Source organism: Lycium barbarum, chromosome 7 (assembly GCF_019175385.1).
Source record: "Lycium barbarum isolate Lr01 chromosome 7, ASM1917538v2, whole genome shotgun sequence".
NCBI classification, from domain to species: Eukaryota; Viridiplantae; Streptophyta; class Magnoliopsida; order Solanales; family Solanaceae; genus Lycium; species Lycium barbarum.
This window is the reverse complement of record NC_083343.1, coordinates 17,344,318-17,416,406: the sequence shown is the minus strand read 5'-3', so window position 1 is coordinate 17,416,406 and position 72,089 is coordinate 17,344,318. Positions and strand designations below refer to the sequence as shown.

At 37.5% G+C, this 72,089-nt stretch overlaps 2 protein-coding genes, 1 long non-coding RNA gene and 1 other non-coding gene across 4 annotated transcripts; all 4 read right to left on the bottom strand.

The window, feature by feature from the left end:
* Positions 1 to 20,934: 20,934 nt before the first annotated feature.
* Positions 20,935 to 34,278, bottom strand: LOC132603244 (pre-mRNA-processing-splicing factor 8A). Its single transcript, XM_060316204.1, has 26 exons — positions 33,761 to 34,278; positions 31,923 to 32,046; positions 31,723 to 31,815; positions 31,241 to 31,631; positions 30,285 to 30,765; positions 29,397 to 30,187; positions 29,205 to 29,290; positions 28,931 to 29,113; positions 28,479 to 28,793; positions 27,641 to 27,945; positions 27,101 to 27,555; positions 26,824 to 26,950; positions 26,269 to 26,510; positions 26,048 to 26,171; positions 25,770 to 25,959; positions 25,582 to 25,689; positions 25,247 to 25,500; positions 24,278 to 24,894; positions 24,091 to 24,197; positions 23,733 to 23,987; positions 23,164 to 23,637; positions 22,522 to 22,683; positions 22,241 to 22,438; positions 21,836 to 22,114; positions 21,506 to 21,748; positions 20,935 to 21,370 (listed from the first exon to the last, which is right to left on the bottom strand). The coding sequence occupies exons 1-26, from the start codon at positions 34,078 to 34,080 to the stop codon at positions 21,179 to 21,181; spliced, it is 7,116 nt and encodes a 2,371-aa protein (XP_060172187.1). The 5' UTR covers positions 34,081 to 34,278; the 3' UTR covers positions 20,935 to 21,178.
* A 9,607-nt stretch (positions 34,279 to 43,885) lies between these two features.
* On the bottom strand, positions 43,886 to 47,796 carry LOC132603243 (uncharacterized). The gene is made up of 3 exons (XR_009568026.1): positions 47,614 to 47,796; positions 46,843 to 46,960; positions 43,886 to 45,106 (listed from the first exon to the last, which is right to left on the bottom strand). It is a non-coding gene; the product is annotated as an uncharacterized LOC132603243 (long non-coding RNA).
* Positions 47,797 to 59,010: 11,214 nt separating this feature from the next.
* Positions 59,011 to 59,100, bottom strand: LOC132604828 (small nucleolar RNA U31b). Its single transcript, XR_009568922.1, has one exon. It is a non-coding gene; the product is annotated as a small nucleolar RNA U31b (small nucleolar RNA).
* A 6,326-nt stretch (positions 59,101 to 65,426) lies between these two features.
* Positions 65,427 to 71,836, bottom strand: LOC132603242 (putative F-box protein PP2-B12). Its single transcript, XM_060316203.1, has 3 exons — positions 71,345 to 71,836; positions 66,239 to 66,357; positions 65,427 to 66,153 (listed from the first exon to the last, which is right to left on the bottom strand). Exons 1-3 carry the CDS (start codon positions 71,633 to 71,635, stop codon positions 65,658 to 65,660), a joined length of 906 nt encoding a protein of 301 aa, XP_060172186.1. The 5' UTR covers positions 71,636 to 71,836; the 3' UTR covers positions 65,427 to 65,657.
* Between the last annotated feature and the right edge of the window lie 253 nt (positions 71,837 to 72,089).

The following is a 72,089-nucleotide window of genomic DNA, read 5'->3' as shown; positions in this document are numbered from 1 at the left end:
TTCCATCATCCTAATTCACTCACAACATTCTTAATCACACCACAAATCATCACTAGGGTTTCTTTCTCTTTTACTTTGGCTAAGGTTTCACGTGTGCTAACTGTCTTCAATCTCAAGGTATGTCCACTCGCCTCCTCTTTACATTTAGTGGTGCTTAAGAAATGTCAAATCCCCTGTCATTACCATGCCATTCCACTTGGTGAAATTAGTTAGTGGGTAGAATTATTTTGTGCATTTGATGGGTTGTTGGTAATTGATGAACAATGGGGAAATCTTGAGTACCCATGCTTGTGTAGTTCTACTAGGATGATTAAAATAGGCGGTTGATGATGCATAATTAGCTAGCGACTGGGGAATTCTTGAGTACCCATTGTTGTAAGAATTGATAGTTAATACATGCTCGCAACTTGTTTGATGAAATGCCTAAATGAACCTGTGAGTGTTTGGATGTTGTGGAAATGTGATCATTCCCCAACTGTGGGGAATTCTTGAGTACCCACGGCACATTACCTGTAGAATAGGACCCATGATGCCCTCTGATGTGTAACCTTGACATTGTCTTTTATGAGGGATGACCATCGAACATAGGCGCGAGTGATTAAATAGCTTTTCCCAATGATAGACGGGGTGACAACCCTCTTAAGGGAAATAGTTACATGAGTATGTTCTTGTGTGTGTGCATATGTGTTTTGTATTTATATCCATATAAAACAAAATCCTTCAGTGCTTTACCTGCGAGCACCATCTGCGAGTGGCATGTTTAACATGCGAATCACACCTGCTGCCGCAGGTGTTGACAGTGAAGAGCAAAAATCAGGTCCTCAATGTGTAGCACCTGCGACACAACCTGCGAGCCGCATGTGGTGTTTCACAGGTGATGCCACCCTGCAATGTTATGTTTTTTTTTCCATGCCTTTTTCTTGTTACTTAAAGAGCACCATAAATAGTGGGTATATTTTTGTATGTTGTGCAGGATGGCTCGAACAAATAAATCTCAAGGTGGAGGAAAAGAGCAACACGACAAGCCTCCACCTCTAGAAGAAAAGAAAAGGCACCTGCGGATCCGGTCCCCCAGTCTAAAAAGGGGACACATGAGACTTCCTCACCTGAGCCCGAGGATGCCATCACAAAAGGTGAAAGAAGGGAAGCAATGGAGCAACGGTTCACCGTGCCTGGATCGAGGGACTTATACAAGGCTTGGAGCGTCATTAAGCTCGATGGAAATCCAGTCCGAGGCTTCATTGTAAAAAAGAGGGTCACTTTGCATGGTCTACAAGTCCAATGCCCGGGCATCATCCGTAAGCTTGAGGCCTTGAGATGGACCTATTTCATGCAGCCGGCTGAATACTGTCCAGCCCTTGTGATGGAATTCTATGCGGCTTATGCAGCCAAGTTGAATGCAAAGATCTCGCGCCGCCAACCAAAGAAAAATATGGAACACTTCTGTTGGGTTCCGGTTCAGGGGAAGGATATTGATTGCGCTGCCGATACCATAACTTCTATCATATATGAGCAGCGAAGCGAAACAGACCCTATTGAAGGTTGGCCTCCGGTGAGTTCTGAATATGATTTAAGGATGGAGAACCCGAAGGAGCAGCGAGAGTGGGTTGCTTCGGGGATTGCCTCAGGGACTCCACCATGGCTGGATCCATCTGTCTCCATTAAGAAGAACACTTTCAACCGCGAAGCTAAGTTTTGGCTATCCCTAGTATCATCGCGAGTGATTCCCTCCAAGAACAACACCGACATACCCATTGCAAAGTGTATTATCATTGCTTCACTCATGTCCGGGTACCTCGCCAATGTGGGGGTAATTATCCGAGATGAGATCAAGAATAAGTCCACTCAAAAGGGCACATCATTCCCTTTTTCCTTGCTTGATCACTGAATTATGTCGACGAAAGAAGGTTCGTGATATTCCTCGGGTGGTCAGGATGTTAAAGGCTGACCAAACGATAGATTACACCAAGTTAGAACCGGGGACTAGAAAGAGAAAGTGGGTGAGCCCAGAGCCAAGAGCCTCGGCGACAGTACTTGATGCTCGCATTCTTGAGCCCGAGGACTTGGCCACAGACGATGATGCGACAACTCCTAGTTCTGTGCCTCGAGCTCCGGGGCCTGACCCTCCGAGTGCTCCATCTTCCACTACAGTTCCCTCTGCTCCCGTTCCACCATCCACCACAGCAGCTCGTGGAGTGTCTAGCGAGGGTATGCGAGTGCTTCGGGCAGTGGATGCTAAGGTCAATTGGTTGGTTGAGAAGCTTCCTAATTTTATGAAAGAGGTTATTGAGACAGCAATGGCACCATATACTCAAGCTGTCACAGATATTAGGAAAGAGCAGGACAAAATTAAGGAGCATGTACGCCAGATCGATCGTCGGTTGAAGCGTATTGAGTGCGGTGGTGAAGGCGGACTTCCAGCTATTCGGGAAGACCTGGCAAAGGTCAAGAAGGATATTCGAGTATTGAAAGTCCCAGACATTGAGCTCAGTGCACCCATTCTACCATCCGGTGCCTCTTTATTCTCCACTGGGCCCACAACACCTGCCATGCCTTCGGGGAAAGGGCTTGAGGAGCCAGCTAGGGAGGAAGAAGAAAATGAGGAAGAAGAGGAGGAAGAAAGTGAGGAAGAGTTCGACGAGGAGCTTGAGGGTGACCCAGCTGTTGAGAGGGTACAACCGTCTCGAGTTGTTGAGACAGAGCAGGAGGTTCGAGAGAGAGAGCGTCTTGAGGAGGCACGTACTTCCGCTCGGGCTGCTGGTATTTTTGAGGACGAGATTGACACATATATGGCCATGCAACAGTCCTATTAGGCGAGCAGGATGTCAAGGGGGGCCTCCCAACCCCCGAGGGAGGATGAGGCCAGTTCATCCGCCACCCCTCTAGCTGACACACCATTTCCCCCGTCTGTGGGTCCTGAGATAGTGACACCCCGGCCGGAGGCAATGATCGAAGGTGATACTGAGCCGACTCCATTGATAGTGCCTCCGTTGGAGGTCCTCCCTGATGATCAGACACCATCGGACACCTGACGCGTCCATCGTGAGTTACTCATCTCTTGTACTACATTTGATGCATTGGGGACACTACACATTCCTTTTGTTGGGGGTGGGATAGCTCACGCTTCATATGTTTGTTTTTGTTGTTGTAGGATAGCTCATGTTTAAGTTTTGTGCACTTGTAGTTTTTCATTGCCAAGTATAATAGTGATGGTTGATCAGTTTATAGCATAAATATTTTTGTCTTTTTTCGTTTCTCCATCACTCCTCCCAAAATTTTTGCATATGTACTCAGAAGGAAGGAGCAACACTAACATGACTCGTTTTGTGACACACAGATGTTTTGCAAAGCCTAGAATGATGGGTTGAGAAGTAGTTAGAAAATAGCAAAGTAATCCATGTGCCATGTGTGTGAGAGGTTATTGTTTTAGTCTTGTGTATAATTGTGATCTAGAACTTGCCCGGAAAGTGTCTCAAGGCGAAATCCTAAACTACACTTGTTTGAAAGAGGATATTAGGCTCTCTTTGGACCGCCACTAAACCTAAAAATTCCTACCCATTGCATTTATATCCTAGTTAACCCATTTTTTAGCCTTAACTTTATTTTTATTTTCTTTTATTACAACCTTGTGACAAGCCCTGTCTCTTTTGCCCTTGTTTACCCACCTTTTGGCACCCTATCTCCCTGAGCGAGTCGAATACGCTAAAATAGGCTAAAGCGCCTAAGTTTGGGGGTGGTAGCTGGCAAGAAAATGTATGGTATGTGATGGAGAGTTAAAGGACACACACACAAAAAAAAATGTATATGTAGACATATGTGTATAGAAAGGTGTGTATATGTACATATAAATTTTATGTTTAGTTGTGAACACGAGGGTGTGAATAATGGTTGTGACGTAAGAAATAAATGGGGAAACTAGGGAGGCAATAACGATATTGGCTAAAGGAGGTACGAATGGGCGGTAAATGTTTAAATGTTGAAGAAGGGACGGATTAGGTGAAGGAAGCGTGTTCGAAAATGCTTAGGGAGAAGTCAAGTCACTCTTACCCAAATTACACCCCACCTTAACCCTGAACCTTAGCTATGACCCGCAAGTCCTAATTGATTTTGAACAAAGTGTGTTTACATTAGTGGAGAAATACTTAAAGGGCAAGCTTATGGCACCGCATTTGTGTACTTGTACATTATCTTTTTTGAGTGCGAGTTGCTCTCCCCTTATTCGTCTTTTGTCCCAGTTGCTATTTGTGAATATGTGTGTGTGGGACTTTCTTTGGTCTTTTGTGAGGGCATGTGGATTACTAAGCTCAACCAAAGAATTACTTCTTGACGCTTCATTTGAAGGCGTTTCCTTAAAAGATAGAGTAACATTGTGTCACCAAGTGCAGTGGTTGGTTAATGCTCGACCTTTGAGGAAAGGCACCATGTTTCACAACAAGAGGGAGGGTAACTCATATTTTAAATGAATATGTTTTGACTGATCACGATCATCACTGTAGTACCTTAGAAATTGGCATATATTGTAGTTTTGCTTTAACTGCTTGAGGACAAGAAAAAGTATAAGTTTGGGGGTGTTGATGTGCCGTGAAATTACGGCACATTCGACGCCAACTGCTTAGTCTTTTGTGAATCCCCAAGTACTTTTGATGTCGTTTCTCGTGTTTTTGTGTTAATTTGTAGAATAACATATGTTGGAAGCGACTTGAGGAAAAATGAAGCAAAAACCAGCTGAAATGAACCAGAACATCACCTGCGAATCGCATGTACTGCATGCGAGTCGCAGGTGTTGTAGCATCTATTGACAGAGATGGCTAAAAAGGAAGACAGTGGTGCACCACATGCGAGCACCACATACGAGTCGCACCTGATGCGGTAGATGCTGCACCACAGCTGATTGAAGATGCAGTACCTGCGAAGATTTGGTGCAACCTGCGACTCGCATGCTGCACATGCGACACCCAGTGCGATTCACACCAGATGCGCAGGGGTATTTTTGTCTGGAAATTGTTCCCGTTTTGGACATTCTATAAATAGATTTTCTAGGGTTTTGGACTCATTATTTCTACAGATTTTTCGTTGTCTTTTTGTGGAGCTCATTTATTATTGGTTGGTGAAGCTTTTAAGAGATTCCTTTTGCTTTTGTCATCTTCTCTATTCAATACTTTTGTAAGCTTTATGAATATACTTTACATTATTGCTTTACCTTTAATGAATATTAGTAGCTAATCTTTCTAGCTAAGGTTGTGGGACCAAATGTGTTAGTTATGTGATTGGGTTTCATATTCATACTTCATTTATATGCTAATGGTGTTTTCTATTAACTTTTCAAGCGTTAATGTCTTGTGATGGTGTACAACATTACTTGTGTCTTAATACCATTACTTTGCTTGGAAAATAAAGTAGAGGTTAGGAAAAGAGTTAATAGCAACAATTTGGGTCATTAAATCCATCTAATAGCTTGAGCTAGGAATAGGAAAGCTAGTTGAGGCTAAATGGGTGTTCTCTTATAAAACATTCTAGGGCTTGGAAAAGCCTAGGATGAAATTTGCTAATTTGGTTGGAAAACTTTTAGCAAGATTCGTGTGACCCTTGGTTTAATGCATCTAGGCATATGAATAAGTTGAATTGATACCCAAGCGCATTACTTTCCATTGGAACCACAACCTTGGTCCCATTTACCAATAGTTTACATCTTATAACCACTCTTAGTCTTTAATGAACAAACAACAACCAAACTACTATTATATTCCCCTCTCCCTTGAAATATAGACTAATAGTCGGGCGTTACACTTGACAAGTATATTTCTTCATTGTATTCTCTGTGGGATTCGACCCCAATCTTGTTGGGTTCTATATTTGACAACGACCGCTTACTCCTAATATTAAAGGTGTAATTTGGGCGTATCATGTTTCCGATCCTCAAAAGAAATAATCAAAGCTCGGAGAACATGTGAAACGGCCGGCAATTTGTCATTTCTCCTTTAAATTGAAAAAAAAATGTTTCTACTTTCCCTCTTTAAATTCTCAGGAACAGAAAAAGGTTAGCTCGTGTGGACATGATTTGAGGAATATTTATAAAAAACAATATTCTATTTATTTTAATTTATATGACACTCTTTTTTTTAAAATCATTTTTAAAACGAATTATATATTTTTATATTTAGTACTAATTTAACTTTAAACTTGTCATTTTATTCTTGATGAAATGATTTATAACCACACAATTATATCTATACATTATTTTAGACCACAAGTTTCGAAAGTCTTCTTTTCATTTTTAAACTTCGTCGTCAATCAAACACCTTCACATAAACTGGGACGAGGAGAGTAATATTTAAACTTAAAGTTAAAAATAATATTTAGAAGTTAGAATTTATATTTGTATATGTATTTTACTTGAAAAGAATTGAAATTTTTGTGAGTGAAGAAATATTTGAAGAATTTATCCTTAAAAATTATTTTGGAACGAAATGAGTAGTGTTTTTATATATGAAAATAATTTCAAATTTTTTTCGGTTTTACATACAAAACAGTTTAAAGAGTAATTTCGAGGAATTCCATAACCAAGCGCCACGGTAAAACAATCATAAACAACTTTATCAAAACAAAAACAAAAAAAATCATAAACAATTAGAAAATTTGTACACGTATTTGGACTTTCCTCGAAATGGTACGTATGACTTTTTAAGATTATTTTTAATATAAGGTCGAGTACTCCGTAGCTTTTATGACCTTAAAAACTATTGGAACTTCGAAGCACCTTCTGAGTTGAATCATGTCCACTATTTGTTTTTGTTATACCGTAATAAGTGGTTCCAAAATGGAGAAGTCTAAGAGTTTTTATTATGGAAAATTACAATTTTAAATAAATAATAAACGAATAAATAAAGTAGCTGCCGAAATTTAGACTACGTAGCCGAATTAGTAAACAGTCGAATTTTAGTATCTCAGTTGGTTGGCTAACTAAACTTTCACCTTGTTGATTTGGGTTCGATTCCCATCTTGTAATCTCCTTCCCCATTTTTCCTTCTCCTACCCTTATGTAATATTTTTAAAAAAAAAAAAAAGGAAAAAGGTCAAACATGCCCTTAAACAATGCGATATTGAACAAAAATGCCCTTCATTCATAGTTTGGTTAAAAAATGCCCTTTTCCTAATAACATATTGTTTCGTTTCTTTTTACATTTCTAAATAAAAATATTATTTTTAAAGATACATTTTCTTGTTTCTTTTCTTTTAAAATCCATTTAACTAATAAAAAAGCGGGATGTATTTTTTTTCTTCTTAATCTCTTTTTATCAATTTTAATAAAGGGAAAAGGTCAAATGTATCCTTGTACTATGCGAAAAGGATCAATTTTAACCTTCGTTATACTTTGATTCAAAAATACCCTCGTCATTACCAAAGCGGATTAAATATGCCTCTCTTCCGTTAAGATTGTCCAAGGTAGAAGCCTAAGTCCAACATGGACTGACATTTTGATGACGTGGACACGCGTGGCACGCCACCTTACCATTCCCAACCCATTTAACCCCTCCTTTCCACTTCTTTCTTCCACCATTAGCACCTCCAATCCTTCCACCACTAGTGCCACCATCAACATCGCCGTGACCACCACCATTTTCACCATTTCGTTGCATGGCCACTCTTATTTAATTACTATGCTTCAAATAATTTAGTGGGCAAAAGGTGAAAATATACTCCTCAACTTTGCGATTTAGAGCAGATATACCCCTCGTTAAAAAAATTGATGTATAGATACCCTGCTGTTATAAAATGATGCAAATATACCCTTGTCTTTACATAAATGGTGCAAATATACCCTTTTCGGTGACGGAATTTAAAAAAAATTAACTTTTATTTTAATAAAAAAAATGTTATTAGCAGATATATTTTTCTAAAGCCACATGGTAATTTTTTTTTGGTGTGTCGGATCTTGTTCGGTTAAAAAAAACTGTGACTTTAAAAAAATAACTCTACCCATTTTTTTAAACGAATCGTACCTGACCCACCAGAAAAAGAAATTACCATGTGGCTTTAGAAAAAAATGTCTACTAAAAAAATGGGTAGACTTTTTTTTTTTTTTTTTTAAAGCCAAGCGACATTTTTTTAATTAAAAAAAAAAGCTAAATGATTTTTACAAAAAAATTCCGTCAGCAAAAAGGATATACTTGCACCATTTTATAACGGCAGAAGCATATACACATCACGTTTTTAACGAGTAGTATATTTTCTCTAAATCATAAAGTTGAGGGATATATTTGCACCTTTTCCCTGATTTAATTGATAAGTGCAACTTCAATAATCTGTTCCTCATCAGACTATTTTCGTTTTCTCTACCTCTTGAAATAACAACATGAATTTCTTTAGTTATGTACTTAGCTTTACGAAAAAATTAATTTAGGGTCTATGTCTACTATTTTATTCTACTTCCCTTTAATTTCCAAGTTCAACCCTTTATTTATATTTCTCTTTAATTTCCTATCTGAACGAATCCATGCTAGCTTAGGCAGAAACAATGGACCCAGTTTGTTATTTTGTACTAGGGAACAAGAATTCTCTAGTCTTACTTTTTAATATTGAGAAATTTACTTGTCATAGCTATCTTTAAGATTTATTTATGAATAATAACTACCTTATTTTTTATTTAATTTTCGTAGCTTTATTTTTTCAAAGTTACATTCCATAACTGGTTCAATAACTTTCAAAATACATATACCTCTCTCTATTCTCCTTCATTACACATTTAAGATTTTTTATCTTCTCCAAATCCTAAAAAAAAAAAAACTCTCTCCTTCTGTCGGAGCTCCGGCGACAATCCACGACAACATCACCTCTCTCCTCTCCTCTCCTCTCCTTCACACCGGAGATCGGATGCTCGAATCCACTGGAGATGCGAGACCAAACGCTCAAATCCACCAGAGATTCGAGATCTGACGCTCAGATCTGATGCCCAGATCCGACGCATCAGCTCCAAGTAATGTCTCTTATCGGAGAGGAAGATTAGAAGTTTTCTCTTTATGGTCCTCCGACTCACCAGATCAGCTGCGGTTATTGGAAACAGTTTCATACTCTCCACTAGTTCCATGAGAGGCAGTGCCCACTAAGGTCATCTGTCTCATCAATGTTTCTGAAACAAGCAATCCGTGAAAATTTTGATTTCACCTTCCGTTTTGGTTCATAAATGAAAGAAGAAAACAAGAATTAACAGTACAATTCCGCCACAACGGAGAAAGGAATGTATTCATCTTTTTTTGGTGTAAATACAGTGGTATTTCATGTATTTTGCTTGTATTTTTTTTTTTTTGTATAGATTGTATTTTTTTGTGTTCGCTTGTATTTCGAAAGAGAAAATGTGTATTTGAATAATCAAATACACCCAGATACAGTGTATTTTTTAAATGGATTTTAAATGTATTCATTTTTTTTTGTGTAAATACAGTGTTATTTTGTATTTCGCCGAAGATCCGACCAGTGTTATTGTATTCTTCCTATTTAAATACAATGTATTTTGTATTTTCGCCGGATATATGACCAGATTTGATTGTATTCTTCATTTTCGTCATTTTTTGAGTGTAAATGCATTCAAATACCACTACAAAAAAATAGATAATTTGTGGAGGTTGAAAGTTGCAATTCGCGGTGGTTTTAGCTTCTTCTAGCAACTACGAAGGCTAAAATCTTCACGAATTGCAACTTTCAGCCTCCGTAAATTACTTATTTTTTTGTAGTGTACAGCCGAATATATTCAACTGATGCGACGTCAGGCAGCGACTTTACTGATCTGAACTCGAATACATTTAAATACAACCAAAACAAAAGGATTATCAGTATATAAATTCAATGAAATACACAAGTACTCCTTTGTTTATTTAAAGGATTTACTTCATTCTATTTTTATGATACATGTATTTCACTGTATTTAAAAACACAAAAATACAGCTGAAACTCCTTCGTGTATTTAAGAGATTTACTCCACTCTGTTTATGATACATGTATTTCGCTGTATTTAAAAACACAAAATATAGTCGAAACTCCGTCGTGTATTTAAGAGATTTACTCCACTCTGTTTTTATGATACATGTATTTCGCTGTATTTCAAAACACGGAATACAGCCGAAATCACGTAAAAGTTAGCTACGGTTTGTAAATTGCAAACTCGTAGCTATATATTGTTAGAAGCTTATAAAAGATAGTTTGTTTATGTAAGTTTCCCTTTTATTTATTAACTAGTTTCATGAGGCCCGTGCTAAGATCGGGCCCAAACTCAAGATATAAAAGTTAATATTTTTATTAAAGAAATATATTTTATGTTAGTAATAATTAAATTTCAAATAAGTATATTTCCTATATATAAAAGCAAAACTTTCATTTCACTCCTTTAATATCAAATGCGAAGCCATAATTTGAAGTTTATGAGCTATGAATCCTAATTTTTAAAGTTATTTAGTTCTAGATTAATATACATATTTAATGAACTTTTAAGACATACATAATTTGAACCAAAGTGCTACCGACTCCGATCAAACCGGTACCTGACACTCTAACTCCGCCAAGCTTGAGACTCATTTTGTTTAAAAGATTACTTGTAGTTAACCAAGCAAGAGATTTCAAAGATTATCCGATCTTGACTGATAACATTGTCTTTTTTTTTTTTTTTGCAACACTATAGGGCATCATTTAATAATTTTTAAAACTATCTGAAAATCAATTTAGTACAAATCTTTGTAAACAAATATATAAGCTCATTAAAGTGTAAATACAAAGCAAAAAAAAATGCCTAGATGTAAGTAAAAAAAATTGCATACATTATCAAATTTCATAATACAAATTTAAAGTAAAAGAAATGCTTACATGTAAAAATCTATAATAAGAAACAAATGAAAAAGGAGAAAACTAGAGAGAAACAAGAAGCAAGAATATCTCGCGAAGAAATGACTATTTTTTAGGTTAATAGATAAGAGCAATAGAAGAAAGTAACAAGGAAAATAAAGTGCACCAGATGGGGCTGCTCTCTCTTAACCAGGGTCTCAGGTTCGAGCCTGGGTATGAAAATTCTTGGTAGGAATCGCTTCTCCCGATCGAGTCCTACGCGATGCGAATCCAAATTAGTCGAGCTCCAATGCGAGTATTGGACACCGTATAGAAAACAAAAACAAAAAAAGGATAAATAAGATAGGAGGTTCGACAACTTTTGAAAAGTAGGTCACAAGAACAAAAAGTAAAGTTGTCTTTGAAATATAAGGTCAAGACCTAGAAGTAATTAATTGAAAAGTTTGATATTTTATTAGAAACTTTTGTAAGGGCTACAAAAGCCCTTTGATTGTCTCTTATATATAGTAGTAATAATAATGGAATATGGTGTCTGGGACTACTTTTTGCTCAGTATTTACGCTAATTAAGGTCATCAGTAGAAACAAAGGTGGAAATGGTGAAAATGGAGGAGGTCACGGTGGTGTTGATGGCTGCACTGAAGGAAAATATTTATTGATAGACTCTATAAATCTCTACAATATCTCTTATTCTCTTGTTATAAAAATAGTTAGTAGCACCCCTATTGATAATGTAAAAAACCTATTTTAACTCAAATATAATTTCTGACTATAAATCCTAACTAGACATGAATTAAAATACTCAATCCTAACCAAATTTGGTTTCCTACAATTTTGAATTGTTATTCCCAACAGGCACTAGTGGTGGAAGGATCGGAGGTGTTAATGGTGGAAGAAAGAAGTGGAAAGGAGGGATTAAATGGGTTGGAGTGGTGAGGTGGCTTGTCACGTGTGTCCACGTCATTAAAATATCAATCCACGTTGGATTTAGGTGTCTACCTTGGAAAACCTTATTTTGGTAATGTCGAGGGTATTTTGAACTCAAAGTATAACGAAGGATAAATTTGATCCTTTCCGCATAATAGAGGAGTAAATTGGACCCTTTTCCCTAAAATAAAATTACCCCATGTACTATTTTAACTAATAATATAGGTCATGTATATAAGTCATAGTAACCCTATCGTTAATTTTCATTTAGATGATGATAAAAACAATTGCTAATAAAATAGGAAATATTTTTATTTCTTAATCTTTTTCAAATTGAATTAGGATAAACATTTTAATCTTTGGTTTTAAAGTTAAAATGAAAAAATGGTGAAAAAATGGTCAACAATAGCTCCATCGATGATATCTTAAAGATATTTTGTGATTTGAAGCAATGTAATAAAATTTCTTATTTTATGGCATTATGATTGTTGTATCTTAACTTTAAAACCAAGGATCATATCAGCGAATTCTTATCCTACTTCAATTCGGAAAAATATTAAGAAATAAAAATATTTCCTATTTAATTAGGAAAAAAATATTTATCGTTATCTAAATGAAAATTAATGATGAAACAAATCTACTCCGCCGGTCTCAGATTAGAGGGCACTGTCTGAGATAGGGGCGGCATCGAGTTCTGCAGAGCCGACAAGGAAATTGCAAATGAGTGATGCTGCAATAGAGTCACCAAAAGCGAGCCCAGATCCAGTTGGGGGGTCATCTATCGGAGCTGCTACAACACCAATTTCAGGGTAAGGAAAAGTTAATTCGACACCTGAGACGACTGAGGTTCCGGGTAAGGGTAAGCAACCAGAGGTCCCATGGGTCAATTTGTTTGCCAAGAACAGATATGTAGAAAATGGGTTAAACTTGATGTACACCCCCCACCCCCACCCCCACCCTCAGATTGCTAATGGCTAGATTGTGGTGGAATTAGAGAAAGAGGAAGTGGATAGGGAGACAGAGAAGTGGAAATGTGAGCTCATTGTGTACACCATAGGTGAGTGTCCTGGCTACAACACTATGACTAGATTTATTGCTCAAAATTAGAATAACATTGCTGATCCGGATGTGTTCTTACATGAGGATGGGTACTTCATAGTTAAATTTCAGTCATTAGAAGATTTGTATGAAATCCTATATGCAGGCCCTTATACCCTAAATTATAGGCCCCTTATCTTAAAAGCTTGGACACCAGATTTCGACGTCACTAAGGAATTTCATACTGAAATCCCTCTTTGGCTTAAGCTGCCTCACTTGCCTATGAATTGTTGGGGAAGGAATTACCGTAGTAGAATTGCTAGTTCCATCGGGACACCTATAATTGCGGATGAATGAACTGCCAAACAAATAAGGGTATTGTTTGCTAGGATGTTAATCGAAACAAACATTACCAAGCCCTTGCCTGATGAGATCAAGGTGCTTGACCCTAATGGTAGGTTATTAACTCAGCTTGTAACCTATGATTGGAGGCCAATGTATTGTGAAAAACTGCCAAACTCTTGGGCACAAATGTGCACCAGTGCCAAATCCTATTCCTCGAGCTAGAACCCAAAGGAGAGCTAATCAGAGGGGGCTAAAGATTGTACAGAGCTGGGTCTCTAAAGGACCAACTCAACCAGTTCAGGCAGCAGTGCAACCAGAGGAACAAGCTGAGGAGATACAAGGCAATCAAGCACTACAACCCATCTATGAACAACAACAAACCAGCAAACTGAACAAGCTACTATGAGTATTCAACCAAAAATTAACATAGGGACTATGCATGTCAGCTAAGTCCTTTGCAACAACAAACTGATAGTGCCATAGTACAGGGGCATGAGTGTTCTCAGAGGCAAGGAAGTGTTAACCCTGTGCTAAATATGACTGATTTCCCTCAACTGAGTTCAGCTAAAAGGGCCATAGGGTACGGAAAGAGTATAGGAGAAGAGAAAACAACCTTACCCCATAACAAAGGGAAACCTTTGTCTCAATGACCTGGTTGTTTTGGAACGTTATGGGGGTTAATAAGCATTACAAGCAGAAAAAAGTAAGGAAAATATTAACGAATAAACATATCAAGCTTGCTGGTTTGATAGAAACAAGGGTTAAACAACACAATGCAAACAGAATACAACAGGCTATTGCTCCAGGATGGGGCCACATTGATAATTATAGTTATGCCAACAATGTAAGGATATGGTTGATATGGGATACCAACTACTTTACAGTGACTCCCCTCAGAGAAGAAAACCAACTAGTACACTGTTTGGTCACAAATGGGGATGATATTAACTGCCACCTGACAATTATCTATGGCTACAACACAGTATAACAAAGCAAATCACTATGGGGGTACCTAAATCTAGCACAAGGAATTAACAGCCCTTGGCTGATCTGTGGAGATTTTAATGCCCTGTTTTACCCACAAGATAGACTTAGTAGCAATCCTGTCCAAAATGCTGAGATAAGAGACTTTGCAGAATGCTTGCAAGACCTACACCTGAATGAAGTTGCTTGGAAGGGAGACTATTACACATGGAATAACAAGCAGTGTGGTGATGATAGGGTGTGTACTAGATTGGATAGAGCCCTAGGAAATCATGAATGGATGATGACTTGAGGGCAAGTGGTGTTAGAGTATGAACTACCTAATGTATCAGATCACTCTCCCATGAGCCTGGCATTAGCTACTATGCAAAGAAATATCAAAGTGCCATTCAGATTTTTCAACATATGAACTGATCATAGCCAATTCCAAACTATTGTTACTACAGTCTGGAAACAGCATATCTCAAATAGTAGAATGGAAGATATTTGGTTGAAACTTAAGGAATTAAAACATGATTTGAAAAAGCTGAACATAGAGGAGTTCAAAGATGTGGGACAAAATATAGAGCAAGCTAGATCCTTACTAGCTGAAATCCAGGTGCAGTTAAGAAGGCAGTGGTCTGTTGCATTGCAAGATCAAGAAAAGAAAACCATTATTAAGCTAAAAAAATGGTCTAGCATATAGGAAAGTGCCATCAAAGAAAAATCAAGAGCAAAGTGGATCAAGTTGGGAGACGCAAATACAAAATATTTTTCTGTAGTGCTAAAAGAGAGAACATAACTCAAAAGAAACAAATCTCCACACTTACATCCCTGACTGGTTCTGTATTGAAAACACCAGAAGAAATCAAGAAGGAAGTTATAGCTTTCTATAAGGGACTAATGGGGTCCTCTACTTCTGAGTTACCAGCAGTAAATAGTGTGATCATGAAGAAAGGGCCAACTTTGACACAACAACAAAGAACACAACTATGTGAACCTGTTACAGAGGCTGAGGTGGTGGAGAGCCTTAAGGCTATAGGGGATGACAAGGCCCCAGGAGTTGATGGATATAATGCAGTGTTCTTCAAAAAAAAACCTGGAATATCATCAAGCTGGACCTAGTAGCTACTGTGCTAGATTTCTTCAATACTGGTAAGCTCTACAAGCCTACAAACTGCACAACCATTACCTTGATTCCTAAGAATTCAAATCCTGCTTCAATAAGAGAGTACAGGCCCATTGCATGTTGTACTGTTCTGTACAAACTTATATCAAGGATTCTGGCTAATAGAATGCAAAAGATCATGACTAGTGTGGTCTGTAAAGCCCAAGTTGGGTTCATCCCTGGAAGAAAGATAGGTGATAACATCATCCTTTCACATGAACTTATTAAAGGCTACAGTAGAAAGAATATATCTCCACGATCCATGATAGAAATTGATCTTCAAAAAGCTTACGATTCCATAGAGTGGATCTACTTGGAGCAGGCAATGACTGAAATGGGGTTTCCTACAACCTATACTCAATGGGTTATGGAGTGTGTTAAAATTGTAAGTTATAGCATTCAGATAAATGGATAGCCCACCATGCTTTTTGATGTTGCCAGAGGATTAAGGCAAGATGACCCTATGTCACCTTTCTTGTTTGCAATTGGCATGGAATACCTTAGTAGAATGTTAAATGCTCTTAAGGAGGTTATGAAGTTCCATTTTCACCCAAGGTGTGCTAAGTTTGGCCTAAGTCACCTATGTTTTGCTGATGATTTGCTCTTGTTCTCTAGGGGTGATTTAGTCGTGCTTTGCTATGTTTTCTCAGTCTTCTGGTTTGCAGGCTAACCTTGGGAAAAGTTTAGTATATTTTGGTGGAGTCTCACAAGCTGTTCAAGAGAACATCTTGCATGAGTTGGGGTACTCTTGTGGGGAATTACCTTTCAAATACTTAGGGATTCCCCTTGCTACTCAGAAAATATCCCTTATTCAATGACAGCCCCTTATTACAAAAATTACTGCAAAGATCTCATCTTGGACAGCTAGGAAATTATCATACGCAGGCAAAGCTCAACTCATAAAATCAGTTCTATTTGGTATTCAAGCATTTTGGGCACAGATCTATATCCTTCCTACAAAGGTGTTGAAACTCATTGAAGCTCACTGCAGGAGCTACTTATGGTCAGGAAGTAGTTCTATAACTAAAAAAGCTTTAGTGGTATGGGATAACTTGTGTACCCCCCAAGAGTTTTGGGAGACTGAACCTCACCAATATATATCTCTGGAATAGGGCAGCTATTTCCAAACACTGGTGGGATATTGCTCACAAACAGGACAAGATGTGGATCAGGTGGATCCACTCTTACTATATTAAACAATAGCACATGGACAGTGTATAGGAACCAAAGCAAGCCAGCTGGATGGTGAGAAAGATGTTTGAGGCAAGACCTTTAGTAGCTAACAAGCAAATTCAGCCTACAAGTAAAAGCATAATTAGACAGATCTACTATCAAGCTCTTACTGCTATACCTAAAATACCATGGAAGTGTATCATGTACCAAAATGTTGCAAGGCCCAAAGCAGCTTTTACTATGTGGCTACAGCTACTGGATAGATTACTAACTGCATAGAGACTAAGTAAATGGGGGATAGAAGTGGATATGAAATGTTGTTTCTTCCAGAAATACGATGAAACAAGGGAGCACCTCTTTGTACAATGTGAGTTTGCTAGACAGGTGTGGACAAGAATGGGACAATGGATGCACATACAAAACTTTCCTCCTACCAACTGGATTCAACATTAGCAGTGGCTCATAATCAACTCCAAGGGAAAGTCGCAGAAGGCTCAAGTATTTAAAATGGTCAGCACTGAAGTAACATACGCCATATGGATGGAGAGGAACTCGAGGTTGTTTGAGAAACAAAGTAGGTCCTGGGAAGCAATAGCAAAAGAGAGAGTATATGTCGCATGTGTTAGAGCTAATCCTAGAATTTTCGATGTAATTCATAGTTTTATATGCCAGTTTGGTTGATGTGATGTGTAGTGAGAAGTTAGCTTGCTGGGTTTAGCAGCTACTGGTATGTAATTATACACTTTGTGATTAATAAAAGTCCTTAATTATCAAAACAAAAAAACAAAAACAAAAAAAAAAAAAAAAAAAAAAACAAGAACAGGTTTCTTTAAAAATAATTTTTTTATTAAAAAACATTTGTGTTAAAAAAAAAAGTTTATCAAGAAAAGGGTATTTTTTCAATCAAGCAACAATAAGGGCATTTTTGTTCAATTTCGCATACTTTAAGGATATTTTTGGACCAAACTATACATTTTTAACTCTTTTCGATAAAAAAAATTATTTAAAAAAGAAGTCTTTGAAATTCACGCAAAGTAGACAAAACTCAAAAGCCTCACTATTTGTGCGATCCGTTCCTATTAAATGGGTCAAATGTAGTAAATCCTTTTTTCACTTTATATAAATTGATCCCTCCCCCCCCCCCCTCCCCTCCCCTTAGTAATCATGGATTTTAACGGAGCCGGGGGGGATCGATATATGTAAAATATAAGGAGTCTCGTGCACTATATACTCATTTTATATAAGTGGGTCGTACCAGTGGAGCGAGTCAATTCAAGTAGTTAAAATGGATATATTTTTATTTATTAAATGTTTGGCATAAAAATAATTCATGTCAATAATATCTACCAGAAATATTACCTGAATTAGTTGAGTGACTTTGTAGGTAAAATGATACTAGTTGAGTAACTTTTTTGTTACTTAACAAAGAAAAGTGATATTTTAAAATAATTACTATTAGTTGAGTGACCGTCTGGAAAATCAATTCCTAGTTTATGTGAATGAAAGACATATGCTTTTGGGCTTGCAATTTACTTGTAATGCCAATGGTTCACCTCGAACTCTTAGCCTTTAATTTCTTCAGTTTTTGTAAGTAACTGGTTTCTATGAAAGTGTGTTGCGCGTTCATAATGTCATCTTGTCACGTAATGGTCTAGTCAATTATTTATACGAAAAAGGGTCAAATATACCTCTCTACTTTAGTTTATTAGTTAACTTTACCCTCCATTAGCCATAGCAGTCAAATATACCCCTCGCCTTATAAGTTGGAGCCAAATATACCCCTACCGTTAGCAAAGTTTCAAAAATATCCCTCATTTCTAACATATTTCCCCATAAACAAGTCTAGTCATTGGAATTGGGTGACATGGACGCCACATGACATTTAACTTATTTTATGTGGTGCCTACATGGCAATTTTGTTAAAAAACAATCTGGAAAATTGATTTTTCTAAAAACAAATCTGTTAAAAATGGCTTTTATTAAAAATCTGATTTTATTTTTTATTTTATAAAACCCGCTTCTTTAAAAAAAAAAAACTGAAAAATTGGGTTTTTTTTATTAGAAAATCTGGAATATGATTTTTTTTTAAAATCAGTTTTTCGAATTTTTTAAAATTAATCCAGAAATTTTTTTTAAAAAAAATACTTTACGGTTTTCCAGATTTAAAAAAAATCATGTTCCAGATTTAAAAGTAGAGGGATATATTTGACCCTTTTCCCTTATTTGTATGTTGGCACAATAAATGAAGTTCGTGCAAACCTTGAGATCAAGGTTCAAATCCCAAGAGAGACAAAAAAAACATTAACATTAGGTGATTTCCTACCATCTACCTAAGCCTCGGATGGATAGAGTTACTCAATAGTTGCGCCAGTGAATAATTCTGTTTATATTTTAAGTGAATAATTCTGTCCAAGTTCTTGAACTTTTCTCTTTTTGTTTTGTTTGTCTGTAGGAGACTAGTGGTGCATCGATCATGATAGTTTTGGTTCAGAAAACTATCATGGAGAAGTACTACAAGTAGGGAATTGCTCTGAATTGCTTTGGACAGACTGTAATTTTATATATACATACATACATACAGTGTGTCCAAAAAATTGGGTTCAATTAACCCAATTAATTGTAGGTATTATGTACGAGTTTATGTACGAATTAGCAGTATTTGTAAGTCAAACATGTCTTTGTAACTTAGTGGAGCAAAGCAAATTGGGGAGAACTCGCTATTTATGTTATGAAAATACTTCAACGCTGTTACATTATTTTTGTAGCTTAATGTCAACGTATCCTTATCCTCATTTTTCACTTTTCCCCTTTAGAGGCCGTTTGGATTGGCTTATAAGTTACTTATAAGTTGTTTTTAGCTTTTTTGAGTATTTGGCTGACCAGCTTAAAGTCATTTTGTGCTTAAAATAAGCTCAAAAAAATAATTTGGCCCATTTAACTTAGCTTATCTAAAGCAGCTTATAAGTTGAAAACAGCTTATAAGCCAAAAAAAATAAGTTAGACTACCCCAACTTATGTTTTTTAGCTTATAAGCAATTTACAGCTTATAGGCATAAGCCCATCCAAACAGGCTCTTAGTGGATCTACCTTTATTTTTTTTTCCTTCAAAACAGAGAAGGGGTATTCTTAAATGAAGATTCTCTTTTAATATGAAACGAGAGGCATTCAAAACGCTTCTCATCAATTTTGACAACCACGAAAGCTAACATCCTAGTAGCAGCTTTAGTCTTGCACACTCTTAACTGGGGTGTCAAAAGGGCGGGTGGTTGGGTTAAATATAGACTGGTCAAAATAGATTATGGTAATAAACGAGTCAAACCTACCCAAAGATTGTTTGGGTCAAAATGAGTTAGGTTAAGATGGGTTGAATTACGAATCATATGACCCCATCCGCCCAACATCAAACCAAATTTTGGTCATTTTAAACCCCACTTCTTTTAAGGTGTTATTATCTTTGCCAAGACGAAATAAAAATGTAAAATCTCTAAAACGTCAAAAAGTTACCAGATTAGATCTGCCAAAGAAATATTTCATTTCTGGTAAGATTTCTTTGAATATAAAATTATATTTCACCACACTAAATCGAGGGAACTGTACAAACATTGATCTCACTATTTTTATCATAAACGAAAAAAAAAACTAGTAATAAACTTCAGACGCATCCTTTTATACATTATGGTAGATCAGATGCCAAAGTTTTTTCGTTGTCCAGATTTATAAATGATGATCATAAGTTGAAGTAAACTCGACAGATTGATTAACTGTCCCTTGAGGTAACCCGTGTACAGATGCCAAAGTTTTTTCATTGTTAAAATTTAATAATGATCATAAGTTAAACCCGACCGGTTGATCAACTGTCCCTTGAGGTAACCCAAATTGACCTGGAAGACAGGTTCGCTTGGGTTCTAACCCGAATTGACCAAGTAAGAAAATGTGACTGAACCACCATCAAATCCTGAACCTAGAGGCTAACAGTAAACAAAATTTTGCCATTACAAGCAAATAATTCATTCACCTTCTAAACCTTACACAGTTCAGTTATATTGCAGCTCTCCACATATAAGAGCTCCCACAGCTGAGGGATTATGGGAAAAATCAAAATATTACTTTCTCTAACGTACAAGTATCTCTTTGTTTGATAATGCTGTCTTAACCAGTTTTTCCATTGATTGATTCTATAACTCTGAAGTTTCTTATGTTTTAATTTAGAATGAAATATTTCTAGTGTTTTAAAATAATCCTTTATTTTAGTCTTACCTATAACTCTGAAGTTTCTTATGTTTTAATTTAGAATGAAATATTTCTAGTGTTTTAAAATAATCCTTTATTTTAGTTTTAATCTTACGGAAAAAAGACGTTCTGTTATATTGAAGAACAGATCTAAATTTAGCCAAATTAATAACTTGGGTTTGTGATAATTTGTAAAATACATATGCTTGTGACAAGTAGGATAAATCAAAGCCTTTCTGACTCGGCCTGGCCCGGTCGCCCTACGTGCAAGCTAAATTCTATTCCAGCGAATAGCAGCCACTCGTCCTCCAACAAAAGCATAGTAGCATCAAGCTACAGAATCATCTTCATATATTTACAACTAGTCCTCTCATCTAAAATATCATCGGCCACCACTCAGTATTACAACATCTGCGACATACAAGAACAAAAAAGACATCTGATTCGACTTCCCAAATAACTTGAGGAAAATCTAACCATTATCTATTTGGATAGCAGTATTATATTATGTAAATGTATCCTCCCGATCAGCCTCAGCAGTGTCACCTTCCTCCATATTGCTGAATTCCAGGAAATGTGTTGGTCTATGATCCTCATTGTAGTACTCCCTAGGTGTACCTAACTTGACTCCGTACTTCATGCTAACAGTGTGCTTCACCCCCATGAAGTTGTAATTCCATGGACCATTATCAGGTATCTGCACAACAAAATTTAATTTAGATTCAGATCTAGACAAAGGTGGTATGGAAGGAAGCATGCAAAGAACAGGAAACATGAATCGGGAGCAAGGATCAAAAATCCAACGGAATAATCCGTAGACCAGCACACTTACCATGTAAAATCCAAGGAATCGGTCACTCAAGAGCATCTGCACCTTCTCGTAATGAGTCGGCAGGTAACCATGAGGGTTGCTTCCTGAATCTTTGTTAGCACGTCCCCATTCATACCCAGTTGGCGTCAACTTATATGCAGTTAATGAACAGGACCCTGGTGTGAAACTGCACGTCAATATAATGCACTTCTCTCCATCCCAGTGTTTGTTGTTCTCCAGGATCCGAGCATGTGAAGTAACATCCTGTTATTCAGAATATTTACACATCAGACAAGCACGCATAGAGCAATTGAGGTAAGCACAGAAGATGAAAATCAGTAGAAAGTTAACCTGTGGCGATAACTGAGGAAGCTCATTTGGTTGTGTGTGCATCCATCCCAAAGGCTCCAAGTCAGTGAGAAAATCATGCTCAGGAAGACCGGAAGGTAGATGCACCTGCTGATGTGTGCCCCACTGTGGAGGCATTGCAATACACCGGATTTCTTTCACCTGAGGATTATCTGGTGGACTCACACCATACAAGTAACCAGAAATTTGTGTCCGCAGATCAGCAATACAGATGAACTTCTTCAGAATATTTTTCGGCATGATGTAAGTATATCCAGTCTCCTGTACAAATGGTTATAACAGAAAATATTAATGGAAATTTTCCTGGTAACAACAACGATTCTACATAAAAGGTAATAAAGGTATAATGTGTTTGGTTAAGCAAAAGAAGGTGAACAAAATGAGTACCTTTATGTCCTCTGAATTTACATATATGTGGTTCACACGGAGATAGAGATTTGTGGCAGAAATTGCTCTGACACGCCAATCTGTTTTAGAGCCAAAGGCAGCTTGCTCATAGGGACTTGTTGTAGTAACAATCAACTCATCACCATGGACATTAGTGGTCTTTGTGGTAACAGCGGTCAGTTGACTTGCTTCCTTGGCCTGAAAAGATATGCACATTAGCAACACAAGCTCTAAAAACAAAGGACTACCTTGCTAAGTACAAGAAGGACCAAGATCATAACCTGTTTCTCAATCTCAGCTATCTGTTGGCGCTGCTGCGATGGAGGAGTTATCTCAGCTCCAAGTATAATATCACGGATCTCAGACTGTGTCAATGCTGATGTGTTGACATTGTTCTTTTTTGCATAGTCTGAGAGAATGAGATCTCTAAGCGCTACCTCAACCTGAAAACATACACAATTTAGGTGCCGTTTGGCCATAAAAATTATTCACTCTTTTTTGGAAAAAAAAAATCACTTTTTTCACTTTTGGGCGTTTGCCCATAAATAATCTAAATACAACTTGAAGTTGTATTCCGAAATACCAAAAACTCACAAAACTTGTTTTTCAAATTTTTTCCATTTTTTTACAACTACATTTCACCAAAAACTACAATTTCAAAAACTATGGCCAAACACAACTCCAACTTCAAAAATTCCAAAAAAAAAAAGTGAATTTGTTTTTGGTATCTATGGCCAAACGCCTACTTAGAATCAGAAATAAGTCTACCAAATTAAAATTCACACAATCTCACAGGTGTGCCACCAAACAAGCCAAAAGAAGATTATCCTTATGAATTACTCATCAAGCCACCGCAATAGTTTCTTTCACAATATTAAGGTATGGCAATATTCAAGAAGGCAGGTACATTTGCCTAAACATACCTTCATCCACTGGTCATCTGTAAGTGAAGGCCAGATGTGGTGAGGCTCAGTGACGACTGACTTGTCAGGCTTGAGTAACATCTTAGCTTTTTCATTGTTCACGTGAAGTGCACGCAGGATGAGGATGAGCCTGGAGAATGCTGTATAGGATGAAATGCTCTTCAACCAATCATCATATATGTTGAACAGAACCATTTGTGGCTCTGTAGCCTTCAGTATCAGATCACCAAATTTCTCTATCTTCAAACAAGCCTGGAATGGTAATTGCAGTTCACTTCCTTTGATAACAATATTCGGAAAGTCGAGCAAGTGGACCTCCAATGGATCAAGCATTCCCTTCCGAGTCACGATAATTTGCTTTGGTTGTTCTTCAACAGGCAAGGACCTGACAAGTGCAGCCACTTCTTCGGCTGTTTTCCACTTGGCTAGCTGGCCAAGACGCTTTTGCCCTGCCCACACACTTGTGTGAATGACCTGTAAATGAAAAGCATAGGACACACATCAGCTACTGGACAATGGAGTTCTCCCAAGTGTAAATGAGAAAATTAAAATCGAAGAACTGCACTTACCTTCAAAAACAGTTGACCTGTCCTAGGATTGAAAATGAAAATTGCACCATTTATGGGCTTTGTCGTCAGATTTCCCTCGAAGGTCTTGTGGATGGTCACACGGTACACATTTGTGTCATCAACAAACCATATGATTTGATTGCTGAAAATCTCTCCATAGTTCTGAGATGATAAATATGGTTCTGTGGGCTCTGAAGAATACAGTTGCAACCCTTTCCTTATGCGTTCCCTCAGCACATAGAGCGCAGGATTTGACTGCATAATAGAACATATGGATATTAAGAAACTTCCAGCCGTAACACATACTGTGCACACACCAGTTCATGAAAATAATGGGTGACTGAAAGGGGAAAGCTACCTTCATAATCTTGTTCATGGCTTGGGCAAGCAACGGTTTTGAACCAGGGAACCAGTTTCCAAAGGCAGAATGCAAGTTGTAAGCAAGGTCAAGTCCAATCATTACACCTGAAACAAGAACAAATAAATAAAACTTGTCTGACAAAGGTAATAAATTCAGTTGATCACCAGATGCACACGTGACATACCAGTAGGTGATGGATAAATAGACATGTTGTCTGTTGTGTAATCCATGAACTTTGCTCGTGTGTAACGCTCAATATCATGAGAATCATAGTCACCCCATCGGAGCTGCACATCTATCCAGTATTTGTTACTAGCCTTCTGGTCAAACACATCCTTCGATTCAGCCACAAGACTAGGTTTTGACATTGGCCATCTATGCGCAGCAAAGAGGAGGATGTCAGCGCATGAGCTATTCATTTTGTAACTCTTTCTTGGATGAATTGTTTCCTTCTGTACAGTCTCGATTTCCAATGCATCCAACTCTTGATCCAAAACTTGGCAGAGATCCATGACAACACTCTCATGGATCTTCTGCCACAAATGTGCACGGAATATCTGTATCAAAGATATCTTCAGAGTTGGAATCTTCCCGTGCATAAATATCCCAGTCAAGTCCAGCTGTACTTGGAAACCAACATAGACATTTGCCCTATTTATTGTCGGCGACCACCAAAGAGTAAACCTACGATTAGGGATTTGATTGAGCCCAGATCGTTGAGCATTAGTCAGTTTCTTGTACTTCATGGATTCCTCAAAACCTGAAGCTTTCTCCCAGAAAAGACCCTCCCAAGTAGGGAAACTGAAATATCAAAAGGAACTGAGTTGGTAAAACTTGCACCAAGAGGTTATGAAAACCGGCAATATCATCGACAGTTCAGAGAGTGAAAACATATTGCCCTCCTCCATCCCCCCCCCCCCCACACACAAAAAAAAAAAGCAATTTTCCCTTGAGCCACTCCTAAAAGTAGAAGAGTACGATTGCTAGCCACGAAGGTCACACACTAACTAATGACAGTTCGATCCTATTTGTTGTTACTCCCAAGACCAATAGGATATAACAAAAACTGAAAAGGAGAGCATACAGCGCAAAGACAACTATGCTGTAGCTATTAAGATATGAAACGCAAAGAGCAACAAGGCAGAGAGCATACTATGTTCCTTTGAATAATGTATGCTCAAGAATTCCTTCAACTCCTCCAAGAGCTTGAATAACATCAGTACGATAGTTATTCAGGTTCCATAGCTTTCCATCATGCCTCTGGTGTGTCCACCAGAATGGATTCTGCTTAAGGACTTGGTACTGTTTAAAGTCTGTTCTCACTCTCCATCCTTTGTCATATGCAAGGGTGTGACGATCCTTCTGGAACAATGTATTGATTCGAGGTATTCCACGATCCCATGAATCCTAATGAACCACAAGAGGAAAGAGTTAACAAAATGAGCAAATAACGCAAGAAAGAGTGATGAATGTAGCAAGATTACTTACTTCCAGATCCTCAAGAGTCAAACGCCTATTTTGTGCCTGTGCTTCCTGCCTCTTCAAAGCATACTCAGCCCAAACTCTCTGAGAGTCGATGAACTCACTCTCCCAAGGCTGTCAAGGAGTAATAAACTGATATTAGTAAAAATAAGTTAAGTCAGACAAAAGAAAAGTCAACCAGCATCAAAATTCACCTGTATGTATCTGTAAAGATTTGGGATCAATTGGTCCTCTTCATGGCTCATTCCACTTCTGAAATGCGTCACACCAACATCTGTTTGCTGACTATACCTAAGATCGCTCTGTGGGATCAATATGTGACCCATTGACAACATTCCAAGCCCTCCAATTTCCTTTGGTGTGTAGAAAATAACAGGAGGAAACCTAAAGCATATTCATCAAAAAGAGAAAATATAATTACTGAAAATTTAGCTAATTCTAGATGTAAGGTCACGCATATTCAAGAACTTACCTGCTGGGCATTTTTGAGTTCAAACCAATCTTAATACGAGTCTGTATCTTGTTTTCACATTTGACCAGCAGGTCCAGCAACTCTTGTGTATGCACTGTTGCTTCACGGAAATATGTCATAAGGCCTACAAGAAGAAACCAAAAACCTTAGTTACAAGGACCCACTAGCAAGACCAAAGTTCATGTTGGAATAATTCTTAGATATTCAGAAGAAGATGTTACCAATAAGAGCAGTGTTCCATTTGTTAACGATCTTCGTGAATGTTGTAGAACCAGAGGACATAAGTATCTGCCTAACACGATTCTCAAACACTTTCATATGCTCGTCATCTACACGCAGGAAGGCAACAGCTGTCCGTTCCTTAGTCTGCTCATTTTGTAAATTCCAGACTCCATCTCTTGTATTGCTGAATGCCTCTAGTGTCATTCTAGTCTTAGGCAGTATCCGAACTTCAAACCCACACCTAAACAAGCATATCAAGGTAAGCTAATTCAATGATAACATGTCTCCAATAAAGAGTAAAGTCAATAAACAATAAGCCGTAAACCACTCTTCATGAAAGAATATCCAGCAAGCCATTGAATTTTAACAAATCTAAGGGTTAGGAAAAGCAAGTTCAAGTCTAAGGCTTAGGAAAAGTAAGACACAAATAACATGACGGATTCTGAGAGAATTTAGCATATAGAATCATTCAGTCCCATAACCTACAGGATTCTCTAAGTAGACATAACCACCCAAAAAGCAATAACAGAAGACAAACAGAAAGAGGTACGTACATGCTGAAGAGCAAGTTTGGATTATCTTTGCTATAAACAGAGACAAAGCTGTTCTCCCACTCCAAAGTAGTGATACTTCTAGGTAGTCGATTCTTCATGTCCCAGAAGACACTTCTCCCAAGATTAACTGAAATGTTAATTAACCAAAACGGAAGTCAAGTTTCACAGTGAAATGAAAATAAATCAACTCATGAATATTTACCCATAATCAGAAAAAACACAAACTTAACAAATTTAAAATTAAGGAACAATATGCAAAAAGCTCAATAACAATTACCATCATGCTTCATGAGCCTCATTCTCGCGTCCCTTGGCCAGCATTTCTTGTTGTTATAGCCAACCATATTTTCATTGTTGGGATCAGGATGCTCAGTAAGATATCTTTGGATAAGGTCCCGAGCCTCTTCATGAGTAAAGCGAAATAATATATGCACCTTGTCAATGTATCGAGAGTACAGCCGGATTGGATGCCTTGTTTCCACTCTAGAATCACTATAGGTTATGAACTCATTAGGCATCTGAGGTGGACCAGCAATTTCACTAGCTCGAGTTAAACCTAGAAGCAACAGATCCAACACAAGCCCGTAGTACTGTACAACAAATGAAGCAAACTGAAGACCGCGTATCAGCCCGTATGAATTCGTATGGCTCATATCTTTGTAAGACAGTACGACATTGTTTTTTGCAGTGACATAATCAGCAATATTGTGGTCCAGCACCAAACGCAGAAGCCTATGAAAAAATTAAAAAAAAATGGTTAAAACAATGTCAAAAAGCCCATTATGGACTTCAATACCAGTAGCTCCAACAACAATACCTGTTCAGCATGGTCAAGTCAATCTTTTCAAAAAATTTCTCAAACTTCGTCTGCAACATCACCACACACTGTCCTTCACTGGTGTCCCATACTCCTTGCAAATTGTTTATGCCTTGACACCACTTATACACTAACAGAGGTGGTGGCTCTGAATCGGCAGGCTTAATCCAATTTGGAAAGAGATGGCGCTTATCACCTTCATACCATAGGTACTGGTCCAGGTATGCATCAGTAATCTTTTCAAGTGGCTCAATCTCATAAACAGGAATCAGGTAACTGTACAAGTCCATAAACTCGATGCCAACCTGTGAAATGCAATCATCAGTACATTCTTTCTGAAAGACATTCTTACAGAAACTACCAAACCAAATTTGAAGGACTCTGTTAAACAACTTCCAGGAAAAGATCATAGCACGCACCTAATCTTGTTTTACCAACCCAAAGAAATTCAATTACATTTAATCCTAGTGAGAATAAAATGAAACAGAATCTCAAATTATCCAAAACTTTTTAAAGATATCATTGAACTAGGGTTGTTTTTTAAGCAGAATTTGCATGATTTGGTCAATTGGACCGGTTGTGGTATGGCAGCAGTAGTAGAGGGGTCCAAGTATCTGATATCCCTGTACTTGTATATGAACTTTCAGCATGCCTCATTCTCGATCTATGGTATTTTGATTACACTTGCGGGATTACACTGGGTAGGTGGTGGTTGTAAATCCTAAGAAATAAACTTTCTCAGCCTAGGATAGGGCGACAAGATCATAGTTGCTCCAACCAAATCAGTATATTGATCTCCTTAACACTCAAAAAATATTTTCCAAATAGTGGAACTTACTTCTTTGAAGGCACGCTGAGTAAGCAAATGACGCTTAATCCTTGATAATGCCTCATGCGGATTATCATAAGCTTGCTCAATGAGGCCCAACTCCTCCCTTTGCTGCTGGTTTAACCTCACAGCCACACTGTAAGATTCTTTCAATCTCTCAAGTGCAAGGATAAGCAGCTTCGTGTCATGCTTGTATGACAATGGAGGGAATGGTATAGGAGAAAACTTCCTCGACTCCAACCAATGCACAGTGGTAGTGTATATCGCTACTGCTTCTTCTGGAGTAACATATGGACCATCTTTCAAGTAGTTATGTTGCCGCTCCTGTTAGTTGCAAGAAAACCACAAAGCAATAAAAATTACCCCAAGCTTGTCTCCAACAATAAGAAAATGTAATAGAGGGAAAACCAAAACAATTTTATGAGTTAAGAATAATCACAGATAATAACAGTAGTTATTACCTGTTCAGCCTTCAGCCAAAGGCGAGTCAATCTTCCAAGATTCTTTCGGCACACTGTCTTGTCAACAGTTGCTCCTCTTCTTATACGTTCACGGTTGTAGTGAGCAACATTTGTCCACCAGTCAGCTTTGGATTTGACATAGCGGAGAATCATGTTCTCGATAGGAACAGGCAAGCCAGGGACCTAATAAAACAAATAGCCAAAAGAAACTGAGTGTTTCATCTTAAGCAAAGCTCATTTTTTTTTTGAGAGGGGAAAAGGATAAGAATAATACCTTCCAAGGAATATTTGCCTTCCAACAACGCCATGCTTCACTTAGATGCTGCAAGATGGTTCTTGCTTTATTTTGCTTGATCCCCTCTGCAGTAAAGCAGCACTATATTAGCAAAAGATATTGGTCCAGAGTAACGGAAAGAAATAGAAGCATCCCAAAAAAACAGACAATCAGCCATAGAAAATTGTTCACCTGGCATAGCATCAAGGACATCATGCATTACTGCAGCACGAAGCTCCAAATCGAAGTGGCTTTCAACACGTTGCTTTGTGACAGTTTTGGCCACCCCCTTCGAATGGCGACCCTCAAATTGCCTCGCCAGTAGATTTCCTAACCAACGTTCCAAAAGAGGTACTATTCCCCGAAGAAAGAATAACCACACCCTCCACATAGGTGCCCAGAAACCACAACCAGGACCTTTTCCAACCGGCCCAGTATTAAATCGATAATAGATCAAATGTTTCAGATCCTTGCACATCCGAATCTGCCTCATAAGCCTGTACTTGTAACGATACATACCCGTCAACTGACCAACATGTGAAAAAATGTATTGCAAACCATCTGCCAGCTGAAACGCATCAACATTTCCCAAACGAAACTGGACATTGGCGTCGACAACAAGCTTTGTCAACCGCAGAATTTCACGACACAGGTGGAAAGCATTTCCAAACCGGGATTTCTTACGTTCCTTTGTTGTTAGTGTCTTAACAGGCTTCAAATTAAAATTGTAATCAAGGTGAAGATAATTCAGGTTCTTCCTATGGATCAAGAGATTCAGCATATTATATCCTTGCTTGCAAACTTGAAGACCAGCTTCAGCCCAATCAAGTTCTGTGGTTTGGAAAAATTTTGTGGCTTGAAGTGAGCGGAAGAGGTGCTTCTTCTTCTGGGCCTTAGGAGGTCTATGATGCAACTCGTTCAACACAAAACATTTCAACAACTTCTGATAACTGACACGCACTTTGACGGGATATGATGGAGGGCTGGAAGAAACCAAATAGATCGTTAAATACATTTGAAGTATAAAGATTAATTACTCTAACAAACAAGATAAGTAAAAGCAAAGATGAAAGCATATACCAATGCTCCTTAAACCAATCTGACACAAGGGGAATATCTTCAGCACGCCTTGTCCGCCCAGATCTCATGTTAAATGGGCGTGGGGCAAACAATAGGGAAATACCAGCAGCAGTAGTATCAGTATAGATTGGAGTCTCGGTCAGCAGCGGTTCCACACCCTCCGGTAAGGTAAAATCATCATCATCGTCATCCTCAGTAACTTTCTTCTCTCGGCGGTCCTTGGTGACTATGGGATGTATAAGCGGATCATAATAGAAAGCAGGTAGATCGGGATCCTCTGTTTTTATGTACATGATCATCGGAGTGTGATATATGCAAAGCTTCACCTTTCTTGGCCTGTTGTTATAGAGATGAGGGAAGGCAATTCTGTACTCTGTCCTAAGTGGCGACCTGATGATCAATTTGTTGATATCATTGAACTCATTCCAGTCTTCGTCCCCTTTCTCCATGTCACGATATAAGGGTTCAAACTTTGGACCACCTGCAGAAAAGAAGCTTCTTAGTGAAAAAAGTCCACCAAACGTGAGGATTCAACACGTACCACCAAAAAAAAAAAAAAATCATCCAGCCCCTCTCTAGACTAGGAAAAAGGGGAGAACAATTGATTCTAGAAGGGAACCGTGCTCGAATGTGACACATCACCTATTACCTAAATTAGAGGAAGAAAGCGAAATATGCAGGGTGATCACAGAAATACCCAATCAAATATTGAACACATGGGAGAACTCACAAACATCATAATTTCCTTGGTTCCTGAACTACAAATCACTCGGGTAAACCTCCTGGATAAGATTACGCAGATAATAGGCAGAAGAAAGAATATGTCGAATTCCATGGGAGGATAATCTTCAGCTAGTAAAGCAGTTCAGACCACCAGCATTTTTTAAGCAGACCAATTAGCTAAGAACTTAGAAGATAGAAACAGAGAACTAACGACTCATTGAGCAATTCCTTACCAGGTATGCACATGTTCAATGCTTTAGCGGTGAAGAAGGATTCCATATCAAACAAGTAGAAGTAATTGCGATCAGTCAGATCTGAAAGCAGCTGTCCAGCAAGGCGGTGGAGTGTTGCCATTATAGGAAGGGACAAATGCCACCTGCGGTAACTAGGACCGTTAATAAGTTTTGTTTTAACCAATGGCTTATGGTCATAAAACCAGTTATAAACTGCAGAATCCTCTTCTTCATCCATCTCCAACTGGATTGGCTCCAGTGGATCAACATCCAAAAGATTATCAGCATAATCTAATGGAGGCTCCTCATCGTCAAAAGGAGGAAAACGCATTCTCTTGAAATGCCGCCGGTCTCTCTTCTCCCTTCTCATCATGATCCACATTGTGCCCCACTGCAATTTCATGATTATGAATCAGTCTCAACATATATGGGTAAGTGGAGTTAGAAAGAAAACCAAAGCAAGGCAGGGTGCAGTAGCATACCTGAGCCAGATATATAGGTTCAACAACCCATGGGATCTCATTAACAAATGTAATAGCACCAGTAATATGGTACAGGATTTTGACATCTCGAACCTGTTAAAATAAAAGCACTTTAGAATAAACTGAAGACTTGACTAGTAGGAATAAGACGTAGTACAATTAGTCAGAATAAAACAATCAAAAAAGGCTGCAGGGAATACCTGCTCCCACGGCATAGGCATGTTCTCTAGGAGTTTGTAAACAGCATGAGGGACAAATTTAAGAGCTCCGAGATACACACGTTTATCATGACGATATTTTTTTGATGACATATCCCCATGGTCCCTGTAAAATGTGTGAGCTCAATAAGCAAACGAGAGCAAAAGCACAGCAAAATCACATTTTATAAAGATGAGGAAACATTATCACCAAAGTCATGATTTCTATTCTCTTTTTTTTTAATACACCAAAGTCGTGATTTCTAAATAAAGGTGATGGTTGAGACAATGGAGAGAAATGAGCTTTTATGCCGACACCGGAACTTTACAGAGATTATAGATCTAGATAGAAAGAACTTGAACAACTATACATTCTCAGATAACTCATTCTTTCTTTCCATCATTTCTCTTTTTAGTTCTCAACCATCCTCGCCCTTCGATTATTTCTAAGTTCTACTTTCCAGCTGTTCATTAAATTCACTTGCACACAATTTGAAACAACAAAGATGGTCATGAAGCCCCAAATATCAGAATTCCAGAAACCACATTGTTAACACCAATTTACCACTAATTAAACAAAGTAGAACCTCATTTCTGAGCATCAAAAATTCAACTTACATGCGAAAAGCACACACCACTAGCTCATACACAACCAACTTAAACACTCATATTTCTCGTAACAAAAACCAAGGTTCTACTCCCAAACTTCCCCGACCGTACAGCTTCAACAATTTTCACTAGAGGTATTTCTCACAGACAGCTCTCACTCTAATGCTATCAATAAACTAAACCGAGAAACCTACAAATAGATTTGAAACAATTTCTAACAATATACACCTAACAATCCATGAACTTACAATCTGAAAAAAACAGGGGGGCATACAAAATTGTCACAAAAAAAAAAAAATCCCAGCATATTACCTAGTAAATTAAACCACAGCGTCTCCTAAATATATTAGCAAAATTCCTGATAATACACACCAACTAATGCCTCACTTTAGAATTCAAAAAGAAATTACCTAAAGGACCCGTTTGGCCATGAGAATTATGCACTTATTTCCGGAAGATTTTTTCCCTTTATTTGAAAATTAGCCTATGGCCATGAAAATTCCAAATACAGCTTGCAGTTGCATTTGGAATTTGGAAAACACCTAAATTCCTGTTTTCACTTTCAGTATATTCAAACAACCAAATATTCTTTGTCAAAACTATAATCAAACGCAACTCCAGCTTCAAAAATTCCAAATAAAGTGAAAAATATTTGGTTTCTATGGCCAAACGCCTACTTAAAGGACTACACACATCTTTAATCTAAGACCACAAGATTCAATTATCTCTTTTCATTTCTTAAACTCCGTGCTCAGTCAAAGCTAAAACACTTAAATTGGGACGGAGGAAGTAATAAACTAAACCCAACAAATAGATTACCTGCATTTTCTGATAGCATACACCTAAAAAAAAATGCACAAATTCACGACTATAAAAGGGGCTTCAGTGTTCAGAATTGCAAGAAAAACAGTTTACCTAATAATCTGCAAGAAAAATCCCCGCATATGACCTAGTAAATTGAACCACAACATCTCCTAAATATATTAGCACAAATGCATCACTTCAGAATTCAAAAAGAAATTACCTAATAAGCTAAGGGTCTGTTTGGAAGGGCTTGTGGCTTATGGCTTATTTTTGCACTTCTTTATCTTACCAAAACACTACAAAAGTAGTTAAAATCACCTAAAATAAGCCCAATCAAAAGTTCTAAACCTAACAAACAGATTACCTGCATTTTCACAATCACAAGGAGCTACAGCATTCAAAATTGCAAAAAAATAAAAGCAATATACCTAATAATTTTGCGGACATGTTCGGGAGGCATATCTTCCTTTTGCGTTTCAACAAATCCAAACTTCCTCTTATCACTATACCGCTTTGAATTAAGCTGCATCCATTTCCTCGCTTTCTCTTCAAGCTGCGCCTCAGTCGGCAACACCGTATACGACGGCGCCGGTGGTCCTGAACTCGTGCCAGGTGGCGCCGGCGGAGGCATCATTGACGGCGGCTGAGGCGGTGGTACTCCACCGGTAGTAGTGCCTGGCGGCGCAATATTACTGCTGTTGTTCCACATCATATCTTGTGGTCCGTTTCCGTTGTTACCACTCCACATTATGAAACCCTAACCGGAACTATACTACATAGAGCAACGAACGAAACCCTAACGGAAGCTCGAAACCCCGTTAACGGAGTGACGTGGCGGTGAAATTGGATTTTGGAAGTGAAGTAGGAAACTTTGGTATAGAGGTGGTTTATGGGGTTTATAATGAATCTGGAAATAGACCGACTTGAAGGAGTGTGTTCTTTTGGGTGAACCGACTTCGAGTCAGGACTAAAACCTAGCACAAGATTTACATATTCAATGGTTTATTACATTATTATTATTGATGATAATATTTTGTAAGGAATTTTTTTGAACTAAAATAAATGGGAGAAATTATTTTTCTGTATGAATAACTTTATTTTTGTCCACAGATAGTTAGGTCTCATTTGGTGTTATTACGATTAAGATGTTTGAATATGAACATACATATTAAATGAGTATTAAGATTTACATGTTTGAATCTAAATACACAGTTAAATATTAAGATGTTATATCAAGATCAAAATACTAAAAAATTAAGATTTTTTACTTTCTCAACATATGAATGTATAAAACTTGTCTTTATTTAAAAAATTAATAGTAAATATAAATTTTTAAAAAGATATTAAATTAATCTAATACAATTGCAATAAAAAAAAATAAAGAAGAATTATATAGCGGTTGGCTAGCGATGATGATTGTGTGTACTAATTGAGGATGACATTGACCGGTTATAGTGGTTATGGATAGTAACTAGTTGTGTTGGTGATCAGCGGTAGTGATTAACGGTGGTTGTTATGGTGGCGGCGGCTGGATGACAGTGAGAGCCAATGATGGTGGTGAATAATAATGATGGATAGCGATATATATTGGTTGCTAATGGTGGTAACTGTCAGTAATGATTGTGAATGCAACGATAATTGGTGGTGATGATTGTAAGGGTGGTGATGGCTGATTGTGGTGATTGTTGAATGTGACTTGGATGGTGATTGTAGGTGGTGTGTGCTGGTGATTGGCGCCGGTGGTTATGGCTGAGGATAGTGATTGTTGGTGGTTGGCTAAACTAAATGAAGTAGTGATGAACTGTCATCTTTGTAGAAATTTTTTAATAGACATCTTAGTGATATTAAGACTTTACTAAAGATCTTAATCATTAAGGGCTCATTTGTTTGCACTTAATGGAGTCTGAATCTGAATTGTTCAGATCTTAGGTCATTAAATGCATTTATTTACATTAAGATTTAAGCACTTATTTGATCTGAATAGGTCTTAATCATTAAGATCTTGAACAAAGTCTTAATATCATTAAGATTTTTTTTTTTTATGGATAATTTTTAACACCAGCTCCATCCCCACCCCACCCCCACCCCTACTACCCACCCAACCCCAATGACCCCCACCCCACCCGCAATCCCCACTCACCTCCAACCCCTACCCCTACCCCTACCCCTACGCTCCACACCCCACCCACCTCAACCCCGCCCCACCCCAAATCACATTCACCCACCCCCACTATAACACTCCGTGAATTCGATTTTGGTGTGAATGGGTATAATGAATATTAATGTGATATTTTATCTATATGAATCTCTTCGAGATGAATTTGGATGGAAATAGTTAATTTAAGATCAAGACCAAGTAGTGAAGTTCGTAAGAGTTCTTAAACTCGTCTAAGTTTCGACAGGTCTGCCTTTCAGCCCAATTTCATGAAACTCCGTTGGGAATTTGAGAAATCTTAAAACATGAACGTTGTACCCCTTTGAAATATCTTTCCAACCATATATTATGGAGCTCGAACAGAGCTCTGTGCTAGGAGTTAAGTTAAGTTAAATTCCTAAAACATCTAAGTTAAGTTCTTGCTCAATTAGAATGATTATTACCTCAAGATAATGAAGATTAACATTAGAAACGTCACCTATTCCATAGATTGTGAGAATTCGATTCAAGAACAGTTGAAGAGAAGAATTGTTGGGAATTCATCGTGAGGTAATTTTCTGAAATTCAAGTATGGTTATAGGGGTTGTTTAGGTTCTATACATCATTTATATATCGTCAAAATCCATGGGTGAATTGCATGAAAGCAAGAGCACGAAATTTGGCCTAGAAAACCTAGTTTTCAAAAAGGGTAGGGGTTCTACGGAAAGGTGTAAAGTTCTAATCTTTCTCATATAAAACCATTGTAGATTGATTGTTGAACCTTAGGAATTTCGTTTTGCTAGATTTTAGCAGGGATTGGAGGTATGACTCTTTTTTTAACATACTCTTTTGAAACGATTTGTGTGACTTTGGTTGTAGTTTGTGTGCGTGAGGGACAAGCCCACATTAAACCTTGTTTGTACTATATTATAGATACGTATTCATGGTTGTTTTCCTCTCTAATGGATGATTAAAGATTGAGATATAAAGCTTTGGTATTTGAACTCGAATTACCCTTAAGGGATGTTTAAACTTGATATCTCGAAAGGTTGATTATCTCATGTGAATGCTCTATAAATGGATTGTGTTAAACGTGAAACTTGTTTAAAGAAGTGAGTCTGTTTTCTAAAACTGAAATGAATTGATGTACCCTTATAATGGGAAGATGAACATAATCCATGAGGAATAATTTGGCTATCATGATATGACTTGTGATTCAGCTTCCTGCCATGATTGATGATTCGGCTAATATGCTATGATTTGTGTCTTGTTTGTGTTTGGGCCTATATGGGCAAGATGTGCTAGTCTAGAGGACGATTAGCCGTTATGGATCCTAACGTATCGATACAAGTATTGTTGTGTCAGTCCAGAGGACGATTGACCTCTGAGGCATATAGTCCGGTGCATCTATTGTTGTGCTAGTCCAGAGGACGATTAGCCTCCGTGGGTTCCTAGCCCGAAGTATCGATTGATTAATTTGCCTGTGAGTGGCTTGTTTCGTATTTTGGAAGCCTGTGAGTGGCTTGTCTTGTATCTTTGTTACCTGTGAGTGGCTTTTGACGATAATGAAATTGTTCGCCTTGGAGTGGCTTATTGATGATATTGGTTTCGAATTGAAAAGACTGAAATGGTAATAAATGGTATACTGAATCGGAAAAGATATATACTTGTCTTAATGGTTTTATATTGATGATTTTGAGTTGTACGATTGATCTTGTCTTTGATTTTAGATTATTCTATTGGAACTGTTTTCACTAATCATTATTGTATTATTTTGTTATATTACTTATTGTCCTAGACACTCACTGAGTACCCAGTACTCAGGCATATTATTATTGTTTTTGATGGTATGTTAGGTAACGAAAAAGAGCAGGTACAGGCAGATCTCGCGGATTAGGAGTACTTGCTGCTTTCTAGAATTTTTGTGAGCCCACACCTTTATTCGTGGGACACCCTCTATTTTCCTTATTGCTTTTAGTTTCCGGGCTGCGTCCTGATGAGTTAGACGTTTATTCATTATCTTAGAGGCTCCATAGATAGGTGTTGTTTTGTGGGTATTAGTTGAGTCGTTGTTCGACTCTCATGGGTATTTCTACGCTTTGACAATCTATTTATTACAGACTTCCGCTGATTTTATTTCTTAAATTATGAGCATGTGATTGTCTAGTCACTTTATAACATCTTTTAGTTGGTTAATAAAAGATTATAAAAATAAAAAAAAGGGACTTGTTGTTATTAATTCATAAGGTGCTTCCGGTGTTGTTCATAGCATTGGATGTCTATTACGTCCAGGGTGGGTTTTGGGGCGTGACACCCGCCCACCAATAACTAAAAAGCATCTCCACCATTACTGACGAACATAAATGTCTCAATTTTTTAAGCAAATAATATTTTTATTTTTATTAAGTTTCTATTTATTTTCTAATATTTAGTTACTCTTTTATTTGAACTGTATATTTATTATGTTTAAATAAATACATTATGCACACTCAGATGTTGAAAAATATAAGTTTTAATCGTTCAGTGTTCAGATCTAAAAACAACATCTTAATCATTCAGATGTGCATTCAGATTCAGATGTCTTAATCTTAATGAAAACAGATGAGACCTAGATCTATTTAGACGCACTAGGTCGTTGTAAGATAAGAAAAACAAATGCACCTAGTGTGTAATATAAGAAAAACAAATGCACCTAATGATTATAATCCGAACGATTAAGATCAAATCTAAAAACAAAAATACTTAACGATTAAGATCTGAAAGCTTCAGATCAATATACATTAAGTGCAAAGGCCTTAGCCCTCATTTGTTTTTCTAAAGATCATGACGTTTGGATCTTGATACACATATGAATATTAAGATGTACATTAAGATATATATGTTAAATCTAAACACAATATGAATATTAAGATGTTGTATAAAAATCGAAATACTAAATAATTAAGACTTTTAATTTTCTCTATAAATGTATAAAATTCGTTATTAATTAAATATTAATAGTATTAGAGGGGCAGGGCCCGTGCTGATCATTACACGTGGAAGATCTAGTAGTGGTTTCCGTCTATTATAACTTATAACATTGTCCTATGTCAGATGAAAAGTTCAACAGAAAGAAACATGTGAAACAATCGAAACAATATCCAGAATTAAGGTGCACTGATAGCTCTTAAACCAAGTACCACAACCAATGTTGTCTAATACAATATTTGAGTCCAAAAGCGTCTCTTCCCAGGCTCATAGGCTACAAAAAAAAATTACACTCCAAAATCTGGAATCGCTGATGCAATAATGTAAAATTCAATGTTACAGCACAACCTAGGAGAGAGCTATGTCATAGGAACATATGTCCACCAACAATGGTGAAACTTTAGCATGCGATAAGAACTTAATAGTAGACCAAATTTTTTAGAAGAACCTGCAGATAACATAGTTGAAGTTAGTTCTTGCAACGTAAGGATAGAAACATACAGGTCATTAAAAAAAGTTTCTAAAAAGTTAACCCCCTAGACAGCATAGGAAAAATAGATAAAACAACACATAAAAGAGAACAGAAAGGAGAAAATCATACTATTTCACACCCTTTAAATCGTTAGGGTTGAAGAATGTTAGGATTTGAATCCCAAATCCGACCTTTGTAAGCAGGTTCCCAGGAAAGATTGGAGGGTCACAGCTGGACCACTTAAATACCAACCTCCTTAGACAGAACCTACTTACGCCGTGATGTAAGCGAAGAATAAATAGCACACACAGATTTATAGTGGTTCACCCTCAATGTGAGAGCTACGTCCACGTTGCTGCTGCAGATCTTATTAAAGAAGAAATATTACAAGTGTTTACAACACTCAACCTCACAACCCCAATCCCAATTACACTCAAGAATTTTACCACAGAAAATTCTCTCAAAGACCTTATCTTATTTAGGCCTTTCACTAAGAGTATTTCTCTTAGATTTTTCTCTCTCTTTGGGATGTGTTGTCTTCTTCAATTTGGTGTGTTTTACAAATGAACCATAAGCTACCTATTTATAGGAATGAATTTCCTATGATGAGGTAAGCGCTTACATCACGACTATCATGAGGTAAGCGCTTACATCACGACTATGTGAACAAAAGAATTGACTTGTTTGGCCAATTCCACACCCAACAAATCTCCCACTTGAAGACTAATTTTAATTTGTCTTCACACTTTGATCGATGCAACAGCTCTTTCCTAGTTTCATACTTCGTGCAGGCCAACTGAAGTTGAGCATAGCTTCAGTTTGTCTATCGTCACTGCCTTTGTCAGCATGTCTGCTGGATTCTGACTCCCTGCGATCTTCTCAAGCACTAGCGCTCCATCTTCCAAAGCTGATCTAATGAAATGGTACCGGAGTTGTATGTGCTTCGTTCGAGCATGGTAAACCGGGTTCTTTGCCAAATGAATGGCGCTTTGACTATCACAATATAGCACACTTCCCTCGTGGTCCTGATCCAATTCCCGCAGAAAAGATTGTAGCCACATCATTTCCTTTGTGGCCTCCGTCACAGCAACGTACTCAGCCTCACAACTAGAGAGAGCTACTATCTTTTGCAACTTGGAAACCCAAGCGATTGCAGTACCTCCGAATGTGTAAACATACCCGGATGTGCTCTTTCTGCTATCAATATCACCACCGTTATCAGCATCAACATACCCTTGCAATCCTGTTTTTGATTTTCGGAAATACAGAGCTGAACTCGAGCTGCCTTTCAGATATCTGAATATCCACTTCACAGCCTCCCAGTGTTGCTTTCCCGGATTGCTCATAAATCGGCTGACAACTCCCACTGCATGTGCAATGTCTGGCCTTGTACATATCATTGCATACATAAGACTACCGATTGCAGATGCATAAGGTATCTTGTCCATCTGCTTCTTCTCATCCTCGGTTGTCGGCGACTGATCCTTTGACAACCGAAAGTGTCCAGCCAAGGGAGTGCTGACTGGCTTGGCATCATGCATGTTAAACCTTTTGATAACTTTCCTCACATATTCTTCTTGTGAGAGTTTGATGCCCTCCTTGCTTCGGTCGATTCTCATCCCAAGGATTTGCTTTGCAGCTCCCAAATCCTTCATTGCAAACTCTTCCGATAACCCTTTTTTCAACCGATCAATCTCCTGTAGGTTTGCTCCTACGATTAGCATGTCGTCGACATAGAGTAGCAGTATCATGTACGAGTCTTCAAATTTTTTGAAGTAACAGCAGTGATCTGCCTCGCACCTTGAAAAATCAGCTTTCTTCATAAAGCTGTCAAACTTTAAATACCACTGTCTTGGAGCCTGTTTTAGTCCGTACAGACTCTTTTGAAGTTTGCACACCAGATTCTCCTTTCCTTTGATTTTGAATCCCTCCGGCTATCGCATGTAGATTTTCTCGTCTAGATCACCGTGAAGAAATGCAGTTTTCACGTCCATCTGTTGCAGATGTAGATTTTCCTTTGCTACCAGCCCAAGAACAGTTCTGATAGTCACCATCTTGACTACGGGAGAGAAGATCTCCGTATAGTCAATGCCTTCTTTCTGTTGAAATCCCTTTGCAACCAGCCTTGCTTTATAACGCTTGCTTCCATTGGGTTCTTCCTTTATCCGATAAACCCATTTGTTTTGCAATGCCTTTTTATCCTTTGACAACTCGGATAATTCCCATGTATGATTTGCCGATAGTGAATCCATTTCATCCTTCATTGCCAGCTCCCACTTAGTCGATTCATCGACTTGCATTGCTTCTTCATAACATTCCGGCTCCCCTCTATCAGTGAGTAGAATGTAGTTGAGGGATGGAGAGTACCTGTGAAGCGGCTTCCTGATCCTGGATGATCTACGCAGCTCTGTGATTGTCGTCTGTTCATTTGTTTCAGAATCAGCACTTTCATCAGCACCTTCTCGGATTGTTTGTTCCTCTGCCTCGGTTGTACTTGGTTGCGGCTCAGGTGCCGGAAAGTCCTTCAAATCGACTATTTCCGATTCCTTGTCCTGACATTCTGAATTCTTTTGCAGCTTGTCTTTGTACAGTACCTCTTCGTTAAAGACAACATTCCTGCTTCGGATGATCTTCCGATTTTGTTCATCCCAAAATCGGTACCCAAGCTCGGTGTCACCATAGCCAATAAAGTAACACTTCTTTGATTTTGGATCAAGCTTGCTTCTAGCCGTATCATCATTATGAACATATGATAAGCAACCGAACACTTTCAAAAATGAAAGATTTACCTTCTTGCCACTCCAGACTTCTTCTGGAATTCTGAAATCCAAGGGAACTGACGGTCCTCGGTTAATTAAGAAGGCCGCGGTATTGACTGCATCTGCCCAGAATGTCTTGGGCAGTCCAGAGTGTATTCTCATACTCCGAGCACGCTCGTTCAATGTTCGGTTCATTCTTTCGGCTACTCCATTCTGTTGCGGCGTTCCAGGAATAGTCTTCATCATCTTGATCCCATTATCGGCACAGTACCGTTTGAAATCACCATCAGTGTATTCTCCGCCGTTGTCGAACCTCAAACACTTCAACTTGAGGTTTGTTTCATTCTCGACCATGGCTTTCCATCTTTTGAATACACTAAACATATCGGATTTATTTTTCATAAAATAAACCCATACCTTCCTGGTTGAATCATCAATGAAGGTCACGTAGTAGTGTGATCCTCCAAAGGAGGGTACGGTGGTAGGTCCCCACACGTCTGTGTGCACCAATTCCAGCTTTTCGACCTTCAACTCTCTGCCTGCACTTGAGAAGCTTACTCGCTTTTGTTTTCCGAGAATGCAGCTCTCACACGTATGAAGGTCCACCGTCTTCAGCTCCGGAATTAAGCCATTTGTCACCAACAGCTTCATCCCCTTCTGGCTGATATGCCCCAGCCGACAATGCCACAAATCTGTCTTCTTTGTGTTGTCAACCACAACAACAGTATCACGACAGCTAGTCGTCATGTAGAGAGTGCCAATCTTTTTTCCTCGGCCAACTACCATAGCACCTTTCGCCACTTTCCAAGACCCATTACCAAAATTGAGATCATATCCCTCATCATCAAGCTGACCTACTGAGATCAGGTTTCGCATCAGCTTTGGAACATGTCTAACTTTTGTAATCTTCCACGAGGATCCATTTGACATCTTCAAATTAATGTCTCCCGTGCCAACAACATCTAGCGGCTCTCCATCGGCTAAATAAACTTTGCCGAGATTCCCAGCCACGTAGTTTGTCATTATATCATGATGTGGGGTGGTATGAAAGGACGCTCCTGAGTCAAGCACCCAAGAGTCTATCGGGCTGTCAACCGATAGCAACAACGCATCGCCAATGTCTTCCGTAGCAGCGTTGATTCCAGCCCCCTTGTTGTCCTCCTTCTTTGGCGCCCTGCAGTTCTTCTTGAAGTGACCTGGTTTTCCACAGTTCCAACACTCATGTGTTCGTCCTGGTCTGGATTGACCCCTGCCATTCCTTGACTTCGATCTGCCCCTATTTCGGTTGTAGTTTCTGTCATAATTTCTGCTTCTGTTTTCAACATTAAAAGCAGAACTCGTCGATGCCTCTCCAGAATCTGTCCTGCGCACTTCCTCAGCAAGGATACGATCCCTAACATCGTTGAACTTTAGTTTGTCACTGCCGACAGAATTACTAACCGCTGCTCTCATTGGCTCCCAGCTATTTGGTAGGGATGCCAACAAAATTAGAGCTTGCACTTCATCATCGAAATCAATTTTTACCGATGACAATTGATTTACAATGGTATTGAATTCATTTACGTGTGCAGCAACATGAGCATTTTCCATCATCTTTAGATGAAATAGTTTCTTCATGAGAAATACCTTACTATTTGCCGAAGGTTTCTCATACATGTCAGATAATACCTTCATCATATCTGCGGTGGTCTTCTCCTTTGCCACGTTGTGAGCAACGTTCTTCGACAGCGTCAGCCGAATGACTCCCAGAACTTGTCTGTCGAGGAGATTCCAATCTGCTTGCTTCATCTCTTCTGGTTTCGGACTCAGAGGTTCATGAAGCTTTCTGCCATATAAATAATCTTCAATTTGCATTCTCCAGAACGCAAAGTCTGTACCATCGAATTTACCGATGCCGTGCGTCGTACCATCTTCGCCTCCCATCGTTTCTAAATCACAACACAACCTGTTGCTCTGATACCAGTTGTTAGGATTTGAATCCCAAATCCGACCTTTGTAAGCAGGTTCCCAGGAAAGATTGGAGGGTCACAGCTGGACCACTTAAATACCAACCTCCTTAGACAGAACCTACTTACGCCGTGATGTAAGCGAAGAATAAATAGCACACACAGATTTATAGTGGTTCACCCTCAATGTGAGAGCTACGTCCACGTTGCTGCTGCAGATCTTATTAAAGAAGAAATATTACAAGTGTTTACAACACTCAACCTCACAACCCCAATCCCAATTACACTCAAGAATTTTACCACAGAAAATTCTCTCAAAGACCTTCTCTTACTTAGGCCTTTCACTAAGAGTATTTCTCTTAGATTTTTCTCTCTCTTTGGGATGTGTTGTCTTCTTCAATTTGGTGTGTTTTACAAATGAACCATAAGCTACCTATTTATAGGAATGAATTTCCTATGATGAGGTAAGCGCTTACATCACGACTATCATGAGGTAAGCGCTTACATCACGACTATGTGAACAAAAGAATTGACTTGTTTGGCCAATTCCACACCCAACAAAGAAGTGCTGGACTATTTGAAGAGATGAAAGGTCCGAGATGACGGAACATCATTGTTGATCATAGGCCTAGAAAAAACCTCTTCTTATGGTTTCTCTACAATTTCAAGAGCTTCAGCTGGGGGTTTCAGTAACGAAAGAGCAATTAACAGATACTCGCCAAAGAAATAAGAATTAAAAAAAATAAAATATACGCCAACAAATGGAGAATATCAACAAACAAAGTGTTGTAATCGAATAAAGACAGCAGAAAAGAATCACTAGAACGAAGAAGTTATCTCATCGAATGAATTTTTAGATTCTAGATGGAAAAGGTAAACCAGTTGGAACCAAAGAACTCAAAAAATTAAAAGAATATTACTGGCTTCACTTTGTGGATTCACCAACTGTAGGTTTGAAGTAATTCGACTTCAAATGCAACTAAAAAGTGTTATCCAAAAAACTTATGCATACTAAAAAGACAACTTCACGATGAGCACCCCAACCTTTATTAATATCGATAAGAATTCTCAATGATAGTTGGAGCGCAACCGATTAATATGAATCATAGGTTTTTTATTTTTTACATAACCTGCATATTGCAAACAGTTCTAAGGGACGGAAACCGTAGAAATTGTAAACATCATTAGTAAAGGATTGTGGCCATACTAACCAGCAGTGCGTCACTTCTTCAAAGGTTGAACTATGCGATTCATTTATGGCACATGTGTAGTCATTGTATATGTGTATAATATGGAAGGGAAGAAACTGATAGGAGGAGCTATACTGAAAACTCACCAGATCTCTGAAGTACAACAGACACCATAAACTAAAGTTGTACTTTTTCTAGGTATAATCCAGATGCGGCAGCGCATGAAATAAAATAATGAGTAGTGGGAACCATCATTATTAATTCTTTATTTTGAACTCTGTCTCGTCTATAGTTATTGGAAGCAACCTGAAAGACATTTCAAATGAAATTAATTTTATAAAAATATGGAGCTTACTGAGCTAAGGCTTTATTGAATTGAGAAATAGATGTCCTACAAAGGTTGTATGGAATAGAATAAGAATTCTCAATGACAGTTAGAGCGCAATCAATTAATATCAATCATAGTTTTCTTATTCTTTACAAAACCTGCATATTGCAAAAAGTTCTACTACAACAACAACAACATACCCAGTATAATCCCACAAGTGGGGTCTGGGGAAGGTAGTGTGTATGCAGACCTTACCTCTACCTTGGAAGGTAGAGAGGCTGTTTCGAGGAGACCCTCGGCGCATAGCAAGATGAAAACATGCATTAGCAACAAGCAAAAACAATAGCAAGATAATAGGATAACCGAGGCTAAAGAAACATGTAGTAATAAAAATCCAAAAATAAGAAAATACAAGAATAATGCGAAACTCCAGGAACGGAAAAGAAGAGCGCCCCATTACCCACTACCTTTCTACCCTAATTCTCGACCTCCATATCCTCCTATCAAGGGTCATATTGCAAAAGTTCTAAGGGATAACAACAGGAGAATAAACATCATTAGTGAAGGATTATGGCCATACTAACCGGCAGTTGTAACTTTTTCAAAGGTTGGACTATGTGATTCAATTATGGTACTCGATGTTGAACCTGGTTCAAAGCAGTCGATTAATGTACGTGGATAACAAACACACAAATCTAAATAAGCATTACATGTTTGGGGGCCAACATTTTTCAAAAACACGAAATGGATGAACCGTATCTTTCTAGTATCTTCTGAAATTCTGTTTGGGACAACATATTCAGGTTGTATTCATCTAACACCGACAGCTTTCACTTAAGATAACATACTCAAGTGTATTTATTGAACTCTATTACAAACTTCAAACTGACATCTGAAAAATTAAATAAATTTGCTACTTTCGGCAAGGAACTATTGAACTATTAGGGAATTTATGTCAGCAACAGAGAACTAACTAAATTTTTTAATTTTGCAGAGAAAATGTAAAAATAGAATATTAGGTACAATATACTTCAGTTATGAGGCAGATTGGTATTGATGTAATGCAGTTTGTGAGACTCTGCTATAATTAGTAACAATTACCACCTCCGCTTCTGTTTGCTAAAGCAGGTATCATGTCTTTTAGAGCAAAAAGTAACATTAGTTTGAGAACTTCATTCAAGCTATTTCTTTGCAAGTCTCTCGTTATCACCTAAATCCAGAAACCAAAACTTCTTGTCAGTACATTCAACTTTGGTCAAGTTCTGACGAACTCTAATTATTCGAACGTGCCAAAATCGTGTTGCTACATTCACAAGTTAGAAAAGCGAGAAATATGTTTATTGATCTTCGCTAGCTACTGGATAAAGGGAGAGGTGAACATAAGTAGCCATTAAACATAGAATCTCACCTCCCCTTTATAGATGGTTATGTACCATTATTATGACACATTAGGTTAGAATGGAGTTGCTTGATATTTACTTTCCATTAAAGTATTTGAAGTAATTTCTCCCACGGCCAAAGGTTGGTACAATATAATAGGGACATGATAACTCGCTTGCTTAGGACAATGTAAAGTATATATAAGCACGTCGATTCCTAACTAAAAAAATTATATTTCGTTACACTTCAAAACATTTTCGACATTGAAAAAGCAAATAGATGCAAAAAAAAAATCAATCTCCAAAGTTTTTATAAAAAAAGGAATCAGTCTTACCATAATGTCTCTCGAAAGGAAATATAGAACCATCAACTATGAGGTCATAACCACCCTTTAGATATCTTGAAATTCGTCCAACATCATCGTCATACACAACTCCCCTAATTTGTTGCTCCTGTAAAGTTCAATATCTGTCTGAGATGCGAGTAAATTATGAGCTCGTTTGGATGGGCTTATGGTTTTTGACTTGTAAGCCAAAAGCCATAAGTTAGGAATACTAGCTTATGACTTTTAGCTTATTTTTGTTGTTTTGGCTTAAAACAAGTGTTTAAAAACACTTTTTTATTTTAGCCAAACACTACAAAAGTGCTTAAAAACTAGTTTGGCTTAAAAGCACTTAAAATAAGCCAATCCAAACAGGCTCTATATCTCTATATAAATCAAATTAGATGTCACTCGTCCCTGACTCATGTCCACAATTTGGACTTTGCAAGTCCAATCTAGTGTGTTAGTTATTATTTGATCGATGTTGAATCTTAGTGCCATGTCTCTGTCAAAGATATAACTTTACAATAGTATCGACATGAAGAGTTACAACCATTTCCAAACATCCATGATTAAATCAAACCAAATTAGGAACATGCAAGCAAAATTTTAGACCAATTCCACCACCAAAGAACCATCAAGGCATCAACCCTAAAAGAGTACTTTTTGCAGTCATGCACGAAATTTCTTTTCTATATCTATCAAAAACGAAAAGACATCCACCAAATTTCCATTACCAACAAATCAGGGAACAAACAAAGAAGGAATGGAGAAAGAACTCACCAAAAACAAGTAAATGAAAGCAGTAAAAAAACATTGTATACAATGGAAGAAAGAAAGAAGAAACAGAGGCCAGTATCAATGTTGAGAGAGAGAGTGTAAAAGGTCACCAGTTTCAATTTGAGAGAGAGTGAGTTGAAAGAGACTGAGAGTGGAACATGAACTTTTCTACTGTAAATAAGTGCCCTTCCGCCAGTGGGTTCCAAAAAATAATATAGTGAGTGGGGTTTAAACTTGGGACCTTAATGTGGATTTTGAACACCGAATCAGCCCCTGCCTTCCACGTGTTTAACAACCAATTAAATTGGGCCAGCGAGGGCCAAAAATTAAAAGGCCTCAATGTACATTTTAGGCTGCTCTTAGTACAACTATGTGATGCTGAGTTGGTACACATGCTTGTTCACTTTTAATATATAGAAATAACATATCAATATTTCTTTAAAATGAAATTCCATGTTGGATAAAATTGTAGTATTTAAAATTCATATTGTATACATATAAAGATTCATATTGTTCAATGAAAGTTAATTTCTATTTGGAGTCATAATAAATACATTTAGAGGTTTTGTTAATGTCATAATTCAGGGGAAATTCCATTATATATAGGTTCTCATGGACAAACAGTGAGCTAGATAGCTACCAAGAACACTTATTTGTTTAAGTCGAACCCTTGTTTGTTTAACTTACAACCTTGGTAAGTTTTATTGTGAGCAACATCCATGCTTCCTTCTCTGAATGAAGGTTTGTTGTTTGAATCTGTTTTGTTTTTGCTCTAATTTTCTTTGGTGCATGTGACTATATATATTTTCTTTGAGTACCGATTACATGTTGATAAGATTTCAGTATGGTTTCCTTTTTTTTGTTGAAGGTTGAATCGAGTTGGTTCATTCTAATTTTATTTATATTTTATGTGTATATAAACTTAATCCTTACTGTATGTGGCTTTGTGTAAGGTTTAATGTAGAATTTTTGAAGAGAATATCATTCATCAAAAGACACGTCCAAACAAGTTAATATGATGAAAGCATCTTTTTTTTTTTCTATGAAGATGTGAGCTTTGCTTTTCTTTTTGTCAAAATGATGCTTCTCTAACTAGTGAATTAGTCGGCGCTTCGCGCAATCACAAAAATCTCATTGGATTTGCAAAATGATCACTTTTTGTTAGTTAAATAGTATTACAAATAACCAAAGGTATGTTTTTGCAAAAACTAAATATGAGTATATCTTTAATTTTTCTTTCAAAATCCATGTAAACCTTTCGTTTCCTCGCATGTCTGGGAAGTTTTTATATAGACATTAACATCTGAAAGTTCCTTGTCTTGATGTTATTGCGATCATTTTCTTCTGTCTTGCATTTTACTGCATGTTACCAGCATTTTGAAGTTGGGAAGGTGTGTACTACTTAATTTATTGAGAATTGAATAATTTTTGAATAGCCCTTGAATTGATGAGTTACAAATTTAATAAATAGTTTATTACTTTATGTTTAATGTTTAATTACTTGCTCCTATATTACATTTTTACAGAAAACCCTTAGCGTGAATTTCTAGTGTAAGCATGAAATGCAATATACACTTCAGCACTTAAAACAATAACAGTAGATCAAATTTGTCACGACCCAACCCCGTGGGCCATGACTAGTGCCCGAGCTGGAGACTCGTATGCGTACCTGTTAGATATAGTCAGACTGAAACTAAAGACAATATGGAAACTTGCAAAAACACTAAAGGTTCACAACGTCATATATACCAAGATAACATGTCTCCTGAGGAGTCACAACTAATCAAAACGTAATACGATACGCAAGCCGACAAGGATGCCACTACATACCAATATGATACGCGCCACTACATACGATACGATGCGCAAGCCAACAAGGCTGCCACTACCGACGGGAATATCCTTAGCAAATTATATAGACACAGCTGAACAAAACTTATACGCAACCCACACATATGTCTACAGACCTCTAAGAGTACAAGAGTGAAATATGACGGGACAGGGCCCCGTTGTACCCCTGGATATATATAAGTCCATATCACAAGATCTGTACCAAAATATCTAAGCTCCGGAACAATGGAGCTCTCCAAACAGCTGAGCAGAAGTCCTAAGCTGGAGGATCACCAAATCGAGTATCTGTACCTGCGGGCATGAAACGCAGCCCCCTGAAGAAAGGGGGTCAGTACAAGATATGTACTGAGTATATAAAACATGAAATACAATAAGAAAACCATAACTGAATAGAAGACTACAGGAGGCAAGTATGATAAATTAAGATACCAATGCACCTGTGCCTTACGAGATGAGAATCATGCATGTCTATATCATATACCATATCCGGCCCATTATGGGACTCGGTGAATAAAGTCATCATATACCATACTCGGCGCCATAATCACATCATATATATATATATATATATATATATATATATATATATATATATATACCGTACCCGTCCCTCTAGTGAGGGACTCAGTGAACAATGCAGTGAAACTGTGCACGAAAACATACCTGGCCCGGGACTCGGTGAAAGATATATTAACAGCATGCACGAGCAGAGTAGTGAGCAACCATATACAAACTAAATCATCATCTGAGACTCAATAGAACAGATAGAATGAACTAATCCTTGAACATCAAAGATAACAATCACATCAAGTACCCCTCAATTGTCACTATGGATTATATCAAAAAGAACTTCAAGAATCATAGACACGTATCAAGATAATGTGAAATAGGTTCAGGATATCAAGAACATTAGCCATCCTAGTGTCTCTAAGAATAGGAGTTCCTTTGGAGTTATACACTCGTCGTCTATTTGTTTCATAAAGATCATGCCAAAAAGAAGGAAGGGTTAGCTTTACATACCTTTAACGCTTATCCGTGATACAATACGTATATGCTGCCCGAAGTGTCTCAACCTATATTAAGACGTTAAGAACTATGGTTAAGCTACGGAAAGGTTCAAAACGTATTCCAACGTTAGTAGCTTATTTCTAGAAAATTGGGCGGCATTTCCCCTACATTGCTCATTCCCTCATTTTCAAACCAACTATAACAACCAAATCAACATCAACAACCACACGTTCAAGTACTATATCAAGACTAGCCAAGACAAGATTCAAGAATACTTCGAACAACCCGCATAACATTTCAATCAGCCCACACATCACAACATTCAATAATCGATAACATAACGTCTACGACATATTCAAGTTACTCTTAATAATCTATAGCCATAACACTTCATCGAAACGACTTTATAATAGTTCAACAATTACAACAAAACAACGCATAATCTTAACTACACTTAGTCCTCCAATTCAACAAGAACAACAACACGCCCCAAACAACCCCCAATTACAACATAACAATGCCCGATAATTTAACGAACATCTAAGAATACACCAAGCAGACCACATACGCTTCTTTCATCCGAATTTGTGAATCATATCAGCAATAACACGACAACAACATCAATTACTCATACCCAAGAAAACTACCTAATATCACAACAAGTTCTTAAAAGCCCATAAAACAAATACAACTTCAATTTTAAATATCAAATTCCTTCACCTTCATCATATAACCCATGACAACAATAACGACAATCCTAATCAAAATTAATTCACCATTATTAAGTTAGAACAACCCCCAACACGGCCCAAACAGAACCTTAGCATCAACACACACAATTCCTTACATCCAATTCCACATTCACCAAATTATACAAAGACCAAACCATCTCTAAAACATGTAGGAGAGAATTAAATCTTACCTTAGCAAGCTTGGTCCTCTAACGTTGCTGAAATTTGCGGATTAAAATTGCAAGTGTTCTTGCTGCCCCAAGAATTAAATTCATGTTGCTAATCACTTGAATGTTTAGGACACCTTAGAAGCTTAATTTTTGCTGACAAATCATGAACTTGCTCAAGGATTGCCATGGCCGTGAGCTGCCGTGGCTGAGCTTCTCTTTCTAATTCACTAAATTGAAGATGGAGATGAATATGACTTGTATGACTAATGAATTAGTCATCAACCATGATTTTATATGCTGCCCATAAGGTGGACACGTGCCCCACTATAGCATGGACCAATCAGATTTGGCCATGTTGTAGTGGGGTCCATTTTGTGCACTACTTAATCTTAATTAATCTTAATTAATTACTAATCCCCACTTAATAATCTAATCATGGTTAATTAATCCCTAATCTCCCCTAATATTTCTACACCAAATTTTACAAGCAAATCGTGCACTTATTAAAAATTGGGATTAAAAGTCCTTGTCTCATATCCCAAAATAATCTTATCCTTGAATTTATGTCGATTAGCTCACGAATAATCCAATGTACAAAAAAATACGGGATATAACAAAATTTACCCAAAAGAAGTTCTAGAGAGAAAATGTTGATATCTATATAAACTAAAATGTGGGTTTAGATAGCATATTCCTGTGATCTAATTAAAGCGGGAAAATGAATAAAGTGTATGAAGGGCATCTCTTCTGGATCAGCCATATGCTTGGTCGACCAGTTTTAAACTTTCATACCTTATAGATGAACCTCTTCGATCTGGTTCACATGTGTAAATTAAACGACCTACAATTGAAGTTAATCTGCAAATTATTGGCATAAGCAGAAAACAACAAAATACAACAAATATTTACAATCAAATTCACAAGTGTAGTTTGAAATGTGTATTGTTGAGAGAACAAAACAGTCTATTAAGATTTCACATATATATCCTGTCAAGTTAAAGCATACATGGGCTTGGTGCGTTGTTTGCTCAAGCTTTACCTATTCTTTCTTCACTATAACAAAATCAGGACATGCATATCACTGTGTGGTTATGTACCTGCATCTCCATAGTTATCCTATGTCACGAGCCAATCGGAGGGCCATGAGTACATCTCATAGTCATATCTGAGTGGGCCATGAAACTAACTCATAAATATCATAACCGAGAGGGGCACATTCCCAAAAGATATTTATATATACATCATCAACTGTGCCCATACATAAGCCAACAAGGCTATCAAGGATATATCAAAATATAGACTGACGAGGTCATAAGACATCTAACAGTACACACCTGTCTACGAGCCTCTACGTAGAGTACATAACATAATAAGGACGGGACAAGACCCCGCCATGCCCATATATACACAAAAGAATCATACCACTCTAGACTACAACTTCAGGACAAGTGGAGTGCTCCTGTATCAATGCTGAAATGGTGGCTTAAGGTTCTGTACCGTCTCTCTGTCTACCTGCGGGCATGAACGCAACGTCCACAAACAAAAGGACGTCAGTAAGAACAAATATTGAGTATGTAAGGCAAAAGAGTAACATAAAAGGGATATAAGAGACTGTAACGTAAGTGAGTGCAACCTGTATGTCTGAACTTCCCCTGTAAGTGAATCATGTATATAATTACTATGCATCTGAACTGCCTTTGAGGGCTGATGATTTGCATAAATATTGTGCGTGCATGCATGAGGTCATATATATATATGCGTGTATAACGCCTGTCAAGCCACTGTGGCATCCCATCGGCCGGCATCATCATTATCATTCTCATCGTATCCGTATCATTATATGACTAGCTGATCAGGTGGTAGTGAGTATATAATGCCGTCACCTTCCCCATACATAATATACGCGCATATAGCGGGCCTGAGGGGTCTCGGGTTTGTATATGCATATGTATTTATATATATAGCGGCAATACAATGCATAAATATGATAAGAGTATAAGTGACTCTAGAGACTGGATCTAAAGAAAGACTTCCTGAAGATAACATTATGGAACATGAATAAAAAGGATCATTCCTAACTCTAAGAATAGAGTCATTATGGATTAACGTTTCGTATGCGTTCGGTTCACAAGGATCATGCCAAAAAGAAGAAAGGGATAGCCTTACATACCTTGTCGTCCAATCAATCCAACAATCAAGATAATTGCAACTAGCACGCCAATCCTATAATAAGGAATACATATGCAAGCTTAGATGGCGCTAGTATATCACGTATATCCACGATAACTTGATTCTAAAATAAATCAGGCAGCATTTCCCCTTACTCTCCAATCACCCCAACATGTATAACAATTCACAATAACAACAACAAGCTTACAAAAGTCTTTAAATACTCCTTTCACTGTCCATATAAAGAATACACTCCGAACAACCCAAAGTATACCAATATACAATAACAATATACACTTTCTTTCTTCCCAACCAAGGAGTATAATCTCATCAACACATCAACAACATTAGATACTACTCATATTCATGGAAATTAACTTAACAATACAGCCACAAGATGCTCAAAACAGTCCTTGAACTCAACATAGTTCCTAACTCATGTTTGGACTTCTCTTCACCTTTTCTTTCTTCAATCAAGTTGCATAATTATCAAACAACATCAATCATATCATACCCAAGAAATTACATTCAAACTAGACTCAAATCCCTCAAAAACTTCTTTTCAAATTCAATTTATAGTCAACAACTACAATACAACACTTTATGACTTTTCCCCATAACTCTTTCCACTTTTAAGACTTGCTAAACCTTCAAATCAACTTAACATAAGAGATATGATGAAGAAAATACCTTGTATTTGAAAAACTTCAACTCACACAACTTTCTCCAAGACTTAATCCCCATAACTCCAAGTGAAAACAAGAACATCCAACTTTCATATATTGACTTAGGTTTTCAAGGTTGATCTTCACTTGATTTTGATTTGGAATGATTTGGAGTGTTTATGGATGTTAAGGGAAGCTTAGAGAGACATTAGGGATTTATTTTGGGTGAAAAATGAGGCCCAAGTCATGGATACATCTATTTATAGGCTTAGGAAAAAAAAATCCACCGACTTCAAATTTCTGGAAATTTCGGGCAAAGTACGGGTTATTGTTCATCCCATACTTCAAAGTACGGATTACTGTTCATCCGTACTTGGAGGTAAAATTTCAACTTTCTGGAAACTTCAGGTAAGGTACGTCCAAAATGTATAGGACGTACATTTTTGTACGGGCCGTACTTTTCAGAATTGCGATCTGTCAGTTGCATTGGAAAGAAGTCTCACTGAACTTTAATTTACATAGGTTATGGATTCCGTAACTCCTCATATTATAAGAGATATGCCCCTCTCAATTTGGACCAAAATTTCCTGTCGAAATTCTGTCAAGTTTTCCCAAAGTTTTGACAAAATTAATTCCTTCAATTCGCTTGATCCTGGATCCTTTAAATACTTGTCTAACACTTATTAAAAGTCTTCCTTAACCTTATAGGGGTATCATAGCCTCTCTGGACTCACGTTAGTATACTTACGACAGAATCGACGCGGAAATTTACAAGGTGTAACATCCTATCAGGCAAAAGTCTGAATATAAAATAGGTTTTATAATTGTTCCAAAAATGATGCTGAAAACTGATCTATTCTTGGCCTCCATTTATAGTATGGTAACAAGGGTTGTGGTGGAGTGGTAAGTACTCTTTCATCCTTAACAAAAGGTCTCGGGTTTGAGTCCCCCTGGATACGGAGTCACCTTTGCTAGGGATCGCTTTATCCACCAATGTGGGACTTCTCCGCGTGAATCCGGATTTAGTCGGGCTCCAATCAGGGGCGGAGCTAGGTACAACCAAGGGGGTTCACCCCCTTCAGGGGAAAATTACATGGTTTATACATGGTTAAAATTATATTTTATGTATATAGAGTAGATGTCAAACCCCCATTGGATTCTTCGTATATTTACTTTTTCATATTTTGAACTCCCCTTAGTGAAAATTCTGGCTCCGCCACTGACTTCAATGCCGGTACCGGACACCGAGTGGGAAACAAAAAAAAGGGTTATATCATGTATAAGGGAAAAGGGGGCACATTTATGGATATTTGTGAATAAACGTTACATAGAGCTGGGGAAAACACCAGGCATTACAAGGTATTTAGAGCACCCATTAATTACAGGCTATTTGGGAGCTTTTACAACAACCGTTGTGCAAAGTTTTACATAACAAAGATAGAGCGTGGTGTTTGGATGTGCGAACAAAGTAATACATTGGTAGCTGAAAAGAAAAAGGAGCTACTTATAAGGTGTTAGATACTCTTAATGATGTGAGGCCTTTTGGGGAAAACCATGCGGGCTTGGCCCAAAGCGGACAATATCACATCATGTTAAGAGTATCTTTGGGCCGTTCTAGCCCAACAACTGGTATCAGAGCCAATGGTTTGAAGGGACAAGTATAAAGATGGCGGGGTGTGGCGTGGGGCACGACTTAGTGCCTTTTCCCTTCTATGAGCCGGTTTACGACCTTTACTCATAGCTTTGAAGACGCATACACGACCTTTGGGCTTCGGTGATCGTAAATACTCTGATGATGTGGGTAGCACACAGACATGTTGAATCTCTGACTCGTGAATTATGGTAAAGAGCATGTGGAACTTAGTTCGAGGAGAGATTGTTTGGGTGTGCGAACAAAGTACCACATTGGTAGCTAAAAAGAAAAAGGAGCTATTTATAAGGTGTTGGATACTATTAATGATGTGAGACCTTTTGGGAAAAAGCGTGTGGGCTTGACCCAAAGCGGACAATATCACATCAATCATGTTAAGAGTATCTTTAGGCCGTTTTAGCCCAACACGTGGTTGTAAAACAAATACAATAGTACTGATATTAATGGAGTAATAATGAATTATATAAAGAAGATGTTTTTCTTTGCAGATGTTTTGGATATAAGAATGAGGGGGAAAATGCAAAAAACTGAGAAAATAAATAAATAGTAATGGTAGCCATACAGAGGCGCCACATCACCTTATCTATGCCTAGTTTTATTATATAAACTAGGGAGTTTTCCCGTGCTTCACGCGGTCGTCAATGCCCCTCATTATTGAACTTGCGGCTAATCCTTTTCCATATTCAAAAATAAAAATAAAAAAAGACAGATTCTTTGTAAAAATTAGTAATTTTGAGAATATTTCAACTTAAAATTAATATGAAAATAATAAAAGGTAGATTCTCATAAAAATTTAAAATATTGAGAATATTCTGCCTTAAAATTAATAACATTAGCACAGTCACATACTCAAGTACATCTGATGAATGATGTACTTGTATAATTCTTTTATTAGTTTTTTTTATCTTCTATATATCCTTTGTAAAATTTGTCCTTGACATATATTTGTATACATTAAAAGTATGGACTCTTCAACTTTGCAGCATAAACGATACGCCTTCAACAAATTTATGAAATGGTCTTCTGTATTAGTTAAAAGATAAGAGATTAAATTAATACTAAAACAAAACAAAAACAAATATATAAAGTAAAAAAAAAAAACTGGATTAAAGCATTACTTTTGTAGATACACGATGGTGGATTCCTCACGTAGCAAACATGTAACAGTCATCTTGTCTACTATTCCTAATTAATATTATTCATATATACCAAGAAATCTCACTCGTAATGTGCACAACGAACTTCTTAAGGCCATAAAACAGTGTCAAGTCTTCTTTTCAGAATTATAGCCAATGTTTGTTCTGCATTGTAACACAATCCTTGAACTTTCTTTTAACTCTCGAGTCACTACTCTTTTGTCTAGATGAAAACACATTGAAAAATCAATTTGTAGATCTTGCACATATAATTCAATCCTGCACGTGACACCGTAACCGTATTATTCAAAAATCTATTAAAGCATAAAATAAAAACTCTTTGTCTGGTGAAATATGAATATAGCTATCAATACTTACAATCTAAATATAAAGAGTTTTTTTTTTTTTTAACATTTAAATATAAAGAGTTTAGATGGTACTGCGTGGTACAATCTTAAACCAAGTACAGGGTATTCTGTGGTACAATCTACAGAGTTTTTATCTGTATAGTTCAAATAAAAACGCATTTTGAGTTGGTTTGGGGGGGGGGGGGGGGGGGGGGATGAAAACCCCCAAATCTTCAAAAGGGATGATATAGCATGGTAGTGCATATATTACTACTATATATAAGGGACAATAAAAGGGCTTTTGTAGTCCTCACAAAACTTTCCCAAAAATTATCAAACTTTTCAATTAATTACTTCTAGGTCCTGATCTTATTTTTTAATTACTACTATATATAAGGGACAATAAAAGGGTTTTTGTAGTCCTCACAAAACTTTCCCAAAAATTATCATACTTTTCAATTAATTACTTCTAGGTCCTGATCTTATTTTTTAAAGTCAAATTTACTTTTGTTTTTATGGTCTACTTTTTAAAAGCTGTCGAACAGTCTACCTTATTTACCTGTTTTCTATTCGGTATCTGATACCTGCATTAGAGCTTGCCTAATCCAGATTCGCGTCCCATAGGGCCCAATCGGTGGAAGCGCTCCCTACCAAGAATTTTTTCATACCCAGGCTCGAACCCGAGACCCCCGGTTAAGGGAGGAACAACCCCATCCGCTGCACTTTATTTTTCCTGTTGCTCTCTTCTATTGATCTTATCTATTAACCGAAAAAATCATTTCTTCGCTAGATGTTCTTGCTTCTTGTTGCTCTTTGTTTTCTTCGTTTTCATTTGTTGCTTATTATAGATTTTTACATGTAAGCATTTCTTTTACTTTATATTTGTATTATGAAATTTGAGAATTTCTGAATTTTTTTTTACTCATATGTAGGCATTTCTTTTGCTTTATATTTATAATACTTTAATGAGCTCATATGTGTTTACCAAGAATAGTACAAAAATGATTTTCAGGTAGTTTTAAAAATTATTAAATGATGCCATATAATGTTGAAAATGAAGACAATATTATCAGTCAAGATCGGGTTATCTTTAAAATCTATGATTTGGTTAACTAAAATTAATCTTTTAAACACAAAATGAGTTTGAAGTAGGGTGAAATTAGAGTGTCAGCTACCGATTTGATCGGATTCGATAGCACTTTGGTTCAAATTCTGTATTTGTCTTAATAGTTCATTAAATATGTATAAATTATTAATTTAGAACTAAATAACTTAAAAAATTAGGATTCAATACTCATATATTTCAAATTATGGCTCCGCATTTAATTTGAAGTAAATAATTTCATCAAAATGCAAGTTAAGATATTAAAGGAGTGAAATGAAATTTTTGCTTTTATATATTGAAAATATTCTTATTTAAAGTTTAATTATTACCAACATAAATTATATTTCTTTAATTAAAATATTACCTTTTATTTCTGGAGTTGGGCCCGGACTTAGCACGGGCCTCATGAAACTAGTTTAGATATATGATTGAACTCTACAGATTATGTGGATAAGCATCATCACACCTAATTCACATACGTTTCATAAACATGACTAATATCCAAGAAAAAAAAATCAAACTATACTAAATACAAAATACGGAACAAATTAGATTCATTGTATTAAGGAATCATATATAATGTGTCAATCACCACATTGTAAAACTGATTTTTTGTATGCAACTCAAGACCGGACAGTAATAAATATCATCTTCTCCCTTTTCAGTTTTCATATAAAAAAACCTAGCAAATTGTAATAACAAATAAGTTAAACCTTTTTCCCCCTAATTGTACACATAATAATAAAATTTTGTGATATTACTGAAGGTTCAGATCAAGCTTAAAATAAAAAATGGGTCGTTTAGAAATAATACCTTCATAGAGATTTTATTGCGTCGAAAAAATAAACTTTTTTCATGAGATTTTAGGATTATTAAACAGACATATTCATCTAAATAAAAAGGAGACGCTAGAAATGATAGGATAATACCTTGACAGAGCTTCTTCGGTATTTTCTTTATAAAAATCACCATTATCACTCTATTTCCCGCACCTTGATCTAAACATGGCAAATGAAGTGATTAAATGCACAGTAATCACATTCTCCTTAATTTCTCAATATCGGCTACAGTATATATCCCCCAGAAAAGTTACACTCAACGACTTGCCATAAGAATGATTACTGAAACGAATATATAATGTATGAACTTAAAAGTAAACAACATTTTTCATGAAATAACGTGATAATATTAAAAATAACTTATGATCATGGACATAAGCCTAATAATACAATATTTAATCCATTTACAACAAAAAGCGCGTATCTCAACTATTAGAAAAAGGTTCTCTACTATACCTTACTCTCTTCTCGCCACCGGTCAAATCTCCATTTTTCTTCATCTAATATTTTTTAAAATTTTTCATGGTTCTGCAAAATCAAGAAATAATAAAAAGCATTTTCTTTTCCTTGATTAGTTCCTCTTCTCATTATTATATATAAAAAGAAAATACTTGAATGACACCATATGCACGCTAGAGGATGTTTAAAGAAGATGCATAACCATATCCATGAATGGAAAGCCATAGTACTGTAAAAATATCAACACACAAACTAATAATTAGGTTAACTAAAGAGCAAGAAACTTTATATTGAGATATAAGTAAATGCCTGGGAAATGGTAGCTTGAGAGACCAAATGAAATCTTCAATACTAGAAGTAATAGACAATTAAAATGGATAAATATGAATTTGAAGTAATGGACAATGGAAATTAATGAATATGAATATCTCCCAAAAAGTTTATCAAGTAACTACAGAGTATTAATTTTGGTAATACAAGAATCAACTTGCCTTTTCACCTAATTATGATGTTGTTTTAAGTCTGCAATTATTTTATTTTTTCTGATAAGTGTGGGCTTAGTCGTACCTTTTCAATATAAAATCTAACAACATAAAAGTCAAAACTCCATCTCCACACGTCATATAAACGTCTCCTTTCCAGTAACTCAATTCCCAAAAAAGACTCTACATTACTGTCACACCCTAATTCCGCTAGGGTGTGATGGGCACCCGACCCCACATCCGGAGCCGAGCGAACCCACAGACTCTTATTTCGTACATAATCTTTCCGGACTTTTAATCAAATAGAATGTAATGTATAGTAAAACTTACAGAAATATATATATTTTGTAGTTTTCAACTCAACAAATTTGTAATCACACAGACTTTATAACATAATACAAAACGACACATCGGCTGATGGAGCCGCTTACTAAACCAACATACCATACCCACGACTCTGTCTGCAAAGTCTCTAACATCAAGCAGAACCCCTAACACATATACTCTGACTCGGCAGTTCTCCAGGAGCAAATGGAGTTTGCCATCTTCGCTGGAACATCTTCTATATTGTCTTCAACTCATCTGGGAGTACCTGCGCGGCATGAAACGCAACCCCCGAAGAAAGGGGGTCAGTACGGAATATGTACTGAGTATGTAAAGCATGAAATACAGAAAACAGAACCATAACTGAGACAACAGTACAAAGGGTTACATGTCAGAAAAAGTACAGACCCAGGATATCAGAATGGTTGTTTCCCAGACATAGACCATGTATACCGATATCGTATGTCAAAAGAAATACCGAAGGTACAGAATGCCGAAATCTTACTTTCCAGACACAGATCATGCATGTCAGAATCATGTATCACATATGCATATAACGTGCCCCGGCCCTCTCGCGAGGGACGCGGTAAATCATATATCATGTATACATATAACGTGCCCCGACCCTTTATCAAGGGACGCGGTAGATGAAATCATGTATGCTAATGTCATGTAGTATATATGCATGTAACGTGCCCCGGCCCTCGGTGAGGGATGCGGTATTACATGCCCCGGTCCGCAAGTGAGAGAGACGCGGTGAACAATGCAGAGGAGTACGCACGAAAACATGTCTTGGCCCGGGCTCAGTGAATAGACATATCCAGACTTGCACGAACAGAGTAGTGCGAAACCATATGCACACAAATCAAGACTCAGTACATATACACACTTACCGACATCCGAAGATTCAATAGAATAATCGTACGTGCTGTCGGCTGACAACCAAATCATCAGAGTTTACAGAAGATACTCTTATCAGGATGTTCATAGCAAATTATTCATAACAGGTTACTCATATCATAATTCTTATATCAGATTACATACCGAAATCAGAATACTTTTGTCAGAATACTTTTATCAGAATACTTATATCAGAATATTCATATCAGAATGCTTTTATCCCAATACTTATGTCAGAATACTTGTATCAGAATACTTACGTCAAAATTCTTGTATCAAAATACTCATACGGATTATTTATATCAGATTACCTACCCATGTCAGAATATTCATATTAGAGCACTTATATCGAGATACTTATATCAAAATATTCATATCGAGATATTCGTATCAAAATGTTCACATCAGAATACTTATATCGGAGTTGGGAACACTCATATCAAATCACTTGTATCGGACTATTTATATCAGAATAGTTAAATCAGAATACTTATATCGGAGTTTCTAGATGCTTATTTCAGAGGATGCATACGGATCACAACAAACTCGGAACAATAGCCAAAAGTTTTCCTTAATTATTATACGGAAATGAATCAAATAAGACAACACAAGTAGGTCTCAGGGATTGTGGGCCCGCCTCGGGTCAAGTCGAGGTGGCGTACACAAATTACGTACATTAAACTTTATGGGGTCACTTATGAAGGTCTTAGTGTCATTTGGTTCCATTTGGGAAAGTTATAGATGTTTCAGCACTTATTCTTAACAAGACGTGAAGAATTTGATTCAATTCTACTGAATGAAAAGGGTCAAATTCAGACTCGGATTTCTAGGAATGGAATCGCCCCCGAGGCTCATATCCAAACCTAATAGGTCTAAGACATGCCAAAGAAGGAAAAGTAAAGCCTTACATACCTTTTCCGCTTCTTACGCTACTCCAAATTCAAGTCCCAAACTCTCCAAAATCTACAAATGGTTACATTTACCAAACATTAATTAGAAGCCTTTAGAAGTTAAATCTTAAAGTAACACTTGTCTACGGAAATTTCGACAGCATTTCCCCTGTAAATGCGCCATCCCCGAGAATTCAACTCGGCCAAACACACAACAACAAACCCGAGGATTTAACTCGGCCACAATATCAACAACAATACCAACAATTTATTCTTCCAACTTCAACAATTTATTCAAAACTTATTCTAACATTAATAACTCGTTTCACACGATTCAACGGCATTTCACTTACATTTCAATCAACCACAACAACACTAAACGATACTCAATTCACATTCAATTCAATTCGTGTGACATTCAAAATGATTCAATCGACACCCTACTCCTCCCGACACATTAGCAACATCATTACTACAATTATAAGAAACCATGCTAACGTCATTCTAACTTTTTCCATAATCCACAAACAACCACAACTTCATTTCTAACCATTAAATCCTCGTTTTACATCATGAAATCTACAACATAACAATCAAACTACTAAATAAAATTATTTCATCTTCCTTACACAAAGTCACTATATTCGGCCACACACACACACCACATATTTTTCATGAATTCTCATCCTTTTCCATGCATTACAACAACAACCAACACACTACATGAAATTAATTCAATCTTCACTCATACACACACACTCCATGCACGGCTACACACACATACCATGCACGGCTACAACATCAACATCCATATCATTATGAATTTCATTCTTTCCCACATATCACAACATACCAAACCCTTCATAACATATAAAAGGAATGAATTCTTACCTTTTCCTTCAACTTCCTCACTTAGCTAAGGTTGGAATTTTGCACCAAAGAGTGATTCTCTTGCTTCAACAATTATACCACGTTGAAGAGCATCCTTGAATTAGTAGAAATACATGAAGAAACAAATTTTTTGGACAAGATTTCATGGAGCCAAATTTCCATGGTTATGGCCGAATATGGCCTTATTTTCTCCTTCTTCTTTCTTGTTTTGTTTTCTTGAAAATTCTAGAAATGAGCAATTTGGTCCCTTTATTTATTATTAACCACATGGGTTTAATTAATCCACGGGCTTGGGCCAAGACTTGGCCGGCCACCCTTCAAATGTTGGGCCTTTGTTTTTTTTTTTTGAGCCCAATTAGCTATGGATCACATTTTGTAATTCACGAAATCAATTTCCGAAATTTCAATTTTGCCCTTAGCCTTCCTCGATGTTTCCGCGTCAATATTTTTCATAAACAACATGTACATATTAACTAAAATCAAATATAGCCTTATCTCAAACAAGTCACAATTATCTCGAAATTTCCGAATATGCAAAAATACGGGGTATAACAATTACCATAACTCCGACGAGAACTAACGGAAAACTCACCGGCCAGAATGGAAACCAGAGCCGGAGTGAAGTACTCCAAAGTCCTAGATTTGGTAGCGATTTTAGTATTCAGTTTCGTTGGTGACTGACAATTAAAATGGATAAATAGGAATTTGAAGTAATGGACAATGGAAATTAATGAATATGAAAGTAACCAAGTATAATGACATTAAATGGAGGAGGAGAAAGGAACGTGTGAATAGGAACTAATGGAGATTAATTCATAACTACTCAGGAGAGAGAAAAGTAGAATTAAATGGAAAAGGCACAACGTTTTAAAACCTATACGCAACTATTCCCGAATAGACATATCAAAATATTTTTTTTACTAATAATTAATACAATTAAATACAAATAAAGGCAAAAAATTGGGTAAAAAATTGAGATTAAAGATAAATAGAGTTTCTGGTCTAGGAGAGTGCCACGTCAGCGGGCCTATGTCATACTTATATATATATATATATATATATATATATATATATATATATATATATATAGATAGATAGATAGATAGATTTTGATTGGACTCTCTACACAAATACTCCCTTCGTTTCAATTTATATGAACCCATTTGACTGGGCACGACATTTAAGAAAGAGGGAAGACTTTTGAAACTTGTGGTTCAAAATAAGCCTTGAAAATTTGTGTGACTGTAAATCATTCATAAAGTGAATTTGTTTCCAAATTAGGAAAAAGGTCATTCATTTTGGTACGGACTAAAAAGGAAATAGGTTCAAACAAATTGAAACAGAGGGAGTATGTGTTTCTTTTTTTTTTGCTTTTAATGTTTTTTAGTTTTGTGAGTATCATCACTGTGTTTACTTTTCTTTTGTTAATGGAGAAAACCTATTTATTTTTTGTCAACCTTTCAAGAAAATACTTTGAAGCGTCAAATTACAAAAAAGAACATGTACCATTTACTTTACAGTTAATAAATTTTAAAACACAAAAAGTAATTATTTGTTGTTAGAGGTTTTAATTAAGTTCTTAAAATTTATTTAGTTAAAATGTTTAGTTTTGTCGCGAAATGTTGAACAACGAAAATATTTGCGATATGGTGACCGGCTTTTATACTCTCTGAAAGCAACAAAAAATAATAATTGAAAGAAAAATTCCATATCAAATAAAATTGTCATATTTAAAAGTTGTTATTGGTTATTATTTTGTTAAATTTCAAGCTTATGGATTTTGTGATAGCAACTATTTGCACTTCAGAGAAATTAGTCTTTCTTCAACCTTATGCACGTGAAAAAATCTAAATACTTATTGCACGTAATTCAACAACTAAATCAATGTAATTATATTTGTCATTTAAATAATTATTGTGTCGATTTTAATGCCCATTACTATTTTACATAATTTTTTTTTGTATAGAACTTTTAATTTACTGACACCTGCAACACAAAGTTCTGTATTCCGTTTGCAGTAATTAATTGGTACCCAGAGTAAAAAGTACCTCAACAAACAGTAATCCAAAATAATACAGAATAGGTACTTATTCCAAACATACACTTGCAGATTGGTTAAAACTAATAAACTACTAGGAATATGCATGCACAAATCTAGTAAAAAATTAGTCAAAAGAGTAGAAAAATTAACACTGAACTCAAAAATGAATAAACTACCACAGCATATGTATGTATCATCCCAAACAGACACTCTTGATACAAAGGAGTGCAAATACAGCCACAACACTGGGTTTAAAACAAGAATGCAGTTACCATGCAACAAAACATACATGAAAATGGAGTAATATATATTCTCCAAACGCAACATGTTTTATTCAGAGTAGATATATGTGTATGGCAAGAATATATATCTTCTACATTTGTGATGATTAACGAATTCTAGGCCTTATCTCAATTCCTTCAACTATAAGCCCTTGCTTTGAAATTCCCGCCTTCACCTCATGCATACGCAATTCTATGCAATCATCTTCATTTTCAGTATAAAACTCACCCAATTCTATCTCAAACCAGCCATCATCTCTAAGTTTAGGATGTTGAATATCAGAAAAGGTGAGATTAGGATCATGACGCCAATATGGCCCCTCGCATTGCCGATCACAAGGGGGAGTAAAACACGACTCTTCTTCTTCTTCATATTCACACTCAGTGTCAACATTTGGATCCAGAAAAGCAAAACGGGTTTCAGATTCAACGGCAGGAATTCCAACGGAAACCTCTGAGGGTCGATAATCAAACCCATATTTGTTTTCCAACTTGTAAACAAGGTAAGCTACGTAGGATGTAAATGGTGACAGACTCCCAGCTCTTATTGTGCCCCAAATTTCAAGCCAACAAACCCATTCGAGCTTAGCCACCTCTGGAAACCTGCTTTCGCAATTGAAGAAAAACAGTCATCTTTTGTTTCAAGAAAAGGATAATGATATCTGCTGCTGAAAATGACGATAGAAACCTGGACTCGGGTAGACAAGTCCATGTCCAATGTTCTGGTGTATCACCCCATGCAATATTGAGATCCCTCGCACCTAAAAAGTAGCATTTCTTTCCAGTCCATTTATCCAGTGAGAAACTCTGCTGAACAATAGGATAATTAAGAAATGCGAAAGCAATGAAAGAGAAGATGTGTAGGAATCATGAACGGTTTTTTTATGCTTACCAGTTGATACAACTGATACCCCGGTTTTGAGAAATAAATGACAAGCTTACTAAGACAATTTTTATCAGTATTTATTAGGAGTAACACATTCTTAAGAATACCAACACATTGTTAAGAACATCCTCGATACCATACGCCTCAACCCCAACAACAACAACAACAACAAACCCAGTATAATCCCACCATGTGGGGTCTGGGGAGGGTAGAGTGTACGCAGACCTAACCCCCACCTTGAAAGGTAGGGCGGCTGTTTCCGAAAGACCCTCGGCTCAAGAGAGGAAAACAAGATAAAAGGTCAGATAGCACATCGAAAACAAGATGAAAACAAAGAATAACAAAAGAGAGAAAGTCATGGTAGAACAGTACGGAAAGAAAGAAACATTAACTTCTATAAATAAATAAGATAATCAAAGTACAACGGCCCCACAAATATAAGCAGCAATAAAATGCAGAAATCAAATGGCAATAAACAAATGAGCAAAACTACAACTACTATGGCGGAAGGATAAGTCACCTAGCCTTCTATCCTAATCTGAGTCCTCCACAACCTCCTATCTAAGGTCATGTCCTCGGTGAGCTGAAACTGTGTCATATTATGTCTAATCACCTCTCCCCAATACTTCTTCGGCCTCCCTTTGCCTCTCCTGAAACCGTCCATAGCCAGCCTCTCACACCTTCGCACTGAAGCATCTGTGTCTCTCCTCTTCACATGCCCAAACCACCTCAGCCTCACTTCCCGCATCTTGTCCTCCACCGATGCCACTCCCACCTTGTTTCGGATATCTTCATTCCTAATTCTATCCCTCCTAGTATGCCCACACATTCACCGCAGCATTCGCATTTCTGCGACTTTCATCTTCTGAACATGAGATTTTTGACTGGCCAACACTCCGCCCCGTACAATAAAGTCGGTCTAACCACCACTTTGTAAAACTTGCCTTTAAGTTTAGTGGCACTTTCTTATCACACAGCACTCCGGAAGCGAGCCTCCATTTCATCCACCCTGCACCAATACGATGTGAAACATCATCATCGATATCCCCATCTCCCTGTATAATAGACCCAAGATACTTGAAACTTCTTTTCTTTTGAATGGCCTGGGTACCAAGCTTCACTTCCTCGTCAGACTCACGCGGTAGGCCACTGAACCTGCATTCCAAGTATTCTGTCTTGGACCTACTCAATTTAAATCCTTTAGACTCCAACGTCTGTCTCCAGCCCTCCAGCTTAACGTTAACTCCATTGCGAGTCTCGTCAATCAGGACTATGTCATCAGCGAACAACATACACCAAGGCACCTCACCTTGTATTTGTTGCGTCAATTCATCCATCACCAAGGCGAATAGAAACGGGCTAAGAGCTGATCCCTGATGCAACCCCATCATAACACGAAGTGCTCCGAGTCTCCTCCTACCGTCCTTACCCTGGTCTTAGCTCCATCATACATGTCCTTTATCGCTCTAATGTACACCACAGACACACCTTTAGCCTCCAAGCATCTCCATAGGACCTCCCTTGGCACTTTGTCGTAGACATTTTCTAGGTCAATGAAGACCATGTGCAAGTACCTCTTCCGCTCCCTATACTGCTCCACCAATCTCCTTATATGAATCGCTTCTGTAGTCGAGCGCCCCGGTATGAATCCAAACTGGTTCTCTGAAATAGACACACCTCTCCTCACCCTCATTTCCACCACCCTTTCCCACACTTTCATAGTGTGACTTAGCAGTTTGATACCCCTATAGTTGTTGCAGCTTTGAATGTCTCCCTTGTTCTTGTACACGGGAATCATTATACTCCACCTCCATTCTTCCAGCATCTTCGCTGTCTTGAGAATGACACTAATCAACCCAGTCAGCCACTCCAATCCTACCCTGCCTGCATTCTTCCAAAATTCCCCAGGGATCTCGTCTGGTCCGGTCGCTCTTTCCCTGCGCATCCTACGAACAGCTCCCTTAACCTCCTCAACCTTTATACTCCTACAATATCCAAAGTCGCGATGCCTATCCAAGTGCTCCAAGTCTCCCAACACAATGTCTCTGTCCTATCCTTCGTTCAAGAGTTCATGAAAGTATGACTGCCATATCTGTCTAATGCGGGTTTCTTGTACTAACACTTGGCCATCCTCGTCCTTGATGCACTTCACTTGATCCAAGTCGCGTGCCTTCCTCTCTCTCGCCTTGGCAAGCTTAAATAGCTTCTTATCCCCACCTCTGTCCTCTAGTTCTGCATAAAGGCGTTCAAAAGCTGCCGTTTTAGCCGCCGAAACTGCCAACTTCGCCTTCTTTTTCGCCATCTTATATTTTTCCTTGTTCGTCCGCTTCTCTTCATCATCCTTGTTATCTATCAACTTCACATATGCCTGCTTCTTTGCCTCTACCTTCTCTCGGACTTCTCCATTCCACCATCAATCCCCTCGGTGCCCACCACGGCGGCCTCGTGAAACCCCCAATACTTCTCTAGCTGCTTCCCTAATGCAACTGGCCGTCCTATCCCACATACTGCTCGCGTCCCCACTACTATCCCACGCTCCCATAGCCATCAACTTCTCCCCCATCTCTAGGGCACTAGACAGAGTCAAACTCCTCCACCTAATCCTCAGTCGGTCATCCACGACCCTCTGCTTCTTCTTCCTTCTTATCTCCAAATCCATCACTAATAGTTTATGTTGGGTCGTAAGATTCTCACTCGGTATGACCTTGCAGTCCTTACAGAGGCCTTTATCATCTTTTCTGAAGCAAAAAGTCTATTTGCGTCGCAGCCACCGAGCTACGAAAGGTTACCAAGTGCTCCTCCTTCTTCGGAAAACTCGAGTTGGCTATCACCAATCCAAAAGCTTTTGCGAAATCTAGGAGTGAGACTCCTCCACCATTCCTGTCCCCGAAGCCAAATCCTCCATGCACCTCGTCATAACCCCTCGAAACAGACCCAATGTGCCCATTGAAATCTCCTCCTATGAATAACTTCTCAGTAGACGGTATACTTACCACCACTTCGTTCAAGTCCTCCCAAAAGCGCCTTTTTACCTCCTCGTCCAAACCTATTTGTGGCGCGTAGGCACTAATAATGTTCAGGGTGAATCCTCCAACAACTAACTTAATCGTCATCATCCTGTCATTGATCCTCCTAACCTCTACCACCTGATCTCTAAGCTCACTATCTACTAAGATCCCTACCCCATTCCTATACCTCGATTTGCCCGAGAACCAAAGCTTGTACCCATCCACCTCCTTGGCTTTAGGTCCTACCCATTTAGTCTCTTGGACGCAAGCTATACTAATCCTCCTCTTCTTAAGAATCTTAACTAATTCTATGGACTTACCCGATAAAGTCCCAATATTCCAAGACCCTACTCTTAACCTAGAAGCTCCCTCAACCCCTTTATCCCCCCCAACCCTAGCCCCCGATCCCAACCAAGAACATGACCCTAGTCTACCATCCCTCACCAAAGCCAGTAAGACAAATATACGCTAGTGAAATGTTAACCTAAGACAAACGAAGGATCACTACTAAAGCACAAGTTAGCAATAGTCTATAAGCAGTGAAATAAGTATTTAATTAGGCGGAGCAAATAAAATTTATAAGGCTAAAAACAGGAAATGGGCTATTGGAGGTACCAACTCCAAGTAAATAAAACCTGTTCACCACCAAGAAAATACTGTTCAACGTCCGAGTTACTGTTCACTATCGGAATTCTGCTCACAAAGACCTGAAACAGGAGAAGAGAAGAGGGGGGGGGGGGGGGGGGGGGGGGGGGGGGGGGGAAGAAAAAAGGAGAGAGAGAGAGGGCTGGCCGGAAAATGGTGCCGGAAAAAGTCTCCGGCGATGGTGCAGCTGTGATCCGGCAGCACCAGAAGCAACGAAAAAAAAGGGAAAATGGAGAAGAGAAGAAGAAGAGGAGAAGGAGAAAAGGGAAGAGAAAAAAAAGTAGATCTGACCGGAAAAGTGGCCGGCGTTATCTGGTCGCCGGACTTACCTGAACAGTGATGCGGTCTAGTCGCCGTATGAGGTGACAGGTGGGGTGAGGGGGAGGGGAAGAGGAGATCAGCAGAGGAGAGAGAAAGCAGAGGAGCCTCCCAACCAAAAAAAAAGAAAAGAAAAGAATAAGGACCTTAATGGATTGGTTGCAGACAAGCTCAGTTACCCTTTTTTCCTCCATGCTAAGCAGACGACTAAATAATTTTTAGAATCTTAAATAGCACTAAATTGTCATACTAAGTGAGTCTTCTTAAAAGTATAACAGCAATGCTCTTCACTCGTCATAATGCATCAACAATTATAGCAGAACCAACGGATGATGTGAACATTAAAAATTCAAACCTCAGTGAAGCAGCTATTAATTCAACTGAGATTAAATTAAAAAAAAAAATAGCATGAACATAGTTTAGAAATAATATGAAGCCAGAACATATAAAACCTCATGTGCTCAGTCACCTTTTGCACAAAAATAATCATCCTAATTGGATTCACCGGAAGAGAAAAACTTCAAATCGCATATCCAGCATTCTTTATCCCTCTACGACTTTTCTAAATTTTTTATAGTGATTGCTAGTTCCTACCAGGAAAGTTAGAAATGCTGATATTCAGATCTACTTTTTTTTTTTTTTAAAAAAAAGATCAATAATAGCATGGATGTTTGGGACTGATCGTTTCATGATGTATTGTAATGCAATGTATTTGACTGTTTTATTGATATAAGTTTGGATAGATTGTATCGCTTGTAGATTATAATGATTGTATTTGTATCATAGGGTGCAGGAACATGGAGCAAGTACACGAACAAAAAAATATAAAATTTCATCAATACGTGCATATAAATGTTAAACAACAATCAAAATAAAGATATATTTAAAATAACAATACAATACAATAGGATGGGTAATCCAAACAGATGTTACGTACCTTGCGACCTCCATCAATTAAGAGGGAATGATGACAGAGATAAACATAAAGATCCTTCTTAGAACGGAAATCTGGGATTGGACTGAGTGATCCGGCAATGATGGACTGATAATCGGATGGCAGAAATTTTTTCCAAACGGCATCAGACTCAGCAGCAAATTGGACAGATTTACAGACTAAGGAAAGGCGACACACGTCAAGAGGGCTTGTCAAGCCCAATATCTCTGCAATACAACCCTCCGGTAGCATCCAGAGACAACTACTCTTCTCATTTTCACCATTCTCCTCCATACATGTGTTTCTTGTTGTTATTTAAGTTTATTCAAAATGGTTTTCAAACTGAAATGACAAAAGAAATGGATTTATTAAAAGCGGAGTCACCACCTAGTGTTTAATTTTAAAGCGGGCGAACAAGGACACTTTTATTGAAAACAGACTTTATTTAATGAAAAATACCCTTTGAATATTACGATGTGCATCCGAATTTAAATACACACCTGACTATTAAGATGTTATATTAAAATCTAAATACTAAAAATTTAAGACTCTGTGGATTCTATTAGCCTGTTTGGCCAAGTTTATTTCTCTCCAAAATTACTTAATTTTTTCAAAAAGTACTTATTTTAAAACATGTGAGGTGTTTGACCAAGCTTTTGGGAGAAAATAAGTATTTTTGGGGAGTAGCAGAAACAGTTTTTCAGAAGCTAAAAAATGTAGCTTTTCTGCCGAAGCACTTTTTTGAAAA

Coding starts and splice junctions, on each gene's coding strand:
- LOC132603242 (XM_060316203.1), bottom strand. CDS start 71,635: ATGGAGGAGAATGGTGAAAATGAGAAGAGTAGTTGTCTCTGGATGCTA. Junction 66,358..71,344: donor TAATTGATGGAGGTCGCAAG/GTACGTAACATC, acceptor ATTGTTCAGCAG/AGTTTCTCACTGGATAAATG. Junction 66,154..66,238: donor ACTTGTCTACCCGAGTCCAG/GTTTCTATCGTC, acceptor TTGCGAAAGCAG/GTTTCCAGAGGTGGCTAAGC.
- LOC132603244 (XM_060316204.1), bottom strand. CDS start 34,080: ATGTGGAGTGGTAACAACGGAAACGGACCACAAGATATGATGTGGAAC. Junction 31,816..31,922: donor TGCCTATGCCGTGGGAGCAG/GTATTCCCTGCA, acceptor TTATTTTAACAG/GTTCGAGATGTCAAAATCCT. Junction 29,114..29,204: donor AGGCAAATATTCCTTGGAAG/GTATTATTCTTA, acceptor TTGTTTTATTAG/GTCCCTGGCTTGCCTGTTCC.